Below are 70,952 nucleotides of genomic sequence, written 5' to 3' on the forward strand. Positions count from 1 at the left end.
ACAGCATGCTTAGCCCACAGGAACAGCCAAGAGGCCTGTGTGGCAGGAATGGAATAAATGGGGCAAGGGGGAGCACGTGAGATTCACAAATAAATTCAGGCCTACCTAAATTCAGTCTCTGCGTAACACCATATGTCTGGGTAATAGTCACAGTGAGGATTTATTGAGCTCATTCCGCATGCCTAGCACAGTAGTACTCAGTCCTGCTGATGGGAAAACTGCTAGACAGGATCTCTTAGGATGTACCAGGGAGACAGACAAAGAAACTCCACAGTGCCATGTGCCAGGGGCTATGAGACTAGAGGAGAAAACATCTAACCTGGATCAGGGACAAAGGGGGCTTCCTGGAGGAGGGGGTGCTTGAGCTGTCAAACAGGAGAAGAAAACCACTGCAGAACACATGTTCGGAGAGGGGAAGCGTAGACCAGCTAGCCCTTGGGCCACAGTGGTGTCCGGGTTGGGGTGGGGACTTATAAAGACAGTTTGCAGGAGGAAGGGTTTGGGAGAGGGGTTGGGGGGGACCATGAGGGGACAGTGGGGACGATGGAGAGGGCTTCGGGGTTTCGAGGGCTGAGAGAGCCTCTAGACAGGAAGGCCTAGGCTTAAGTAAGCATGCGGGCAGTTGGTAGCTATGGGGTGGGGCACAAAGAGTGAGCAGAGTTGGAATCAAGATTCAGTAATCCACCTGCCCACCTAGGGACCTGTTTTCTCGCCGTCATTAGGTGGGTCTAGCTAGGAGGTGACAGAGAAGCAGGAGGTCAGCGGCCACCCCTGCATCAGGTCTTGGTTTCCCATTCCCATCCAATAAGGTTCAGATTCTTCTAGGCAGATCTCTGAGTCCTCACCCTGGGGCAGCCCAAGACACTCCCGTAGGAGATTTCTCAGTTAATAATAACTCACATACTGACAGCACTCGGTGGCCTTCAGTGTCCTTCTCCTGCCATACCTTATGTGTCTTACGGTCCATCTGGGATGGACAGAGTGCCTCCTTTCCATAGGAGATGCTGCAGCTCAGAAACATTAAGGCCTTGCCAGAGTCACAAGGCCAGTGGGTGATTAAATTGGGAATCTAGCCCAGCTCTGGAGCTTGCGGACTCCACAGTGACGCTGCAGCAGCTTTGGAAAACAGAGCCTGGTGATGGCTGATTCCCAGAGAAGAGAAGAGAAGCCTGGGAAAGGGGATGAGACGGGCTCCTGAGTGGGAGGAAGATGGGGGTGATGGAGGCAGAGAATGGAGGCATAAAGGGAGCAGTTTGGGAGTAGGGATGAAGGCTTTGAGACAGAACTAGATGTCCTTCTGGAAAGGCCTGGTCCAATGGTCCAGCAGGGTTGAAAAAAACAGCAGCTGCATCCTCCTACACCAGGCCTCAGTGACAAGGTGGGGAGGAGCCTATTGCTCCCATTTCACAGGAAGGAACATGGAGGCAAGAGAGATGCCCACATGGCTTGCCCAAAGGCCCCTAGGAACTTAGGGCCCAGGGGCCCTGTTAGAAGCCAGGGAAGGTAGACAAGCCGTGGGAGACTTTCCCACCTGCGGTGGATGGTGAAACAGAGGAGAAGGAAGGTGGAGATGGACAGAGAAATCTGGGGCTGCATCCAGAGGCGGGGAGGGGGGAGGCTGAGGCTTGGAGAAGTCTGTCAGCAGCAGAGATGGTGGAGGGATAAGGCTCTGACACCCAGCTCCGGTTCCAGGCAGGCAGCATCAGCTGGTCTGGTGTCACGGAGCCCCGCGCCTCCTCCCTCCCCGCGGACCCATCCACTTGGGCGGCCCCGCAGCGCGCGCTCCCTGGTCCCGGGACGAGGGGACCGGAGGGAGGGGACGGGGGAGGGGAAGGTGCGCCGCCTCCTCCCCCTGGGCTTGTAAATCCGCAGCGGCCTCCGCAGCAGCCTCTCAGCCCGCCCCCGGTCCCCTCCTCCTCCCGCGCTGGAATGGTACGTTCCGGTCCGCCTGGCCCGGCTGCAGTGGATGTTGCTAGAACCCACGCGGAGGAGGGAAGAGACGCAGGCAGGCTGCGGTGACCCAAGCGGCCGCCCCTGCCTCAGGGACCCCTTCCCGGAGACACGGCACCATGACCCAAGGAAAGGTATCGGCATCTCCCCCACCTGCACCACCCTCCATCCTCAGGCTTCCAGCTCCCTGTCATCCCGAGCGAACTCTCTGGATCACTCGAGCATCCGCCCCTGGCGCTTGTGCGAAGGTCCTCTGTGGTCCTTGTTGAAGTCAGAGGACCTAAAGGCCCATTTCAAAGAATGGGTTAGGGCTTCTTCCCGCCCAACAGGCCCACCTCCCCTCCCTTCCACCCCCCACCTCCATATCCCCCTCCCCCGTGCGCTTTGGCATCTTAGGACCCTTCACAGGTGCCTTGGTTCCCTTAAGGAATCAGCCTGGGTGTCCGCGGTGTGGTGGGGGGAGTGATGGAGGGCACCTGGGTTAATGCCCGAGGGGCCATGCCTCCCCTGCCCGGTCCCCTGCTCCAATCCCAATCCCGCTCCGCTCATCTTTCACACCCCCACAGAGACACCCCCCACCCAACTCCCTGCCATTAGTCCCCGTCTGGACACAGCCCTTGTGTTTGGGCCAGGGAGGCATTTACCATGACAACCCTGCCTCAGGATGCTGATTTTTGGTTTTGTTTTTGCTAGGCATGGGACGAGATGGGACCAGATGAAACGTCTCTTTTTCCCCATTTTTAGGTTTGAAATGGAGGGGAGGGGCTGGGGCAGAGACTTGGCTGGCCTAGTACAGTTACATAACGTCAACAGCCTGTGGAATTATACAACAGCCAGGGCCTGGGGCAAAGGGGGAGGGTCCTCTGGCCCTCTGTTTTTGGGGGTGCTAAGGATTGGGCAGAGGAAACAGAAGAGGACCCTCCCCTACACTCCCCCTTCTTCTCACCAAGATGAGCCTCAGAGCCAATGACATCCTTCCCTGGGCTCTCAGACCCTCCTCTCTCTGTTTTGATCTCATGAGACCTCCAAATGATGTCATTGGGTGATACCACCTCCTGCCACTGGGCAGACCTCACTTGGGAATGCTGGATGGGTGTGTGTGTGTGTGTGTGTGTGTGTGTGTGTGTGTGTAGGGGGGCAGGGCCCTGGAGGCGCTGGAGCTGATCAGCAGGGTGGGGGCTGGTGAGCAGCACCTGTTCTGGACAGGGCTGAAATCAGAGGTGATAACCCATTTCCTGGATCTGGGCTCCAAGGACTTGGTTCTGGTGGGCTGAACTGGATTTTCCTGTTTGTGACCCTTCTGGTCTGGGTGATGAAGGGGAATGGGGAGCGGGAGGGCCCCTGGGTGAGCCAGGGCCCCAATCCCACAGGCCTGGGCTCTGCAAGGCCCTTCCTTAAGGGGGGAAATGAAGAGCTGGTGAAAATGAAGAACTTCACCCCCACTCCTCCCTCGTCCCCCCTCCCCCCCGCTGATTCCCCCCACCTACTCACAGGCTTTCTGGGGGGTGGAAAAGAACCCTCTAGTTCAGGGGTCCTTGGGGCTGCGTGTAGGCAGAGATCTTCTGGTGCTCAGTCACCTCTGGGCTGCCTTAGCCAGAAGCATCCTGCGAAGAACGAACTCTGTGGCGTTGCTCTAGGGCCCTTCAGGCTTAACACATTCTTTCTGCAGCCAGACCTGACTCCTATTCATTTTCTCTCTCTTTTTTTTTTTTTAAGATTTTATTTATTTATTTGACACAGAGAGAGATCAAAAGTAAGCAGAGAGGCAGGCAGAGAGAGAGGGGAAGCAGGTTCCCCACTGAGCAGAGTGCCCGTTGTGGGGCTTGATCCCAGGACCCCGAGATCATGACCTGAGCCGAAGGCAGAGGCTTTAACCCACTGAGCCACCCAGGCGACCTCCCATTCATTTTCTGAGTTTCAATCTTTTTGGTGTTGGTTCAGTTTTCATACCGCCCCTCCCCCACAGTCTTCCCTCTGGGTGGCCTTTAGGCCCTCCCAGCTTGCATCCTCTCACCAAAGCATAAGTGGACACTCTGGGGCAGTGAGCAGAGCTGAGTGTAAATAGACTTAAGTTTTCAACCTGTCATGGAACATTTCCCACTGGGCCTCAGTTTCCTCATCTGTAAGATGAAGGAAGGGGCGGAACCAGGTGCCTTATGAGGTCCGTTCTAGCAGTGACAGCCTGTGATTCTGTTCTGGTTTGGGAGAGAGGCTAAGATTCCAATACACAAGGCCAAAACAGGATCCTTTACCAGGGACCTCTTGCCCTTCCTCCAGTCCCCGTCTCCCCCCAACCCCTCTCTGTTTCCCTGCTCGCCCATCCCCACTTTCCTAGTGTCATCTCCAGCCTGACCGAGGAGACCAGTGGAGGGTGCTTGGGCTCTGCAGCCCAATGGTCTATGTGTCGGTCTGTGACTTTGGACAAGTCATTCTTCCCCTCTGAGCCTCAGTTCCCTCATTTTAAAACAGGGCTCAGAATACAACTAGCAAAAGGTAACAGGGAGATTAAGGAAAAGAAACTTTCACTTCATCATATTCTTGAGAGCCTACTCTGTGCCAGGCCCTTCCCTGGACCCCAGGGAGACAGTGGAACCATTCTGATCCATTCCACTGCCCCCAGGGATGATAACGGCCAAGGGTGGGCTCTCCTAAGAATGTCTCCTTCCTCAGTTTTTATTCCAGCTTCAGTGTTTGCCCCGGGCCAACCCTGACCTTCCTGAAGCCCAGTTGAACCATCTATAGAAAAAGGGAGAGCCTTTCCCCCCACCCCAGCTTTACTGGGGTATAATTGACAAATAGAAATTCTACATATTTAAGGTACACAACTAGATATTTTGATATACATATGTATTGTGAAATGATCACCACGATCAAGCTAGTTAACCTGTCACTTCACATAGTTACCTTTCTTTGTGTGTGAGGAGAACTCTTAAGATCCAGCCTCTCAGCAAATTTCAAATCTACAATTCAGTATTGTTAACTATAATCACCATACCGTACATTAGATCTCCAGAACGTATTCATCCTGCACAATGGAAACTTTGTGCCCTTTGACCGACATCTTCCCATTCCCCCCCCCCCCCCCCCCTCCCCGCCCCAACCGCTGGCAACCACCATTCTCCTCTGTGCTTCTTTGAGTCTGGCTACTTTTGATTCCCAATATAACCGATATCACGCAGTTTTTGTCCTTCTATGTCTGACTTATTTCACTTAGTGTAACCATCCTCCAGAGTCACCTATGTGGTTGCAAATGAAGGATTTCTTTCTTTCTTTTCTTTTTTTTTAAAGAAGATTTTATTTATTTATTTGACAGACACAGATCACAAGTAGGCAGAGAGGCAGGCAGAGAGAGAGGGGGAAGCAGGCTCCCCACCGAGCAGAGAGCCCGATGCAGGGCTTGATCCCAGAACCCTGAGATCATGACTTGAGCCGAAGGCAGAGGCCCAACCCACTGAGCCACCCAGGCACCCCGATTTCTTTATTTTCTTAAGGCTGAATAACACTTCCTATCCCGCATAAAATAGGGAGATTCTCATCTGTGCCCCCACCCTTCCCAGTGCAGGTGAGAAAGTACCAGAAATTAGGGGCTTGTGAGAAGGACTTGGAAGACTCCCTTTCCTTGGTGACTGTCTGTGACTGTCTCTCTTTGCCTCTACTCCACAGATCTCCGTGGCTAACAAAGCCCCCGGGACAGAGGGGCAGCAGCAGGCCAGTGGGGAGAAGAAGGAGACTCCAGCAGTGCCCTCAGCCCCGCCCTCCTATGAGGAGGCCACCTCTGGGGAGGGGCTGAAGGCAGGGGCCTTCCCCCAACCCCCATCAGCCGTGCCTCTCCATCCCAGCTGGGCCTATGTGGACCCTAGTAAGTCTCTCAGCTCCTGGAGACAGGAGTATTAAGAGGAGTGTTGGGACCAGATGAGAAACCTGGGTAGGAGGAAGTTGCCTGTAAATAGATGCATTGTGTGGTTGTTATATGAGGCTCTGTTGTCAGAGGCTTGGGATTTGGAGGGCTCTTCCAAAGGTAGGTCAAGGAGGACTCCATGAAAAGGGAGAGACACAGTGTCTGCAGTCACAGTACTCTCGGATGGGGAAGAAGGGATTTTTTTCAAGTCACCAAGCTAGGGCAAATAAAGGGATCGGAGTGGAAGGGGAGGGAAGAATCAGGGGCTGTTCTAGAAAGGATCTCCTCAAAGAACAGGGTGCATAAAGAGGGCAGGGAGAGTGGACACAGGAAGGGGCAGTATTAAGCCATGGCTGGCTCCCTGTGAGTGTGGGTGTGGCGTGTTTCTATGTGGGCTGACCTGAAACCTTAGTGGGGACATGTTCCCATGAAGACCCCAGGACTATTGGGGGCCAGGGATCTGAGGTTCACTTTACCCTCACTTTCATTGTCTCTCGTTCCTTTTCCAAGCCTTTGCTGGGGATAGGAGGACACGATGTGGGGGAGGTGTGTGGATGTCAGCCTCTGTGCCTCTCACGGCCAGGCATAATTCGTAGGCAGGCTCACCCAGACCAATGCCAACTCTTTGCAGACCAAGAATCACAGCCAGTGGGAGCCCCTCTGTCAAGATGAGCAGCCTGTGGGAGCTTTGCCTCAGGGCTGGGATCATACAGCTCCCCACAAGCTATAAGGAAGGGCCCCCTTCAAACCTTCCTCAGCCCCTATGGCCTCCCTCAGCAGCTCCTCAAACCTACCCTCCCACTCCCATCTTATCAACTCCCACCCTCCCCAGCAGATTCTAGAAGGAAACTCAAGAATAACGCCTCAGACAGAGCCTCTACTCACCAGCAGTGACCACCATGGTCTGCACCCCTTACCACAAACCCCCTCCACCCAGAGCTAAGCAGCCCTACACCTGCTGTGACATATTGGAAGGCCAATGAAGGTCTGGTGTTTGTGGGAACCCTTCTCACTGCCCCAGATACCCACAGGACTGCTTTCTTTCTCCTCTTCTCCTACTCTGTGTCCTGGCCATTCAGGCTTTGGCAGGGGTTGTAGATAGAATGTGAAAGAGAAGTGGAACATTAAAGGGTGAGGGCCTCCAGGCCCCAGATTTGTACTGGGTTTCCCCTCTCTCCCCTTTCCTCAGTTTCCGGGTTGCCAAGATTAGCTGCCTTAAGTATGTTTTCCAGTGAACTGCTGGGCAGGAAGGGACCTCATTTTAGTCCACATGTGACAAACATTTTTTTTTTTAAGATTTTTTTTTTTTATTTGACAAATAGATCACAAGCAGGCAGAGAGGCAGGCAGAGAGAGAGGAGGAAGCAGGCTCCCTGCTGAGCAGAGAGCCCGATGCGGGGCTCGATCCCAGGACTCTGAGATCATGACCTGAGCCGAAGGCAGTGGCTTAACCCACTGAGCCACCCAGGCCGCCCCTGTGACAAACATTTTAGTGTGTGCCAAGCACTGTGTCCAGCCCCTGTTAAATTTCTAGGGAAGCATCTATTTGCAAGTCTTGCCCTCGCAGACCTGACTCCATAGACAAGTATGCAGTGACAGAGGCCTGTACAGCTGACCTAACCCACCCGGCAGTCGGGGAAGGCTGCCTTGACAAAGGGGTATCCACACTGAGTCCTGAGTTAGCCTGGTGAAGAGACGGGGAAATGAGTGTTCAGGCTGGGAGATGATGATCTGCAGAGGTCCAGAGGCGAGAAAGCACACGGCTGGAAAAATAGAGTCAGCTGGAGAAACGTAGGAGGGAGGAATGTGCACCAGGGTTGAGGGCTCAGGGAGGCTGTGGAGGCTTTGTTAAGGATCTTGAACTTGAGTAAAAGGCAGTGGGGAGCCATAAAGAGCTTGATGCAGGCTCAGCTTTGAAAGACCAAAACTGACGTTTTTGCTCTGGAGGGTGAGATCATGGAGAAATGGCAGGAAGAGAATGGGAACTGAGATGACAGAGGACGAATACAGAGCCGAGTCTTAGGAGTGGCCCAGCTGAGGAGTGGAAAGGAGAGGGCAGCAGAGTCCCTACCAGGCACAGAGCCATAGGCTTTCACTTTCATCTAGTTTGCTCCCCACGAGGTGAGTATCAGTGACCTAGCAGAGAGAAGACTCAGAGATGGCTGGTTACTTGCTCAAGGTCACACAGCTAGTCAGTCTTAGAGGAAGGATCCGCATGTTGGTCTTTCTGACTGTGGATCCCATGCTCTTCCCCAGGCCTGATACCTAGGCTCTGGATTCTGGGAGCAGCCCCCAAACTTCATTTCCATCCATACCCCTCCTTGCCCTGTCCTGGCTTTCCTTCCCCCTCTGGTCTTCCCTCTGCCTTGCTTCCAGGCTGGGGTACCAGCAGGTCCTTCCTCCCCAGCTAGTCCCCAGTTCTTACCCCAAGGACCTCAGAGCAAGCTGGGTAGGACCTTTGACCCTGGGATGGTGCTAGGTGACTCAGGGAGAGTGGCTGTCCCTCTCTGGTTCTCAGCCATAAGGGGAGAACAGCCAGCAGGTTCAGGGAAAACAGTGGGGGACGTAAAGAGGAAAGGGTGGTTATTTGTTTGCCAGGGCTTGGCCCCAGAGAGCTCCAACTAGCGTGTAGGAAGGGGAGAGGAGATGACAGTTTATTCTCGGGACTCAGACAGGAGAAGCAGGTGGGGAGAGTGATCTGGGGATGGGATGGGTTTGGGTGAGATGTTTGAGAATGGGGCTAGAGAGAAAGGCATGCCCAGTCCTGAGAGCCACTTTGACAAAAGTCAACTCTGGACAGGTGGCCACTGGGAGCAGCATTTAAATGATTTAAATGTCTGGGAGCCCTCATGGCCCTCCCCATGTCCATCCAGGCAGCTCTAGTTATGAGAATGGTTTCCCCGCTGGAGACCATGAGCTCTTCACCACCTTCAGCTGGGATGACCAGAAAGTTCGCAGAGTCTTCATCAGAAAGGTAACAACCTCCCCCAACTCTCCAGGACTTGGGGTTAGGTAGGGGGAGTCCCTTGGGAAGGCCCTGGCCCATCCTTCTGTCTGCAGATTCGTACAGAGGCCACCCCTCTCCCCCTCTCCTATGACCCCAGCTGATAGTACCTACTGGGAAGCATGTTCCTAGGTTTCAGCCCACTTCCTCCTGCTGTGCCTAACCCAGCGTCTCATCCTCTTTCTAAATACTTGGGGCCTCTCATCCTGTAGGGGTGGGCTCTGGAGCATCTTTGCTCTTTTTATACCTTGTCCTTAGTCCATTCTAGCGACCCCCAAGAAGGAGAGTGGAGGGTACAGGATGCAGGTCTAGAGAGGAGACTGAGTCACTGGGAAGCTGGGGTCCCCTGAGCCTCAGTGGGGGCCAAGTCTCCATGGCCACAAATGGGGCTCCCCAAAGCTGAACAGAACTCCCTTCCACCCCTAGGTCTATACAATCTTGCTGATCCAGCTGCTGGTGACCTTGGGTGTCGTGGCTCTTTTTACCTTCTGGTGAGTTGGTGGCATGGACCTGGCAACTTCCAGGGGCAGCCGTGGCGAGGCCAGGCTGCTCTGGGAATGTTTGGCTAAGCGATTTGGCTAAGCAGATGGCCTCATGCCGGGAAAGAACTTCAGTGAGTGCCCACAGAGGAGTCCTCCACTCGGGGGCAGGGGGTGGAGAGGACCTGGTGGTTTCTGGGCCATCAGGTGTCCATGAGGCAATGGTCCTCTCAGATCTTCCAGGCCCACAACCTGGCACCTCCCCACCCCAGCCCAGAACTGTGGCTGGGACTCCCTGTGCCCCCAGGGATGCCTTCCCCTTTCTCCTCGCCAGTCCTGGGAGCCATGGAGGGTGGATGCAGAGATGGAGCTAGAGGGCACTTTCTGATTCTCCCCCCTCCTTTCTCTGCAGTGACCCCGTTAAGGACTACGTCCAGGCCAACCCAGGATGGTACTGGGCATCCTAGTGAGTATACCCCAGGCCTCCAGGCCCCTTGTCAGAGAACCCTCAGTGGCACAAGGTGGGAAATCTCCCCTGACAGCAGCCAAGCCCATGGCTCCTCCCCACTCTAAAGGGAGACTGTCCTCACAAGAGCATGGCCAGAAGGGCCCTTCTGGTGTTTAGATCTGAGGCAGAGGGAAGAAGCAGACTGAGGTTCTGATGCTTGCACAAAGAAGGGAGGGTGGGGCTGGGGCCCCAGCTGGAGAGACCCAGACCTTGCCCTGAGGGAAGGGGGCCTGGAAACACCTTGGCCCATACTAATGATGATGTTGCTAACTCTAATTAATGTTGTTATTAATACCTATGAATTATTCATCGTAATAGGTACCTCTTACGGAGTGCCTAATAAGGGCTGGGCGTTGTTCCGTGTGCTGGATGTACAGTATTGCGTTCGATCCTCGAGTCAACTGGGAAGGGTTACCTCAGAAAACTGAAGGTTCAGAGAGGTTGAGTAATTTGCCCAAGGTCACACAGCCAGTCAGTGGTGGATTGGGGATTCAAATCCAGGGTTCAGGTTGAGGCCTGTGCTCTTCATCACTCTGCATGGCAGGTTCCCTTCCTCTCGAGCCACTCAGCTCCTGCTTGTCCTCTGGAGTGTGGCAGGTAACTTAAGAGAAGAAATTTGATGGGGTAGCTAATTCCTGACCCTCTTATCTGGGCAATTAGGGGTCATTCTGGATAATTCTAGGCCAGAACTACGCTGGGCTCAAAGCAGAACTGCTCTTACCTAAGTCTTGTTCAGCCTGCGGTCCATTTGGTTGGTAAATAAGGGATGAGACTGGTGGAGGACTGGAAGGCTCCATGTAAGGGAATCTGAGACACCTCAGAGAGCCGTGGAGGCTTATTGGGCGGAAGTTCTGGATGTCTGGTGAGGAGCTTGCACCCTCCAGCTGTGCTAGGCCTGCTTTTGGGCGGAGATATGGTGGAGAGGTTGGCTTGGCCTCCTGGACCACCCCAAGTCCAGAACAGTCTTAGAGCGGGCTTTGAATTAACACAAGTCAGCCATAAACTGACAGGAAGGAGGGTCATCCTGGCCTCTACAGCTCCTTAGAGGAGCAGAGGAGTGGAGAGGTGGCTCAGTCAAGTTGGGAGTCCCAGGGGAGGAGACATTCACACCTGGAACCTTTCTTAAGGCGTAGGACAGAGGGCCCTTCTGCAGACCAGACGAAAAGGTATACAACTAGGGGAACGGGGTGGCACTGTGTGGTAAGCTAATGAGACCCCAGGGACTGCCCCCGGGCCGGCCCACATGGCAGGTTGGCATGGTTCCCAGCACGTCAGCACCACCTGGCAGACTCAGGTGCCCTCAGGACTCGGGAATGGAGTCCCCAGGCCCTTCAGCAGGCCTTCTGTGGGAGGGTCAGCAGGACTCCACGTCCTGAGCAGACGGTGGCAGGGACACAGCCCAGAAATGAGCAGACTCGGAAGTGGGGGCAGAGTCCACCTCACTGAGGGCAGGCATGAGAATCCGGCCTGTGGATGGCGAGATTGAATGGTCTTCCACCTCCACGTCTCTGGACAGAAAGCGGAGATATTCCCCCCAGGTGGGGGGAGGAGGGGGTGGGCGGAAAGACGTTGGGAGTGGGCATGGACCCTGCGCTTTTTATGGAGTGTCACATAGCCTTGAGAGTACTTGGGAATTCTACCACCAGGATGCTGCCCTCTTCTCCAGAAAGCCAGCCTGTGGCTCTGCCCCGCCCCAGCCCCTCCCCTCTTCTCAGCTCTCCCCCCTTTGCACCCCTGCACCTGCTTCTGAGTCTGAGACCTCATGGGTCTCACCTCCTACCACATACCAAGCCCCTAATAGCAATAAGAATAAGACCACTCTTCCCATGGTGAGGCACCGTGTCAGCGCTTTCCAGGTATTATCATTTGATCCTGAAAACAAGCCTACCAGGCAGATACTGGGATTATCCCCATTCTACAGATGAAGACGTGAGGCTCGTGGAGAAGTTCTTGCTTCCTAAGCCGCGTAGTGTTGCGCACTTCCCCTAAGTGCTGGCTGCCTCCCTGCTGCCCCGGATTGGCCCTAGAGCGGGACACACCAAGGAAGGACACTGGGTTTGGATGCTTTCCCTCCACCTGAGCCTCACTCCCTTGTTCTGACACTCCGTAAACAGACCTTGGCTCCAGCCCAGGCCCTGGGCCCCAGCACTGACAAGCAAGTTTTCTTTCTTTACTTCTGTGACTCATTCTCTGCCCCCTGGGATGGCGGCCTTCCAGCACTCCCCTCCACTCTCCACCTTCTCGAGGCCCCAGTCATCTCCCTTAGCAGGGCTCCTGCCGTATTGTCTGATTATTGTCTGATTGCTCCCTCAGGGCCCTGGTGGTGGGAAGGAGTTGGGGCTGGGGGCATGGGGGGTGGAGGTTGGCAGGCAGAGGAGGAAACGGTGAGACCAGAGCCAGGAGAGGTGGATCAGAGCCTCTCTGGGAGATTGTCAGTCTAATAGTAATAACAACTCCCACTCTCAAGTCCTTACCCTGTGCCAGGCCCTGTGCTAAGTGTTGGGGTGCGCACTCTCTGTCCTGCTACAGCTCCGTGAATCGGTACCAGTATTGCTGTTTCACGAAGGAGGAAATGAGGGGGCTCTGCAATTAGGTAACTTGTTCAAGGTCACACAATCAAAGTGGTAGAGCTAAGCTAAGAATATGGGTGTTGGGCTCCAAATGGATGCTGTAACCCTTTGGGGGGTGATGTCCCTCTGCCCTTCCTCTCATCCCTGGTCTTGAGAGCTGAGGAGCTGTGGGCCAGGAAGAGAAAGAGACTGGGTGGGCTCTTGCCCTTCAGATACTCCCAGTCTGCAAGGGAGGCAGGACTCACACCCAGGACGCACATAGACAAGGGTGTTGTTGTTATTATTATTATCATCATCAATATTGCCAACGTGACTGACCAGTGACTCAAGTTGAGACCAGAAGAGGGCAGATCCTGGAGTGTTTCTCAACTGGGGCCGGACAATTCTGCTGTCCCTCACTGGTCCCTGGCACTAAGAACCCCTCAGTCACTGGGGCAACTGTCCCCCATCACTTGAGAGCAGCTGAAGTAAAGGAGAAGACGATGGAGAGGTCCTATTTGCTAAATCCAATAGGCTTTCCTCCGCCCTTACATCCCCTATGCTTTTGGATTTCATCCAGATGTATTTAAAGGTCACCTAACCATTGCCAGGCCCCGGGTTAATCTGAGGAATGCAAAATGAGTAGGTCACACCAGATGCTACGTCTGGGCGGGGGTTCAGATGAACAGGCCCGTAGGGTGTGGGGCGTGGGCTGCAGTTGAGGAATGTCCATGGTGCACAGAGGGAGCCCCTCTGACCCAAACCTCGGGCATCCCTGCTGGCTGGTCCTTCCCAGCAGGAGCAGAGGGTGGCGGGCACGTTAAGAGGGTGCAGAGGCAGGGCGGAGGTTGGCAGAGCAGATCAAGCAGGGCTTTGCCAGGTCTTTGGGAATTCTAAACAAGGGAGTCCCGGGGTCGGGTCTATCTGGGCTTAAACAGTGAAAGGGAGTGCTGGAGGCAGCAGGACGAGATAGAGAGAGGCGGCCCCCACCTGAAAGGGTGATATTGGGCAGAGAGGAAGGTGACAGACCTGAACGCTGCCTGGGTAGGAGTATTGGCAGGTCCCCATGATTAATCAGGCGAGGCCAGGTGAGAGTCAAGGATGCAGAGTTTCTCTGGTTGGGCGACTTGGATGTGCGTAGTGTCCTCTGCAAGAGGAGACTCAGGAGCAGGGGCAGGGAGGAGGACAAATTCACTCCTGACCTGCTGGGTTGGCACATTTCTGAATGGCCGTGTCTGCCGAGTTGGCAGTTGCCTGTTCAGGTCTGGGGTGAGAAGGAACATCTAGATGAGAAACAAGGGTGTGGGAGCCGTGAGCCTTTGCCTGTTACAGGGAGTCCTGTGGGGGAGTGAGCCCCCAGGGAGAGCATGAGGGGACATTGCCTGGGTGGGACGCTGTCCATCCCATCAAAGGAACGGGGACTATTTAGATTCTCTGAAGGAGACTGGGAAGGAGTGGCCTGGGGCATAGGAGGGGACCCAGGAGTGTGTCATTTTGGAACCAGGGGAACAATGGGAGTGATCAGATGTTGAAAAGTCAGGTTAAGACAGGGACTGACAAGTGTCGCTGAGACTCAACAAGGTCACAGGGCTGTGGCAAAGCTGGCTCTCATTAAGTGGGGCTGGGTTTGGGTTTGTGGGGTTGGGGAGTAATGCAGGGATGGAGAAGGATACTGTGAAATGGGGACAGCTGTTTCAAGAAGCTTCTCCAGAAGGGTGGATGAAGTAGCCATAGCTGGAACTGGTGAAGATGTTGGCCAAAGATGGGAAAGAGCTGAGGAGGGTTGTGTGGGAGGAGAGGCATCAGCAGAAAGGCTGAGGTATTAGAGAGAGAGATGGTGGGACAGCTGAGTGGGTGGGGCCTGGAGCCAAGGCTGGGGCGATGGGCTGGGGATGGAAAGGACAGAAAAAGGGCACACAAATGCACGGTACGGTGTTTGCAGATGGCAGGCGGGGAACCAAGGGAGCCCCACGTCATCTCAAATCTTTCTGGGATGCCTCAGGCCAGATATGCAGGAGTGAGGCAGCCTGGGATGTCTGTGGGTGGGGGAAAGGTGGTTGGAATTGCTGCTGGGTGGGATAGGTGATGTACCAAGGAGGGAGAAGGGCAAGAATGCACAGGCACCCTGTTGAGGGCCCACTGGGGGCTGGAGACCATGCACTGATGGTGGCACCAATCTAGGTAGGCATGGACACACCCTTGGAGTCCTCAGCCCCTCGTCTTCCACCTCCTAGACTGGTCCTCACCTCCACTGCTGTCTAGAAAATTCTCAATCCTCAGCCCTCTTTGTTGCTGGGTGGCACCTGAGCTCCCAGCCGGTCATCCACTGGACATGGCCTCCTGATCTGGAAATTCACGTCACTAGTACTTCCTGCCTGGGCCAGGTGCTAGCAGGACAGATGAGGGCCCATCCCTTGATTCACTTGCACTCTAGTTGGGGAGACCAACAACAAAGCAACAAGGTGATGACAAGTAGTGAGCAGGGTGGGAGGGGACTGACCGAGGCAGTGTAGGGCAGTGGTTATAAGCTAGGACTCTGGGGCAAGAAGGTCCGAGGATTACATCAATTATTAGTCCTAAAGCACTTCGCACTCTGCCTGGCACACAGAAAATTCCGTATGCAAACTTACTGGGGAGTATTGAGTGTCTGGGGAGGCCACTTTGGACCGGGTGTGAGCTGCCCCATGGCACCCCTGACCCAGTATTTCCTGAAGCTCGTCCGATGCCCATTCCTGTCTTTTGGGATTGGATGGCCCCCCTGCCTGTTGTCAGGTTCTAGGATGACTGTAGTCTTCAACCCCCTTCCCCTCGCCCGATCCTACTGCCTGACACCAGAGGGCAGGGGTGGCGGAGAGGAGAAAATGAGCAGGGCATTGGCTGGAGGGACCTTGGGGCAAGGGCTGACTGGCCCATCCCTCTGTCTCTCACAGCGCTGTATTCTTTGCGACCTATCTGACCCTGGCCTGCTGTTCTGGACCTAGGTATGTGATGGCTCGAGGAGCAACTTGTGGGAACAGAGCAGGGTCTTGAAAGTTCAGGCCCTTGTCCTGCCCGCCCCCAGGGTACAGTGCATGTCTGAGAGGGCTCTATCCTCTGCCTCCGTCAAGCTTGCCCCTCCCTCCTTCACTTGGGGCCTCTGAGGTAGCAACAGGAAGGCGTGGATCCACTGATGGGGGTGCCTGAGGATGTGGCTGAAGGAAGGGGCTCTGAGGAGTGGGGATGGGGCGAGACCAAGAACCCCTCCCCGTGGCAATGACCCTGGCCTATGCCTGTTGGTGCCCACCCCCACTTCTCCTCTGACCTTGGTGGCTTGCCTTGCAGGAGGCATTTCCCCTGGAACCTGATTCTTCTGACCATCTTCGTAAGTGATGTAGGGGTGGCTGGGGACAGAGGCTGAGTGGAGATGGTGGGGGGAGGGAAAGAGGATGGGCTTCGAGGGCCAGGAAATCTGGGCTGGGGATGGCCAATGTGAGGTCACTGGTGGAAGCAAGAGCATCCTCACCCCACTTCTGCCACAAAGACGTCCCACTCTCTCTTTCTAGATGGGCTTAGTCTCCCCGACTCTATCCACTGTCTCTCTTCTTTGTGATGTTGTTTTTAAGAGGTTTGAATGAGGCATCCTAGGAGCTACCGATAATGAAGAGTAGGTCATAGAAAGGTGGGGAGGAGGTGGAAACAGGGCTGCCAAAGAACAAAGGGGACAGCTAGTGCTGGCCTGTCAGGACACTCCTCAACCAGGCCTGAGCTGTGGAAGTGAGTGTGTGTGGGGGCGAGGCAGACACAGAGCTGAGGGGTGCACACTAGGGGTGGAGACCCAGGCTGGGCCTTGGAGGTGTCTGGTCCCCGAAGGCTGAGTTCTGGAGCATTCCCTCATCCTGCTTCTCCTTCCAGACCCTGTCCATGGCCTACCTCACTGGGATGTTGTCCAGGTAAAGGGAACATGTGGAGGGGGATGGGCCACACTCTGAGGGGATTTGCTCCCGAACACATTTCTTCAGACAGCAGTCAGATGAGGAGGGGGTTCAGGCAGGCAGGAAACATTGGCCTGGAGCCCTCTCCTCACACAGTCCACTCAACAATGACAGCGGGACCTGGCCAGGTCAGCGGGGCAGAGGTGGGGAATGGAGAGGAGTAAGGTGACCTCTTGAGCTGCAGCTTGGAGGACCCCAGACTGGCTGGTCACCCCATTCCCTGTGAGCCACCTCCTGGCGGCAGCACCAAGCCCTCCCCACCCTCCTCCACTCCCACATTCTCAAGATCCTTCTGACAAAAGTTTGAGTCTAAGCAGGCTCTCAGGGAAGAGGCTGGGAAAGCAGGGAGAGGGAGGACACTGGGAAGGGGGCAGGGTGAGGACCTGAGGTCAAGGGATCAGGTACTGAACGAAGATGGTGGGCCTGGGAGGAGGGCCAGGGAGACCAGAAGGCCTGCCCGAAGCTGAGCTCCTGGCCTTGCATCCTGCAGCTACTACAACACCACATCTGTGCTGCTGTGCCTGGGCATCACGGCTCTCGTCTGCCTCTCTGTCACCGTCTTCAGCTTCCAGACTAAGGTCAGCTTCAGGCTCATGGGCAGGGCAAGGCCTCTGGGATGGGGGTGGAGGGGAGCTCCAAGTTTGGGTCCCTGGCTAGGGAGAGGTGAAAGGGGCGAGTGGGGTCTGGGGAGGCCTCCTGGAAGAGGAATGCTGGCTTCTGACGTGTAGGCCTCTGCCTTCTGGCCAGCACACTGCCCAGCGGGGGGCCCAGGCCCCGCAGCTGATGCCTGCTCTGTCCCTGCAGTTCGACTTCACCTCCTGCCAAGGCGTGATCTTCGTGCTGCTCATGACTCTCTTCTTCAGTGGCCTCATCCTGGCCGTCCTCCTGCCCTTCCAATATGTGAGTCCCCGCGTCTTCCAGCCGGGCCCTGGGGAGGGAGGGAGAGCCCCCCTTGCCCAAAGCTGCTGTTTCCTTCCCCGCCCTCCAGGGAAGGCCCCGAGCCAAAGGTCTCCAACTTGCCATCCTGTCCAGCCCTCCTGGCACCTGCCCTGGGCTGGTTGGCAGGATAAGCAAACAAACAAGGAGGCTTTCCTTGGCAGGCCTGGGCACCTGCTTTTACCATGAGCCACATCCGGCTTCACCTTTCTCATCCTCCCCTCTGGGGAGGAGGTGAGGCTGGATGTGGTGGGGAGCATAGCACTTTAAACCTTAGGCAGAGAAGGGAGCACAGGAGATCCAGAGGGCCACGAGGCCCAGAAGGGCCCCAGGGAAGGGCCCTGGAGCTCTCAAGGGATAAGCCAAGTCCAGAGAGACAGAATCTGGCTGGCCAGGCAGGCAGGAGGTGGGGCAGTGGGGCTCTGAGCCTATCTCCCACCCCATTAGAGTGTCACCTCAGCTGTCCAGTTGGCCCTGGGAAATCCAACTAGGCCTGCACAGGGTCCGGTGGTGACTGAGGCAGTCAGGCTGCTGCTGATGGAGAAGGGGGCAGACTGAGGGCCTCACAGGAGGGACTGGGGTTTAATCCTGGGAACCCAAGGGATGAGGCTGTTAGACTTCTACTAAGGGCTCAATGCTTCTACCCCCCAGCCCCCACCCAAGGCTCCTCTTAGCCACCTTTGGTGCACAATCCCCCACCCCCCATTGCCCCCTTTTCTGCCAGGCTAGGGCCAGCATCCTCGCTCTCCCCTTCCCCACCCCATCCTGCCCAGCCCCAGCCCCCAGGGTATTGGCTTCAAGTCCAGGACATCAGGATTGGTTCTAGCATTTCCTTGGCACTTTCCAGGATCCTGTTGACAAAGGGAGGAGCCGGAGCTGGTCTGGGGGCCCTCTGTGTATCTAGGATGGGGGCGCGGTTACAGGAAGGGGCCTCAGAGCTTCAAAGAACCCTTTATTGACTCAGGGCAGGTTAATGGGATGCTTGTGTTTCCAGGAATATTCTGGGGGAAGGCCCTATGGAGGGGGGCACAACTGAAACTTGCAGGGTTTCCATATCCATCTGGACGCCCCAGAGACCTAGTGGGAGCCAAGGTTGGGCAGGGGTGCTGTTCCTGTCTCTGCAAACAGTCCCATCATGCACGGCTGGCAGGGGCTCCAGAGGACCCTCCCCACCCTCCCACACCCCCCTGAGTCCTTCACCCCTTCAGACAAAGCTAAGAAGTGCTTCTACAGAGGAACAGACAGACCCCACACAGGACAGGGATGAGTTCGCCCTGTGGGAAGTCAGCAGCTTGAGGCCAGGCTCAGGCAGGGAGGATGACAGGGGTTCCCCAGGGTGAGTCTCCCTCATCCAGCCTGAATCTGGGGCTGTGTGTGCAGGGAACAAGTACCATCACCTGGGAATGGCCCTGCCAGTCCCTCCATGATCACTGCTATCCTGGAGTTCCCCAGACCCACCTGGAGCCCACAGAGAATCACGGACCCCTCTGTGTTCTGGGGCTTCTTAGGGACGGCTGGGAGGGTCGGGAGTTCTTGTGAGAGATGGAATCCACCAGGGAGGTCTGTGCTGTGTCCTTTGGTCTCTGGACAAAGCCCTCCTCCCTGCTCTGTCATCCCCATTCCCCTAAACCCTATTCGTGTCTGCTCCCCAGGTGCCCTGGCTCCATGCAGTGTATGCCGTGCTGGGAGCTGGCGTGTTTACGTTGGTGAGTGTGGCTCCCTGGGGGGCCCCCCACCTTCTCAGCCTCTGATCACCTCCCCAGGTCCTTCCTCTGTCCCTGTCTTCCTCACAGTCCTCCTCCCTGACACCATACGAAGCTCCTGTGGGCGGGTCAGGGCTCAATGCCGCATTCAGGGAACTCTCTCTGGTCTCCAAGACACACCAGCTTAGCTGGGCAGAGGGTGGGTAGGGAGGGAGGTTATAACAACAGGATTAGAGCTTCGGACAGAGCTGAGAAGACGCACCCCTAGGCCCTGGGGAGGCCAGTGCTGCTTGTGGGGATGGGAGAATGAGGGTGCCCTGGCCACAGGGACTAAGTTAGTCAATGCCCTCCTAGGGGTAATCTGGGAAGGCTTCTTGGAGCCAGGGAGATCCCAAGCGTGAGAGGCACTTAGTTCAAGCTCACTTTTGGTGGTTCTCACTGAACTGAGAGTGTTGGGACAATAACAATGACATAAGAGCAATAGCTAATATTTATTGAGTACGTCCCCCCACCAGCAATTCCTCCATGTGCATTTAATCCTCACCGTAACTCTATAAAATAGGATCTATTGCCATCAGATTCAGATGAGGAGCTTGAAGCTCAGAGACTAAACGACTTGCCCAAGTTCACATCGTTAATCCTAGGAAGTGGAGGACGGGATTGCGACCCTGGATGGTCTGACTCCAGAGCCCCAATCTGGGTATAAGACCACATGGGGATGGGGTGCTGGGGTGGCTGGAGCAGAGGCCCAGGAGACAGGAGGTCACCAGGGGCAGACAACTGCCTAGAGCAGCCTACCACAGGCCCTTTGCTCAGGTGGGCTCCAAGCACCTGAATGTGATGCTGCCCTGGGACACCCCCTACCACCCGAGGTGGGCAAGCCCATCTTGGTGACTTCTCAGGGAGCACACAAGGTAAACATCCCCTGCCAGCACAAGCTACCACCCGAGCCTCCTGTCCTTCCCCCATTGGAATGTTCAGCTCAGCTCAGTCTGGCCAGAGTTCTAGGCTCATTCATGGGGTCCACAGGCTTGTGGGTGACACACTGGAAAAAATGAAGGGTTGGAACCAGGAACAGGGGTTTTGAGGGGTGTGGACAAGGAACGGGGTTTGGTAGATTCATTCATTCATCTCCATGGGTCTTTACTGAGCATCTACTGTGTGTGAGACTCAGTGCTCTGTGCCCAGGGTGCCGTGGTCAACAGGAAGAGCACAGTGCGTGGCACATAGTAGAGTTCAGGAACTATTTGCGGAACGAGGAAATTACCTCAGGCTTGGAACCCGAGGCTGGAAGGGACTGAAAAGGAATCTAGTGAAACTCCAAGTCCTCCCTTTTATAGAGGGGAAAACTGGGCCACAAAGAAGTTAAATGACTGGTCTCGTTTCCTGGCAAGATAAGGGCATATCAACTAACTACGGCCTTGGTCATAACTAGGTTAACCCATTCATCCCAATTTACCCAGAACTTGCCCAGTTTGAGTACTGAAAATCCCACTTCTTGAGGGAACCCTTAAGTCCTAGGCAAATCGGGAAGGTTGGTCACCCCACAGCACTAACTCCTCTTGGCTCCTGCACCAACGCTCCCTCCTCCAGGCAGCACCTACTTAAAACAGATTTCAGTGACGAGGATGGGGTAGGGAATAGGGCCAGGAGGAAAGAGAGAGGCCGGGTCACACTGCGGGGAGTGAGCCTGGGGGCCTTCAGAGGGCGGCATTTGCCAGGGACAAATGGAAGAAGAGGGGTCAGTATTGCTGGGCAGAGTGAGAGGTGGGTGAGCCTCTGTGGGGAGTTGGAGAGCTTATGTGGCTTCATGGGGACTGGGGCACAGCTAGCATGTCTGCTAAGCAGGAAGGCTGTATATACATGTAGGGCTGGATTTCTTTTTTTTTTTTTTTAGATTTTATTTATTTATTTGACAGAGAGAGATCACAAGTAGATGGAGAGGCAGGCAGAGAGAGAGAGAGAGAGGGAAGCAGGCTCCCTGCTGAGCAGAGAGCCCGATGCGGGCCTCGATCCCAGGACCCTGAGATCATGACCTGAGCCGAAGGCAGCGGCTTAACCCACTGAGCCACCCAGGCGCCCTGAACAGTAATTTCTTAAATTTGTTTAATAGTCCCCTGTATTATTAGAATAATAAAAATAATCCCAGTCATCTGTTCCACCCTTTACATTTTACAAAACACTTTCACACCTGTTGCCTCATTGGATCTCCACCACAACTCAGGGAGGGAGGCAGCGTCTGATGTTACAAAACCTGCTTTCCACATCTGAAGCCCTGGGTGTTACAGGCTGCCACAGAGTCCCCCTGCCAGTAAGGGGCAGATGTAGGACAGGACCCAGATGTCCTGTCCCCAGCCTGGTGCCATTTCCAGCACCCCTGCAGTCCCCCTTCAAGAAGGCAACTCTTATTAGCTTGGAGTTGGGAAGAAGCTGGGGAGTTCTCTCCAGCCACCCCCCTTCTTCCTGCCCCCAACAGCATTGCCCTCTCTCCTGTGTTACTCCCATCAGCATGGAAACAGGCTAGAATTTCTCCCGTCTGGAAACACACACACACACACACACAACAACACTCTTGACCCACATCCCCTTCTAGCCACCCCCATTTAGAGCAAAAGGCTCTATTAAGGAATCTACACGGACTATAGGCATCCCCCTGCCAGGAAGTAGAGCTTTCCTACGAAACCTTTCGTAAGCTGGAAGAACGAAAAGTGAAGAAGCAATTACCATTAATTTCTATGGAAGAGATTTTGAGTGTCCCAGACCCCAAAAATGACCTCTCTTAGGTTTTTCTGCTGCCTCAGGACACATCTTGTGGACCTTATGCACAAAATAAGTAGAGAGAGATAAAGCACAGGAGCTCAAAGACGCAGCTCAAAGCTGCAGCAGCTTGATGCCAGAGATGCTGGGTACAGTTCCCAGGCAAGGAGCTTGGGGGCGCCGCTCGCTGCTGGGGGTGCATGCTGTCTCCGTTACAGCTCTCTGCAAAGCAAATGCTGGAGATGCTACAGCTGCCTTTTTTTTTTTTTTTTTTAAATAAAAGTGAAAATCCTCTTTGGATTTCTTTTGGCTAGCGAAATCAGGTGCTACTGCAGGTCTTTTGTAAAAATGAAATGGCATAACTTGAATTTTCAGCAAGAGGGGGGACCTGTATTTCCAATTCTTCTCCTCCCTTCTTTCCTCCCAATCCTTCTCCAGTTCTCTCAACCCTCTTAATGCTCTCACCAGGTCAGCCATGGCCTCCATGTTGCTAAATCCAGAGGTCATCTCCCAGCCCTCACCTTGCCAGACTCAGCCTCTTTGATACAGTTGCTCATTCCTCTGCCCAGAAGTGCCTTCTGCCCCAGGTATCTTGGACACCAGCTGTCCGGTTTTCCTCTAGCCTCCCTGCTCGCACTGAGCGCCATTGGGCCATCGGCTCTTCTCTCTCTACCCCCACTTCCTACAGGATCTCAGACTGTCTCAAGACTTTGAATACCATCTTTTAATGCTGATGGCCCTAAAACTTATCTCCAGCACAGACTTCCAGACTAGAATTTCCGGTTGCCTACTCAGTATCTACATTTGGAAATCTACGCAGCACCCCAAACCTATTATGCAGAAAACTGAGCACCTGCTCTCTCCCTGAACCCCTGTTTCTCCCACAGCTTTCCCATCTCTGTTAATGGCAACTCCATCCTTCCAGTCACTCAGGCCAAACTCCCTGCTGACATCCTCCACTCTTCCACTCTCTTCACACACCATATCTGGCCCCGCAGCAAATTCTGTTGGCTCCACCTTCTAGCCAGAATCTGACCACTTGTCTCCACCTATGTGGCCACTCCCTGGGCCATGTCCCAAAGTGCTCCCAGTGGTGGGGTCCCCACAGTCTGTGCTCAATGGCAAGCAGCTAGAGGGTTCCTGTTAACTGTGAATGAGGTCAGATCATTCCTCTGCTTGGCCTTCAGGGATCGCTTCCCAGTCCTGCCAGCCCCTCCTGACCTCACCTCCTCCCATGCCCCCTTCCCCCACTCTGTCCTTGCTGCCCCTGACCATGGTCGGCTCACACCCAGCCCAGTACCTCTGCACCTGCCTCCGTCCATCCCCTCGGATCCCCTCACAGCTCTCCCTGTCCCCGCTTTCAAGTGTTCACTTTGTTTACAATCTTGTGTGACAGAGCCCGCACGCACGCCCACACGTGAATGCGCACACACACACATGCACACAACTCCCTCCTCCTCTTCCCTGCTTCATTTCTCACCATAGCACTTCTCGTCCTCGGACATATGCTTTGATTTTTCTGGTTGGTTTGTTGATTGTCTCCCTGCTGCAGAATTGAAGTTCCTTGAGGGCAGGGATTTCCGCATCCCCGGTGCCTCGAATAGTACCTGGCACGCAGGAGGCACCTCCTTGGTGTTTGTGGAATGAATGGCTGCCTGAGAGCCCGGCTGGCTGAGGGGCCAGGGCCAGCTGCGGGGCTGGTCAGAACAGGACAAAGAGCCTCAGTTGCATAGTGAGTCACAGGGGAGGAGAAACCACAGCGCCCTATTACAAGTTAATGTCTCATTAGGAGAACAACACACAGAAAGGCCAAGGCCAAGCTCCTCCTGCAGATTATGTAAACAATGGTTAGGAGCACGTTGTGTGACACCCCCAGATCCATCCCCTGCTCCTAGTTCCCCTGGGTCACCAGGAGGGGAAGCAATCCCTGAAGGCCACAGGTTCCCTGGGTCCCCTGGGAATGGAAAGAGCGCGAGAAGGGGCCCTGGATTTGTTCTCCTCCTCCCCTGAGTTTCAGGTGGACAGAGGCCATCAGAGGCCCAGCCCCACAAGAACTGTCTTGGGGCCTTTCCATTAACCCCCACTCGGAATCTCCTTGGCCTCAGTCTGACCCTGCTTCCTGCATCCGTCCTGTTCTAAGGAAACTATGGTTCCCTAGTCTCTTCATCTGCTCACCCTGGCCTCTCCCACCCCAGCTGATGGAGAATTCTCGGCACCATGAGGGGTCCTCCCAGCACTGTGGCTCCAATGAGGAGATAGCACTCAGAGCCTCCCTGCCCAGCTGCCCAAGGAGGGTGTGTGAGAAAGGAGAGTGCTGTCGGAGGAGGGTCCAGACCCCCAGCTCCCTCCCAGACCCAATCCTCCCAGCTGGGGCCTTGGAAGGGCTGCTAGAATCTAAGCGTTTCCTCTCCTGGAGACCTCAGCCCCTCCCTGACAGTCTTGATCCTAGGACCCTGGGATCGGGATCATGACCTGAGCCGAAGGCAGAGGCTTTAACCCACTGAGCCACCCAGGCGCCCCATAATAGCTTTTACCCTTACCATAAATGTTAACCTTGTACCTCAGAGCACCAAATTTTGGAGCAGAGTACCTGGGGTTCAAATACATTCTCCACCACATTCTAGCCCTGAGGACTTATAATATCATATCACCTCCCTGTGCTTCTGTTTCCTTATCTTTAAAATGCAGATAATAATAGTACCCACCTGTAGGTTGTTGAGACTTGTGAGTGAATTAATATATGCAAAGCACTTGGAAAGCGCCTGGCAGGTCATTAATCAATAATATCACCTGTTAGCATTAGTCAGTTGCAAGATTTGAACCCAGGTCTTCAAGACTCCCCGGTCCGTGTTGTTAGGCACTGTATTACTTTCATGCCCTTCCTCAGAGGACCACACATGGACTCTTTCACACACTCTCCTACACACTTTCATCTCCTTTATCTTGGGCCAGGCTTTCTGGCTTATGTGCCTGCCAGACCCTGTTCCCTCAGTGGCCGCCTGGAGGTGCTTGGGCCCACATGCTGATGTTGTCTGTGCCATTGAAATTTTTGACACTCAGGCCAGTGAAGACGAGTATCTTCTATTGGCACCAGGCCACAAGGGACCCCAGGTTTCTGTTCATTGCCTCTCCTCCGCTCCCCTACTCCCTCACCTGGTCCTGCATCCCTGCCAAGGGCACAAGGACTTAAGGCTGGCAGCCTCTTCCTATAGACTCCCCCATGCCCAGGTTCACCCTCCAGCCCAGAAAGTGGGGGCAGGTCCAGGTGGGCCCAGTGCTCACTGCAGCCCCCCCAGGAAGCCTGCAGTGCTCTTGGCTGTGTGCTCTGTTTGTGCTTCTCTTCCCACCTCTTCCAGCCTTCTACGCATGTGCGCGTGCATGCGCACATACACACACACGCACACCGCAAAGCAGTGTCACATGGTGGAAGGAGAACGGGATTTGGCAGTCTGTCCTCTTGGCTGTGTAAATCAGGCGAGTCACTTACCCTCTCTGTGCCCAGACTCCTCAGCTTTACCATGGACACAATAACAGAATACCCATCCTGGAGGCTTGTGTGACGATTCAGTGAAAACGCTCACCAACTCTTTTTTGTGTGTGTTACTTTAATCCTTCTTTTCAAAATTTCTAATTAAATTATATATGAATACATTCGTATAAAATGTATTATAAAATGAAATATAAAACATTTCAGTTTTTTAACTCTGACATAATATAGATAAAGCAAATGTCACTTGCACGGCCTTCGCTACCATCCTCAGAGGTAAGCGATCTTAGAAAGATCCCAGATCTTTTGATGGCTGCATAGTATTCCATTGTGTATATATACCACTTCTTCTTTATCCATTCATCTGTTGATGGACATCTAGGTTCTTTCCATAGTTTGGCTATTGTAGACATTGCTGCTATAAACAGTCGGGTGCACGTGCCCCTTCGGATCACTACGTTTGTATCTTTAGGGTAAATACCCAGTAGTGCAATTGCTGGGTCATAGGGTAGTTCTATTTTTAACATTTTGAGGAACCTCCGTGCTGTTTTCCAGAGTGGTTGCACCAGCTTGCATTCCCACCAACAGTGTAGCAGGGTTCCCCTTTCTCCACATCCTCGCCAGCATCTGTCATTTCCTGACTTGTTCATTTTAGCCATTCTGACTGGTGTGAGGTGGTATCTCATTGTGGTTTTGATTTGTATTTCCCTGATGCCGAGTGATATGGAGCACTTTTTCATGTGTCTGTTGGCCATCTGGATGCCTTCTTTGCAGAAATGTCTGTTCATGTCCTCTGCCCATTTCTTGATTGGATTATTTGTTCTTTGGGTGTTGAGTTTGCTAAGTTCTTTATAGATTTTGGACACTAGCCCTTTATCTGATATGTCGTTTGCAAATATCTTCTCCCATTCCGTCAGTTGTCTTTTGGTTTTGTTCACTGTTTCCTTTGCTGTGCAAAAGCTTTTGATCTTGATGAAATCCCAATAGTTCATTTTTGCCCTTGCTTCCCTTGCCTTTGGCGATGTTCCTAGGAAGATGTTGCTGCGGCTGAGGTCGAAGAGGTTGCTGCCTGTGTTCTCCTCAAGGATTTTGATATATTCCTTTCTCACATTGAGGTCCTTCATCCATTTTGAGTCTATTTTCATGTGTGGTGTAAAGAAATGATCCAATTTCATTTTTCTGCATGTGGCTGTCCAATTTTCTCAACACCATTTGTTGAAGAGACTGGCTTTTTTCCATTGGACATTCTTTCCTGCTTTGTCGAAGATTAGTTGACCATAGAGTCGAGGGTCTATTTCTGGGCTCTCTATTCTGTTCCATTGATCTATGTGTCTGTTTTTGTGCCAGTACCATGCTGTCTTGATGATGACAGCTTTGTAATAGAGCTTGAAGTCCAGAATTGTGATGCCCCCGACTTTGGCTTTCTTTTTCAATATTCCTTTGGCTATTCGAGGTCTTTTCTGGTTCCATATAAATTTTAGGATTATTTGTTCCATTTCTTTGAAAAAAATGGATGGCATTTTGATAGGAATTGCATTAAATGTGTAGATTGCTTTAGGTAGCATAGACATTTTCACAATATTTATTCTTCCAATCCATTTGCGACGACGTGTATGGAACTAGAGGGTATCATGCTTAGTGAAGTAAGTCAATCAGAGAAAGACAACTATCATATGATCTCCCTGATATGAGGAAGTGGAGATGCAACATGGGGGGTTAAGGGGGTAGGAGAAGAATAAATGAAACAAGATGGGATTGGGAGGGAGACAAACCATAAGTGACTCGTAGTCTCACAAAACAAACTGAGGGTTGCTGGGGGGAGGGGGGGTTGGGAGAGGGGGGTGGGGTTATGGACATTGGGGAGGGTATGTGCTGGGGTGAGTGCTGTGAAGTGTGTAAACCTGGCGATTCACAGACCTGTACCCCTGGGGACAAAAATATATGTTTATAAAAAATAAAAATAAAAAATAAATTTAAAAAAATCAACTAAAAAAAAAAAAAAGAAAAAGAAAGATCCCGGATCTTTCTATATGCATTTTATAGGTATCTGCTAGCTAGACTTCTATGACATGGTTTTGTGCAGGTTTTTGTTGCTGTTGTTACAGAAAGGGGATTTTATGATGTAGATTTTTTTGCAGCTTGTTCTTTTCTCATGAAAGCCTATTTCAGAGCTGTTTCTGCCTCAGTACTGTTGCCCACAGTTTATTTAACCAACCCTGATTGCGTGTTTGGGGTTTCCAGTCCTTCAGTGTTAGAACCATGCTGCGCCATGGGGCATGTGCTGCTTTGCACACTCGCGCCGCCATTTCTGTAGGATAGATGCCATCCATGTGTTATTTTGTCCTGCTGATTCAACACATGGTAACCCCAGCTTTTTGTACTCAGTGCCTGTTTCTTGATGGCTCTGAGCGGACCTCTGCATGGCATGGCTCCCCATGTCCTCTGGGAGGACAACAAACATAAGCCTAGGTCCTGGACACAGCAGGCTAAGGCCAGGTGTGTGGCCAGGGGGCCCTGACCAGGTCCAGCTTGGCCAACAGGGTGGATGAGGCAAGTTGAGGCAAGTTGGCCTTTGGCTCCTCTGCCCTCTGTGCCCAGCCGCCTCGGCCAGCCCCCCCCGCCCCACCCCCGACCTGCTTCTCTATCAAAGTGGGAGACAGATGGTCTGGACCCAGCACTAGGGTAATGATCATTAGCAAGCCACTCTCTTGCTCAGAGATGCCTCGTATGTAAAATAGTGATAATAATACCCACCTCCTAAGAGTGAGCCGAGAGAAAGGATTAGTGTGTGAGAGGGCGACTCAGGGCTAAGTTAGTAGCCTCCTAGTCCCCCCTGGCTCTAGCTGGGAGACCTTTTAGGCGTCAGCGGTCAACCTGGCTGTTAGCGCTCAACTCAGGTCTTAGCCACCAAGACGTTAGCTATGACCAACATAGCTGCTCTCAACCAAGACGTTAGTCAACACTGCTCACCATCACCCAAGGTCATCAGGTTCCTTTCCCCTGCAATGAGTACATGCTCCTAAAGGAATCTCTAATCATTTGCTTTCATTAGACCTTCGGTTATCTAAAGGCAAGCTCCCCGGAACATAGTAGGTGCTCGATAAATATTGTTGGGACTAATGAGAGAAAAGCTGTCAGCTGACATACAGGTGTGAGGCTGCCATACAGGTGTGAGGCTGCCATGCTGGGTGGTACCAGGCAGTGCAAGTGAAATCTGGGGCAGGTTATCCCACGTTGATAAGCATCCATGGCCACAGGCCAAGGGCAGGAGTAGAAATCATTTCATTCCTCTTTTCTGCACGAGCAAAGCCTGCTGGCTGCTCTAGGAGGCCTCCTGGGTGGGGGTTCCTTGGAGGAGCGCCCTGCACCCCCCGTACCTGGTCAGGTCCAAGCCTTCTAGGTTGAGAGATTCAATTTCATTAGCTCACCCAGGGGTGACCGGGCTCTGGGAAATCAACGAAGCAAGCCACTGATTGATAAGCCAGATCAGCAATTTATTAACTTCTGCTGGCAGCATGACCACTAAGCAGCCTGTAGCATTCGAGTCAGTCCCTCTCCTTGCTCGTTCTCTCTGGAGAGGGCAAACTTCTGTGGGAATCCAATCCCAAATCCAAAGGAACAGAGCAAAATGAGAATGGTTGAGGCCACACGCAGTCATACATCTACCCTGAACACCACACCACAGTGTGGTCATAGCTGCTGTCCCATTTTGCAGATGAAGACACTGAGATCAAGAGGGGACAGCTATGGAGGGATGGAACCAGAGCTCAAATACAAGTGTTCTGACTCCAGTCCCGGGTGCTCCTGCATCCTCCCCTCAACGCTGCTGAGCTCAGGGAACCTGACCTGTGCCGCACAAGGCCCCCCTCAGCCCTTCCTCAGTCATCACCCCACTCACCCCATTCCTTCTGTTAAGGCTACACAGCATCTCCTAGTAACGTTTCCTCCTCCTTGATGGGCCTCCTTGATGGGACACCTGGGACTCTGCAGCCGCCTATGACAAGCTGTCAAGGGGGCACCCCTGCTTCTGCAGATAACTATAAACCCACACTAGGAGCTAGTGGTCATTAGGTTCTTGCCATGTGTCAGGCACCAGGCCGGGCCCTTTTGTGTGCCTCTTCCTCCTCGCAACTTCAGGAGGCAAGCCCACTCGTCTCCCCTTTCCTGATGTGTGCTCAGAGCTCAGGGACACCTCCTTGCCCAGGCGTTCAGAGTTAGTGAGGAGTGGAGTTGAGGCCGCAATTCATTAGGGGCTGATTTTCAAGCCCGTGCTCATAACCACCCCCACCTCCCCACGTTCTAGGGAGTCGTGCCTTGATGTCCTGGATGGGGGAGATGTTCCCTATAGGAACCTCTGGCCCCAGGGCTCTAGTCCCTCTCCCTCCATCCCCTTGCCCCCTGCCCCCACCACGCGGAATTCCTCACTTTTCACACCATAGCCCGCACCTCCCCAGGCCTTCTCAGTCTAGCACATTCCTCTTGCCCTTCAAGCTCCAGGTAAAATGTCTCCTCTCCTGGCCCACCTTCCTCCGCTCAATCTGCCCTAATGATGGCATTTACTGAGTTTTATTGTAATCACCCTACGAAGCAATGAGCCCCGGAAGGCAGGCACGGCATGGTGGGGACTCTGCCAGCAAGTGGCCGGCACCAGCTCTTGCCCCATACCTATTTATCGCATAATGAATGTTCCAGAGGACCCAAGGTACACAGGTCTTCCACACACGAGTGACGGAAGAGCAGGGCACAGCCCAGTTAGCAAGAATGTGAATGGATTTAAAGAATTCCAATCCCAGGTGGGCCAGTTCATGACCTTTGAGACACTGGTGGAACTTTTGGGTTTCCTTCTCCCCGAAAACTACACTATGCCTGTGAAGCATCATCTGTTTCTAGGGGGTTCTGCTTCCTGTGCTTGGACCCCAGAGAATCGCCAAGTGGGAGGAGCTTGAGTCAGTGTAGATGGTAGCAATACCTGGTGTGGGGGGCCAGGCCGCAGCAGGGCAGTGAAGAGCTGTACCCAAGGGAATCACTGTTCAAGTCTGTTAGGCCAAGAAGGTGCCCTGGGGAGAAGGCATGTCCTGTCAGGAGACACATTTACCCCCGGTGCTATTCCCGAACAGTGGAACAGAATGGCTAAACCTGGGGCCTCTGGAGCTAGGCTGCTCAGGTTCAAATCCTAGTTTTGCTGCTTCCCAGCTCTGTACCTCAGGCAAGAACTTAACATCTCTGGGCCATGGTTTCCTCTAGGAATAATCCCTACTTTAGGGATGTTATTAGGACTAAGTGGGCTAATGTCTACACAACACAGAATAAGCGCCTCTGCTCACTGTTAAATGAAGCGTTTGTTCATCTGCTAAAAGCAGGGCCCTGGGGCAATGGCAAGGAGACTGGACCTCAGCTCAAAGCCTTCCCGAACTCCCTGCCACACTCACATAGGTCAAGTTCCTTATTATTAGCTACCCTCCTGGGACAATTCCCATTTCTCCTTGAGTTCACGCATATTAATGATTACTTCCACTCTAGACTCTAAGGCCGGGATCTTGTCTATCTTGTTCTTTGTTTTTTTTTTGTTGTTGTTGTTGTTGTTTTTTTTTTTGAAGACTTTATTTATTTGACAGAGAGAGACACAGCAAGAGAGGGAACACAAGCAGGGGGGAGGCAGAGGGAGAAGCAGGCTCCTCGCTGAGCAGGGAGCCCAATGTGGGGTTCAATCCCAGGACCCTGGGATCATGACCTGAGCTGAAGGCAGATGCTTAACGACTGAGGCACCCCTGTCTGTCTTGTTCTTGACTATTTCCTTGTGCTTTGCACATAGGTGCTTGGGGAGATAGGTGTTAATTAGGGATGGAAGGTGTTGGGAAAGTTCCGGATTCTGGGCTATTCCAGGAGGGTCACTGAGCAGCCAAGCAGCAGATGATGGTAGCAAAATTGGTGGTGGGGGGGGCCCAGATGGGGACACTGTGCCCCCTTGGTTGATGTCACAGCTGCTGGACCTTCTGACTTCTCTCTCTTCCCCCTTCCCTCAGTTCCTGGCATTCGACACCCAGTTGCTGATGGGTAACCGACGCCACTCACTGAGCCCCGAGGAGTATATTTTTGGAGCCCTCAACATTTACCTAGACATCATCTACATCTTCACCTTCTTCCTGCAGCTTTTTGGCACCAACCGGGAATGAGGAGCCCTTCCTTCCTTCCTTTCAAGAGTGTCCCCCTTGCTGGTCCTCTGTCCCTCCCTGTACTCTCCTGCAAGCCCAGATGTGAAACTAGCTGTCAGCCCATCCTTTGGCCTCCCTTCAGCCCGATGCTTGTCCTCACCCTCTACAGCTTGTACCCCAGCATTAGGGGCCCCACAGAACCGAGGTCATACCCTCCCCCTCTGTGCTGCCCCTTCCTCCCACTTACATCTCCTGAAGTGGACAGTCAAGACTGGAGGCTCCTCTGCGTTTGAGGACCAAAGGGACGAGTGGGAGGAGTCCAGCAGGATTCCAGAGGTAGGAAAGAGATCTCAGGACCGTAGCTGAAGTTTGTACCCCACCGAGGTTCCTCCTAAGGCTGCCCCAGCTGTGTGGGGTACACTGTCCTGTGTACACAGTGACTGTGTCACTGTCTTCTGTTCTTTCCTTCTAGATCAGGCATTGACACTTATAAGGGGGTGTGAGGAAGCTGGGAGAGAAAGTGAGGCTGTTCTGCAGGTGGGGGGATGTGGATCGACCCAATGGTTGTCCCAGGCTGCCCATCCTGGCAACTTTGAGACTAGCAGCATGTTCTAGGCACTTGAGCCCTATGGCCCGTGGAAGAGGGACAGGAAGCCAGAACCATCTGCACTTGCCTTGGTTTACCCTCCTGGGTCATGAAAGAGCTCTGTTGGGGCAGGAGGTGGGGACAGCAGATCTGTCCAGGGGCTGTAAGGGAGATGGGGGGCAGGTGGTCCTCTGGGAGGTGTGGGCTTTGTAGTAACACCAAGTCACCCAGCCCTGCATCTCACTGTTGGTGTGGGGGGGGTGCATTTGAAATTGGCAGGACTGACTTCCTCTCACCCTCTTCCCTGGACCCCCTGGGCTGTCCCCCAACTTCGGCCTGAGGCTGAGTGGAGTGTGTGGACCCTAGAGGATTGGATGCTCAGATAGAGAGGGAGGGTTATTCTAGCTGCTGAACTAGCCCCATTGGGAGGGAATCCTGCCCTGCCCTGAGGCCTTTCCACACATCTTTCCTAAACTCTCCCCCATCCACTGCTGCCCTGTGCTGGTGGATCCCCAAGCCAGGCCTCCTGAGGCCTCAGTTGGCAGTGCCCATGTCCCTCCCCCTGGCTTCTCTGGCCACTCAGCCCAGAATCCTAAGCGCCCCCTTCATTCCTTATCTCCTTATCTCTTGACTCTGGAAGCCATTCAGCTGATGCTAACAGCCAGAGCCGGTCCTTCCAGCTGGTCCCATGTGATGAGGTTGGGTCTCCTTATCAGCCTCCAGGCCGCTGAGAGCTCAGACTCGAGCAGGGTGTAAGTCAGCCCCCCAGCCCCCTGCAGGCCCTGCAGGGGAGGGTACGATGGGGCCATACCAGGGGGAAGTGTGATGCCGCACCTTGAAGCCAGCTCTGTGCCGGTGGAAAGTTACCGGGTAGGGTCAGGAAGGTTCAGATACCTGGACCTTCCCTTGGCCTCTCCCTCCAGGGCTCACCTCTCTTCCCCGTGCTGGGGGCTCTTTTGCCCTTGGAGAGAGTGACTAGGTATGTTAGCAATCTGTTTTGACTCTTCCTTCTCCACCCTTCCTGTTTTCAGCTTTCAAGAAATATTGCAGAAGCATTTGAAATTTTGTTCCCCCTTGGGCATTTGAGGAAAGAGGGAAGCAAGAACGGATGGTAGTGTTTGTGCATGAGACAAAGGCAACTGGGAGCATGGCTGGATGCCTTCTGTGTGCTGGTCTAAATCAGTCCATTAAAGCAATCCTATAAAGGCAGTCGTCTGCACATGCTGATCGCAGAGGGCAAAGCCGAGGTGGTCGAGAGGATTGGGAGCAAGACTAAGGGCATACAGCTCACCTACTAGACTGGGGCTGGAATGAGACAGGGTGGTCAGGCCAGACATCCTAGGTCTCCAGAGGATTTGTTGTCTTCTGTGTCCCCCCTGGCTCTCCCCTTCCCCCCACTACCACCACCAAATTTTGTACTCTGTCGTTTCCACCTTCTAGACACAAGCTGGGAAGCAGGATTCTGGTGGCTGATTCCCAGCCTCACTGCCGAAGGGCTCATGGTATTAAGTTGCGAGTAGTTTCCAGATTAACGAGATGGAAGACCTCGGCCTGGGCAGTGCAGGGAGAGGGACCAGAACACATTTCCCCTGATTTCTGGGTCCCGTTGCCAACTTTCCTCCAAAGTCCGTTCACTTCCTCTCCAGTTTCAAAAGGGTCATTCAGCCCAGGCCTTGGTCATGCTTCCCAGAATCCTCTTGTCCAAGTCCTCCTCTCCCTAGGACAGTTTATGCAGAAATAGGCTTGAGAAGCCGATCTGGGGCTGAGCTCTGAAAGGTTGAGGGAAGGAGGTAAGCCCTCAGCAACAAACAATGTGACTGGGCAACTTGGCATTCTGGAAGCAGGGACAGTATGCTGCAGACTGTCCTGTGAGAGGCCCCTGAGGGATCCAGAACACGCTGAGCCAGCAGCAGAGCTGGGGCTGGAAGCCCTGCTTACCGCCTCCCCGCCCCCAACTCAGGCCAGGAGGAGCCCAGGAGCACCTGGCTGGGCCTTTGAAGGAAGAAGGGCGGAGGAACAGGAATGCAGGATTAGGGGAAACTGAGAAACCAAAGCTAAGCAGGTGCCACAACCTGCTGAGGAGAAGGAGAACCTGTGGGCCCTCACATTTTTGGCAGGGGAGGGGCTAGGCCAAGGAAGGGGTAGGTTGGATTTTATAGAGCTCGAGGCAGCCAGGAATCTGATCATCTGTGATGTCAGGTCGGAGGTTTCCTGCCAGGAGGAAGGCAGATCAAGAGATCCTCTCCTGGGGTTGTATCAGGGGTCCCAGGAGGCACAGGGAATTCCCCGGACTCCTGCCCCAATTCCCAGGCACGTGTGTGGCTCCTGTGTGGTCTGAGGAAGCCCCAGGAATCTTGATTCTTCCTCCCGGGGGAGTCAGGAACCCACAGATACCCTTATTTCAAAAGGTTCTGCCTCTCCCCCCCTGGCCCTCCCGGGATTAGCCCAAGACCTAGCCTTGCTCCCGAGAGCTGGATTTCACGCAAGCGCTTTGCTGCCTCCCGGTGGCCGCTGGAAGGAAAGCAGGGCCTGCTTCTGCAGGCGAGAAGCAGAAGGGCTGTGTGGCTTGCTGTCTTCAGACAGGATTCATTCACTACCCTTCTCAGACCTCTCTCATCAGCCTCCGATTGTTCCATTTAATCCAACCATTGTCACATCTCTGGGACACTGTTCACCCATCTCCTAGAAACCACCCTGTGCCACCCGGCCCCAGAGCTTTCCCTCAAGTGACTTGAGGGCAGACACCTGCCACCACACACAGCCCCTCTGGCCTCAGCCCTTCAAGCTGCCCAGGGTTCGAGTCTGTTCCTTTTCCTGGTATCACCTTCCCGGTCCGTGACTGACAGGAGAAAATAATAAAATTATGATATCTGAACCGTTTCCTTCGTTGCCTTTTGCTTGTCGCCTCAGTTGGCCAGGGAGGCCGTTTGTGAGGTTTAACTCAGATTTTATGTGAAATGTTCATACCAGAGCTCTTTGTCCCCACAGAGCTAAGTGTAAATTAAATCTCCACACTTATCTTGATGTGGAAAAAGAAACACTTGGGGCACCTGGGTGACTCAATCAGTTAAGCATCTGTCTTCGGCTCTGGTCCTGATCCCAGGGTCCTGGGATTGAGCCCTGCTCCAGACTCCCTGCTCAGCGGGAAGTCTGCTTCTCCCTCTCCTTCTGCCCCTCTCCCTGCTCATGCTCCCTGCCCCCCCCCCACCAGATGAATAAAAAATTTAAAAAACACTGGTCCTTCTGTCAATATATACCCCTTGTATGGGGCGCCTGGGTGGCTCAGTGGGTTAAGCCGCTGCCTTCGGCTCAGGTCATGATCTCAGGGTCCTGGGATCGAGTTCCGCATCGGGCTCTCTGCTCGGCGGAGAACCTGCTTCCTCCTCTCTCTCTCTCTGCCTGCCTCTCTGCCTACTTGTGATCTCTCTCTGTGAAATAAATAAATAAAATCTTTAAAAAATATATATATATATATATATATATATATACCCCTTGTAGTGGCTCTTAGGATGCTTGTACCTGTCACCGCCTGGCTGGAGGTGACTTCCAATAGCAGGCCTTCCTTCTAGTTCTGTTAGAAGAGTCTTCCTTATATTGACCCAAAACCCGTGTCCCTAGAAGGAAAGCCTATGTTGTAGCTGGAAGGATCCTGAAGACGGGCAGCTTTAGGCATCACTTCTCCCATGAAGCCTTTCTCAGCCCCCCTTCTCCCCCAGTGCTCTGGCCATCCCCTCCTCAGAGCCTCCTTGCCCCGTACCACCCTGGCGCATTTTAACCTCTCCTCCTGTCTGCTTGTATGCATGATCCTTGAGCTCATTGAAATCTTGTTCACCCTTGAATTCATGGGACTTAGACAAATAGTCTCAACAGTGGTTTTTGTTTAAATGGGGTAATGAATGAACCTGCTCCAATCCTTATGTTTTACTTGACAGGAAACTGAGGAGCAGAGGTGCCTTGACTTGTCCGAGTTTACACACAAGTTAGTGCCAAGAGTGAGATTAGAAGACACGTGGGGGTGATGCTTACATTGCCAAGTTCCTTCAGGGAACTTGGGGCCCAGGGTGCCATGTGGGAGGGGCACACACCACACTGATGCAAAGGGGGACATTATCTTCACCTGTGACAAGGTTTTGGCATAAATTCAGCCGCAGCAGGGGAAGGAGCAGGGCAATGTTTAGGGGACTCTGAAGAGAGAATAAATAACACTTATTAGGCACCCACTGTGTACAAAGCACTTCCATAGATAAGAAAGATAGGAGAGGGAGAAGACAGAGGTGTTGCAGGAGAGAAAACGTAGATGACAGCTCCCGACCACTTAGCTCATGGTCCCAAGTAAATGCTCTTGAAAGCAGGCCTGGCAGGGAAGCAAGTACTGAGGAGATGTGGAACAGTGGCAAGGCGGTGGGGGGCCTCCAAATCAGGGTCTGAAGCGCATGAAAGGCTGAGCCTGGGCACTGGTGGAAGGGGAGGGAAGGCGGTCCCTGCAGGAGGTGGGGGCGGGGTTGGAAACACCAGGCTCCTCACCTCCTCCTGCTTCCAGCCAGCCCTTCTGTCTGCCCATTCATTCTTCATTAGTTTCCTAGGGCTAGGGTCACAAATTACCACCAACTGGTGGCTTAAGCCCGCAGAAATAAGTGATTCTCACACAGTTGTGGAGGTTAGAAGCCTGAAATCAAGGGGTTAGTAGGGTTGGCTCCTTTCTGAGGCCCTGAGGGAGAAGTCATTCCAGGCCTCTCTTCCAGCTTCTGGCGACTGCTGCCATCCTTGCTGTTCCCCGGCTTGGGGCTGCCTTCCAATCTCCACTTGTCTTCACACAGTCTTTCTCCCTTCTGTGCCTGAATCTCCCTCTCCTTTATCTCATAAGGCGGCCTGTCATGGATTTAGGGCCCACCATCAATCCAGGATGAGAATCTTTCCTCAAGGTCTCTCCTGAAGGCCCTATTTCTAAAGAAAGTCACATTCACAGGTACAAGGGTATTAGCACTTGTACATCTCTTTTTGGGTATCACTATACAACCCACTATACCATCCGTTCCCTTCTGGCAGCTACTGTCTTAAGCGGTGGCCTCCAACCAGGTCCCCCCACCCCCATGCCTGGGATGGTCCTCACACAAGACTCTTCATTCACATTCCCAGGCTCCTAAGTTAAGGCTGGAGAAATTACAGAGCTGAGCGGACTTAATCCAGCTCATAAATATGCCATCTGCTTTCACTCAAGTCCAGCAACTCCCAGCAAATGGGTGTTTGCCCTCTTGCTGATTACACACACACACACACACACACACACACACACACACACACTTACACACAGAGCCAAGATCCTTTCTTCCCAGCCTACTATCCCCAAATCCTCTCCAAGTTCTCTGCTTTCCTTTCTGGGAAAACCTTGCCAAGAGAAGTGAGCGTTATCCTGTCCCTCTATGCCCCTTTATTAGCTCCCTTTTCTCCATGCTAAGGAGGCCATGTGCTCCAGCCAAGACACCCAGCTGAGTCCAGTCTTCCAGCCGTGCCCATCAAGAGGCAGCCACAGGAGGGAAGAGGCCATTTTGGAAGTGGAGTCCCTAACTTTAGCTGTTTCAGCCCCCGGCCATTTGTGTTTTCCTAGTTCTGGCCCAAGATATCATGGAGCATGGACTAACCATCCTTGTCCACATTCCTAATCCACATAACCCATGAGCATAATCAAATAGTTGCTGTTTTAGGCCACTGAGTTTGAAGTGGTTTGCTTTGCAGCAACAGATAACTGGAACAGAATTTGGTCCCTGGAAGTGAGACACCGCCATAAGCAAACTTAAAACATCTGGCAGGAGATGCCTGACAGGCCTCAATGAGTCCAGTAGGGCAGGCTAGAAGGGCTTCAAGGAGATGGCAGGTGGAAGTTCAAAGGAAAGTTGAGGAAAAGGTACTTGGAACCTGGAAGAACAAAGACCCTTGTTGCATCATCATAGAGTTTAGCAAAACTCTTCTCTGTGCTAATGCAAAAAAAAAAAGAAAAACAAACAAACAAACAAACAAACAAAAAAAAAAAACAGAGAAAGTGCCTAATGAATGGAAGGATCTGGCTAAGATTTCCAGGCAGAATGTTGAAGGGGCAATGGGCTTATCCTGGCTTTGTATCCTAAGAAACAGGTAGTGAGAGGAATGCTAAAGAAGGAATTATTCTGTTTTTAAGCAGAATTTAGAGGAGACATAAGAAGCCCCTGATAGTCTTTTGAGCCAGCAAAGAATTCTCAGAGTAATAAAGGGTCCCATGGCAAAAATCAAATCCAAGACACTATCAGGAAAACACGGTCTCCTGGTAAAGATGAGGCCAAAAGTGTGATTACAAAGCCTTTTGCTAAGACCTCAGGAAGATCTAAGATGGTGCCTCATAGAATCTTTCCAACAGATAGAAGTACTCCTAAGAGTCTTAAAGTTGTTTTTTGCACAGCCTCTCTGCTAGACAATGGGGTTTCTCAAGAGCTTAAAGATAGTAGTCTTCAGCAGCTTTACTGGGGGTCCAAGACAGAGGAGGCCTTCCCTTAGATTTATGAGTGCAACTTGTCTAATGAAGCTGGTTACTGAGCCCCAGTTAGATTCAGAGAAAAACCACAGAGTTTTTAACTCTTTGCGGGGAGGAGGGCACCTGGGTGATGCAGTCAGTTAAGCTTCTGACTGTTGGTTTCTGCTCAGGCCATGATCTCAGGGTCATGAGGTGGAGCCCTGAACCAGGCTCTGTGCTCAGCACGGAGTCTGCTTGAGAGTCTCTTCTCCCTCTGCCCCTTCCCCACCCGCTCTTGGCTTATTCTCCCCTGCCCCAATAAATAAATAAATCTTAAAAAAACAAAAAAAGACTTGTATTGGTAGAAGCACCACCAGCTCAACCTGAAAGGGAGAGAAATAATACAAAATGAAGAGGCCGTTGGACTTATGCCTGTCTTGCTATTATACGCTGTGTGTGTATGTGTCTGTGTGTGTGCATGTGTATAGGTGGGTGCAGGTAAATAACTTGTCTTTAGTTCAGATTGACAACAGCCTTTCCTAAGGAACTAAACCTGAGGAGCCTCACATGTACATAGACTTGATTTAGAAGTGATTCTGGGGGCGCCTGGGTGGCTCAGTTGGTTAAGCAACTGCCTTCAGCTCAGGTCTTGATCCTGGAGTCCCAGGATCAAGTCCTGCGTTGGGCTCCCTGCTCAGCATGGAGTCTGCTTCTCCTGCTGACCTTTCTCCTCTCATGCTCTCTCTCTCTCATCCTCTGTCTCTCACACACAAATAAATAAATAAAATCTTTTTTTTTTTTTTAAGACGTGATTCTGGACCTCGAGCCTAAGCCTGATGTAGTAGGGGAATGAAACTTCGTGGGATCTTGGGAGGGCCGTGAGGCCAGAGGGTGGAATGGAACAGTTCAAAACAATGAGCACAGTTCTTTGACTAATGGAACGTGATGGAAGGGCTACTCTGTGTTCCAGGAGTTCTCTGGCCCAGCAATTCTGACAGAAGTCCTGGTTGCCCCTGATGGGACCTCCTTGATTCAGAAGCTAGTTCTTCACTGGACCAATCTGTCTGGCACTGGAGTGAAATGCACTGAGTGACCGGACCCAGGTCATACATTCATCCCAGAGCCACCCTCATGGGCAGGGATAGGGAAAATGAGGGGTATCTCCCCAAAGGAAAACCAGAGTATGGCTCCCAGGAGAATGTTGAATGTCAAGCAGGTGAAAACAGCACAAATCTACCTCCTTAAGACAGGGAGCCTGTCCTCAGGAAACTCAGCATAGCAGTATGGCAATGACAGGGAAGTGACTATCATGGGGAGGTGCCACATGAATGTGGTTAGACAAAGAGGTAGGAAAGTCTTCTCCGAGAACTTTGAGCTGGATCTTAAAGGAGGAACAAATTTTAGTTAAGTAGGCAAGAGAGAAGAGGGCCATTCAGACAGAGGGAACAGCTTGAACAAAGGCCTGGTGTGTGTGCAGTGCAGGGGGCGGTTGGGGGAAGCCAAATAATTGACACTATGTGCCTCTTCTAGTGCGATGTACTAACAAGGACACATTCTACTCATGCAATTTATACCAAAAATTCTCAAAGCCTGAGTCTTATGAGAAAACACTAGACAAAACCAAATGAGGGTTATTCCACAAGCTAACGCTTATATTCCTTAAAAATGTTCTGAAATGAATAGGTGATAGGGATTAAAGAGTACACTTATGATGAGTCTGGAATAACGTAGAGTTGTTGAATCGCTATATTGTATACTTGAAACTAATATAACATTGTATTTAACTATCCTGGAATTAAAATTAAAAACTTAATACAAAAAAGACCAAAATTTTTTTTAAATGTTCCAAAATGTAAGCTTTTGGTGTTATCTCCAAAGGAGTATGCCCACTGTTGCATTTCAGTGAGTAATATTTTAAAATTTGACTTGTTTAATGTTAATTAAATATATAGATACACACATACATTTTACGTATATTTAAGAAGAAGAAAAAATTCTAGATGGATGGATATATATTAAGAGGTCAATTGTGGTTATCTCCAGGTGGTGAATAAGACTTTAGGTCTTTTCTTGTGGTTTATCTAGATTTGCTAATTTTTCTATACTGAAAAATTACATAACTTTTATAATGAATATACTAAAAAGAAAAATTCAAAGAATAGGGGCACCTGGATGGCTCAGTCCGTTAAGTGTCTGACTCTTTTGTGGGTTTTTAAAAGATTTTATTTATTTATTTATTTATTTGAGAGAGAGAGAGAAAGAGAGAGCACAAGATGAGCGAGAAGAAGACTCCCTGCTGAGCAAGGAGCCTGATGTAGGGGTCCATCCCAGGACCCCGAGATCATGACCCCAGCTGAAGGCAGACACTTAACCACTGAGCCACCCCAAGCGTCTCGCGTCTGACTCTTTATTTTATTTTTTAAAAAAGATATTGGGGCGCCTGGGTGGCTCAGTGGGCTAAAGCCCCTGCCTTCGGTTCAGGTTATGATCCCAGGGTCCTGGGATGGAGCCCTGTGTCGGGCTCTCTGCTCAGCAGGGAGCCTGCTTCCCTTCCTCTCTCTCTCTGCCTGCCTCTCTGCCTAATTGTGATCTCTGTCTGTCAAATAAATAAATAATATCTTTTTTTTAAAAAAGATATTATTTATTTGAGAGGGAGATAGACAGGGAGACAGAGAGCACACATACATGAGCAGGGGGAGAGAGAAGCAGACTCTCTCTCTGCTGAGCAGGGAGCCCCAGGGCTCAATCCCAGGACCCTGAGATCATAACCTGAGCCAAAGGCAGACACATAACAGACTGAGCTACGCAGGCGTCCTGACTCTTGATTTTAGCTCGGGTGATGACCTCAGGGTAACGAGATGGAGCCCCAGATTAGGCTCCTTGCTGAGGGAAGAGCCTGTCTGAGATTCCCTCTGTCCCTCTCCCACTTCACACTCAGGAGAGCACATGCTCTCTCTCTCTCTCTAAAAGAAAAAAAGAAAAGAAAAGAAAAGGAAGAAAGAAAGAAAGAAAGACAGACAGACAGGAAGAAAGAAAGAAAGATAATGTAAGGGCCTATTTAGCCAGAGCAGCCCCACCTCGGTTGAAAGCCATTTTGTTGTTTATGCAGTAAAACTTAAATTGACCTTGCGCCCCCAGGGGGACTTACTTAAAAACAAGTCGGGAAAACCAGGCCCAGGTAACAAAGCCCAAATACAAGAGTGGGTCAGGTCAGGTAGAGATAACAGCCTGAATGCAGGGATGAGTCGGGTCAGGTGGAGACATCCAATCAGTGGGGCAGCATACTGTCTCCCTAGCTACCAAGGAGTGTGGGCCCCGCCTTTTAGGCGCCAATTCTGACCAAGGTGATAAACTAGTTCAAATATCTACTATAGGATAAATTGTAATTCAATTGGCCACCTGTGTGGGACCTAGCATGACTGTGCAGCTTTCTCTGTGTGTTACAATCTCATTGGCCACCTGTGTGTGGCCAGGCCCTACCACACAGCCTTTGCTCTATAAAAGTTAGTTTGTGAGGCAGGGAGGGGTCGCCCTCTCTGTAAGGGGCGGCACTGACTGGTCTGTTTAACGGTCTGTTTGATTCTTGATGCTTGGTGCGAAATAAAGCTTTCCTTGACCTTCGCTTTGTATAAATCTCGCTCCTTTGACCATGGACCCATTATTGGGGGACCCAACAATAGGAAGAGAGAGAGAAAGGCAGGAAGAAAGACAGACAGACAGACAGGAAGAAAGAAAGAAAGAAAGAAAGAAAGAAAGAAAGAAAGAAAGAAAGAAAGAAAAAGAGAGTGAGGGAGAAAGGGAGGGAGGAAGGAAAGGAAGAGAGAGAGGAAGGAAGGAATGCAGACCGTAGACCTTCTGAATCAGAATCTGCATTTTAACAAAAGGTTAGGGTGACTTATTTGCATATCCATGTTTCAGAAGCCCTATGTAAGGACTTTGTTCTGTAGGCACCAGTGAGCCCGCCCTCAGATCTGTCTTCCCTTCCTGTCCTCACTAAGGGAGAGTAGGTGGTTCCTCATCTTCTCTTCTGGTTTCTTCACCAGCTCCTCTCCTCCACCAATGTCAAAGCAGACCAGGCCTCCTGCTCTGTTCCCTTCACAGACTTTGCCTCAGCCACGTTGTCCTAAACACACCTCACAAAACCCTTGACTGTTGGGAACCCCTTGGATCTGAAAGATGGTAAATGAAAAGGTAAGATTCAATGATTCTATGAATGAATCCTTTGCACAGCACGGTGACCTTATGAAACTTATTATACCCAAGCAGGGGTACATTTTGAAAACATACGTACGTTCAAATAACATTAAGAAAAACATATAGATGCTAAAGTCCATAGTGAATTAAGAAGAGGAGCTGAGGGAGCACCTGGGTGGCTCAGGGGGTTAAAGCCTCTGCCTTCGGCTCGGGTCATGATCTCAGGGTTCTGGGATCGAGCTCTCTGCTCAGCAGGGAGCCTGCTTCCCTTCCTCTCTCTCTGCCTGCCTCTCTGCCTACTTGTGATCTCTATCTGTCAAATAAATAAATAAAATCTTAAAAAAAAAAAAAGAAAGAAAGAAAGAAGAGGAGCTGAGGATGCTTGGAGACATCATTCCTGACCTTTTCTTTGTAATAAGCTGTGTTTTCTTTCCCCTGACTATAAAAACTAATATGTGTCCATTATTGAAAGCATGGGAAATATATTAGTTTAAAGAAGAAAATAAAAGGGCAGTCAGAGGGAAAAACAGAAAGTATTCAAAACAAACTGGGAGAGAGAGGTGGAAATCCAGGCATGAAAACACACACACACACACACACACACACACACACACACACATTCTTCCTTTTCCACCCACTCCCTGGGCCCTTCATTTAATTTGATAATTATGAATTATCAAATATTTACATATTAAGGCTATAAACCTTGTTGACCAGGGACTATGTAGTATATGGTGATTACTTTCCCTTTTTTGCACATTTTGCTTTTCTGGAGATTAATCAGTTATTGTTGTTAGTTGTTTGTACATTTACTTTCCTATGTCCTTATTATTTTTTCTTTGCCACCTTAAGTGGGTAAATATCATCCCAATATGTTCAAATATATTGGGTGTTCTATCAGTTTCATCTTGTTGACACCATATAGTCTTTCCAGATCTTCGGACTTCTCTAGCCTGCCCTGGTTGTCTGGCAGGGGGTCTGCGGGCATCTCCCCTCATCTCCATCCTTGGGATCCCCTTTCACCACGCTCCTCTGTTGGAAACCTGCACTCTAGATTCCATGAACTTCCCTTTCTTGGGTTTCTACTCGTTTTGGTAGAAAACCTTCCCCAACAACTTCCTGAGAAAGAGTTAATGGGAAATAATAGTGTTGGCTTCTTGCGTGTCTAAAAGCGTCTTCATTTTGTGTTCGCCATTCATCATTTGGCTGTGTGTCAAATGAAAGGCTGGAAAGAACTTTCCTTCAGAATTTCTCTGTCTCCTAAATAAATAAATAACATCCTAAAAAAAAAAGTTTTATGTTGAAATAATTATATGGGCAGCAAGGTCCCATACAGCCTTCACCAGTTTCCCTCAATGATTCCATCTTCTGCGCTGAGAGCGTACTACCCAAACTGAGACATTAACATTGGTATGTGTGTACACAGTTCTGTGACATGTCATCACACATGTAGATTCATGTAACTACCACTGCAGTCAAGACACAGAACCATTCCATCATCACAAACATCTTCCCTGAGCTATCCCTTTGGGGTCACATCCACCCTTACTATCCCTAACTAATCTGTTTTCTATCTGCTATAATTTTTTTTACATTTTGCAAATGTTATATAATGGAATTATACTGTCCTTAACTTGGGGGGTGATTTTTTTTTTTTTCACACAGCCTAAGGCCTTTAACACCCATTTGAGCTGCTGCATGTGTCGGTAGTGTGTGCTTTTTTTTTTTTTTTTTAAAGATTTTATTTATTTATTTGTCAGAGAGAGAGAGGGAGAGAGAGCAAGCACAGGCAGACAGAATGGCAGGCAGAGGCAGAGGGAGAAGCAGGCTACCCGATGAGCAAGGAGCCCGATGCGGAACTCGATCCCAGGACGCTGGGATCATGACCTGAGCCGAAGGCAGCTGCTCAACCAACTGAGCCACCCAGGCATCCCTAGTGTGTGCTTTTTACTGCTGAGTAAGAGTCCGTGCTATGGCTGTGCCACAGTTCATTTAACCATTCACCTACTGAAGGACATTTTGGTTGTTTCCAATTGTTGGCTATTACAAATAAAGCTCTGGGGTGCTTGGTGGCGTAGTCCGTTGGGTATCTGCCTTCAGCTCAGGTCACGATCTCAGGGTCCTAGGATCAAGCCCCTGCATGGTGTTCGCTGCTCGTCGGGGAGTCTGCTTCTCCCTCTCCCTCTGCCCCTTCCCCCTGCTCATTCTCTCTCTCTCTCTCTGTTGTTCTTTCTCAAATAAATAAATAAAATCTTTTTTTAAAAACTACAAATAAACTCTATGAACATTCATGTAAAGGTTTTATGTGGATATAAATTTTCATTTCTCTAGTATAAATGCCCAGGAGTGTGATGGCTTGGGTCGTATGGTGTTTGTTCGTTTTTTTTTTTCTTTTTTAAACAGATTTATTAAGATACAATTTACATAACATAGAGTTCACCCATTTAAATTGTATGATGCAATATTTTTAGTATATTTAGAGTCCTTCCCCTCTTCCCCACTGACCCACAACAGACTGTGACAAAGAGGAAGAAATCAACCTTTATTACTGTAAGGCACTGAGATTTGGGGGTTATTTGCTACAACATTTAGCCTGCCCTGACTAATTTGGCTCCATCTTTGGAGAAACTGCCTTTAATTCCTGGATCTCGGTTTCCTCATCAGAAAATGAGGGGTTCAAAATAGGGACTCTCTTAGTTGGGTTTCAACAATAACACTCCATTTATAGAGTCTTGTGTATTGTTTCCAAGTGGTTTCAAACTTTGCAAGGACTAATTATAGAATTTCTAAATTCTAATAAGGAGTAAGTTCTCTGTTTACAGATGGGTTGGGTTCCAAAAGTCCAGGTAGGACTCCCTTGTTGGAACATTGTTTCTGTGAGAAAATAGATTCAATATTTTAAAATATACACCAACTTCTGCTTAACCCTCAGTTCTAAGGCCCTCTGATCCCCAGGTGGAGGCAGTGAGTGACGTGGAAGAGCAGGGACTGAGCAGAGGCTCTAGGGCATTTGAAAGGAAAAGAAGGGAGGTTAAGATGGACCAGACCACCAGGAAAATACAAATCAAAACCACAATGAGATACCACCTCACACCAGTCAGAATGGCTAAAATGAACAAGTCAGGAAATGACAGATGCTGGTGAGGATGTGGAGAAAGGGGAACCCTCCTACACTGTTGGTGGGAATGCAAGCTGGTGCAGCCACTCTGGAAAACAGTATGGAGGTTCCTCAAAAAGTTGAAAATGGAGCTGCCCTACGACCCAGCAATCCCACTACTGGGTATTTACCCTAAAGATACAAATGTAGTGATGAGAAGGGGCATGTGCACCCAAATGTTTATAGCAGCAATGTCCACAATAGCCAAACCATGGAAAGAACCTAGATGTCCATCATCAGATGAATGGATAAATATATATATATATACCATATATATATATTTATATATATAAATATATATATAATATATATACACCATATATATACCATTATATATACAGTAATATACATTACACACACACACACACACACACACACACACACACACACACACACAATGGAATACTATGCAGCCATCAAAAGAAATAAAACCTTGCCATTTGCAATGACGTGGATGGAACTAGAGGGTATTATGCTGAGTAAAATAAGTCAATCAGAGAAAGAAAATTATCATATGATCTCCCTGATATGAGGAATTTGAGAGGCAACATGGGAGGTTTGGGGCGTAGGGAAGGAAAAAATGAAACAAGATGGGATTGGGAGGGAGACAAACCATACAGACTCTTAATCTCACAAAACAAACTGAGGGTTGCTGGGGAGAGAGGAGTAGGGAGAGGGTGGTTGGGTTATGGACATTGGGGAGGTTATGTGCTATGGTGAGTGCTGTGAAGTGTGTAAAAACCTGGCGATTCACAGACCTGTACCCCTGGGGCAAATAATACATTATATGTTAATTTAAAAGAAATTAAAAAGAAATGTCCAGACCATGGGCCAGGACATCAGCTGCACAAGGTTCCTTAGGAAGCCATGGAAACCATTATACATGTCAATCATTCCTGACTTGGATATTTCCAATTCTCTATATACACACCTCTGCACTTTAACTATTCTTGTGTATACGTTCTGTGCAGGACAGAGATGAATTTTCCATGGAGCTAATGAAGCTGAAGCTTCAGCATCCTCATTCACACATAGAACACTTCTAAGGCCCTAAGAAATGTGTCTGCAAGGTCATTTGTTTTTGTACAATTTGAAAAAATAAGATATGTTAACTGCAGGTGGTTAAAATTTCGATTTCCCACTTTGATGTCCCTTCCTTCACATTTGCCCTTGTGTTAAATGGCACTGGAATGGTTACAGGCATTTTTGGAATCAGCTAAGGGGAAGCTTAGTTGGAGATACACTCCATGGAAGTCTAAAATTACTTCCATGTATAGCTGAACTTTCACCTGCTGAAGGAATAACTCTAGAAGTCTCTTATCCACCCATGTGCTGATTTACCTCATTTTATAGCCTAAAGATGCAAAGCCAGAGTTCAAATCAAGACCTAAACGTGCCCTACATTTAGCACCTGCTACCAGAAGTGTGCAGGAGTGGAGGAAAATAAAGTTTAGAAGATGTACAAAGCAGAAGCTAGTCCGAAGAAAATTTTTCCAATTGTCAGCTGTGCAAAAATATGAGCAGAGGATTCTGTCCATATTGACATCTAGTCAAAATAAGTTTTGCCCTGGTGGTAATACACTCAATAACACAGTATAGCATTATAAGTGTACCAAACATTCTTTTCTCTTTTGATGGGAACTGTTCAAAATACAATTTGTCAGAATTCCTAGCTTTATATTTTTTCATGACACAAATTACCAATATCAAAACAGTTAATAAAAAACCCATAATACACCAATCATAATGAGGTTCTCAAAGGCAAATTGGGTAGTGAATGTAGTCAATTTGAAGAGTATATCTAAGATTAGTCTTTGCATGGGAAAAATTTTAAAAGCTGACAAATTATCACAAAAAACGCCTATAATAATTTGATGAATTAAATGAAAGTCACGGGGTGCCTAGGTGGATCAGTGGGTTAAAGCCTCTGCCTTCGGCTCCGGTCATGATCCCAGTGTCTTGGGATTGAGCCCCGCCTTGGGCTTTCTGCTCTTCAGGGAGCCTGCTTCCCTTCCTCTCTCTCTCTGCCTGACTCTCTGCCTATTTGTGATCTCTGTCTGTCAAATAAATAAAATCTTTAAATAAATAAATAAATAAATAAAAGAAGGTCACACTTGAATATTACCTTTTTCTTACATGTTTGGTTACATACTCTTTGGTTGCTTCTTCATATGGCAATTTTTAGAGAGGACAAAAAAGATAATTCAGTCTTTTCTTAGCATGGCAGATTAAATTTGCCATTTATTTATTTATTTATTTATTTTTAAATTGTTTATTTGGGGAGTAGGCGCAGAGGGAAAGGGAGAGAGAAATGAAAGCTGACTCTGCACTGAGCATGGAGCCCAACGCAGGGCTCAAACCCACAACCCTGAGATCATGACCTGAGCTGAAACTAAGAGTCGGATGCTTAACCAGCTTCACTATCCAGGCACCCCCAAATTTGCCTTTTATTATTTGATCATTTGGAATAGTCTCTTTCAGGTTCACAATTTGTTATTGACAATGTCATGTAAATTTTGTCTGTTAGCAAACTGGGGAAAAACTTGATCAGGTTTCTTTGATCTATGAGCTAAATCCCAGAGCTTTTAAAAATGTGTAATTTGTTGTGATTTATTTTCTCACTGTAAATAAATATTCACTTCTACATGTCTCTATATTTGTAATCTTAAAAGTTCTTATTTAAATTCTAGTTAATAACATACCATGCAACAGTGGTTTCTGGAGTAGAATTCAGTGACTCATCACTTATATACAACACACAGGGCTCATCACAAGTGCCCTCCTTCATCCCCATCCCCCACCCAGTCCACCACCCACCCACCAAGCACACCCACTCCCACAACTGTATAAGCATCAGGCTCCACAAAACCTAGCCAACTGCAGTGTAGAACATTTTCTCAGGTACTGCTACAGCAACTTGAGGTGTTGGGCCTGGTGACTCAGGCCCCAAGCCCAGGAGCTGACTTGTCAGGTCAATCTGAGCCAATCAAAAATTTAAAAATGAACCCAGGTTCAAAAAGTCACCAGAGTGGATCAAATTAAAATGCCTCTTTATGGGCTCATCTCTGAGGTATTTTAGGTCCCCAGTAACATTACCAGACCCACCTCTATCTTTGCTTCTCAAGGATCCCTGGATTAAAAGGAGCCTGACATTCCCTATCTAGGCCTAGAGACTCCCGCCCGCCCAACCCCGTGAACAGTGTTTTAAACACTCAGAAATATGCCCATGTTCTTAATGAAATCAAACATTTCACTGGCAATAATATATACTGTGTTTAAACAACAACAACAACAACAACAACAACAAAAGGGTGTTTAAAAAAGCAAGGTGATTCCGTCTCCTTGAAAATTAAGGGTGGTCAAGGGTTTGTGCTAGCACCATCTAGTGACAAAAAGAGGTAAGTTTGGCTCACCAAAATCTGTCAAAACACTGGGGAGAGAAATGATACCAGTGGTGCTGTCCCACGCTTTTCTGGAAGCTGTTCAGAGTACTGTGGTTTACTCGATTCCACTATGCCTTTTGGTCTTTAACTTATGACCCTAAATAGATCAGGCAGAGATGGAAGTATGAAGTACAAACTGGGAAGGCAAGAGACAGGGCCCATTTTAACCTCTGATACATTATCTGTAGGGGTCACACTTCAGTCCCTTAGAAGTTCAGCAAGCCACTGGCTTCATGTAGCAGGAGGCCCTTTAAGATGGCAGGCCAGGTGGGGAGAGGTCAACACAACTCTGCTGACCCCTGGCTGAACCTATTGCATATTCTGGGCCATCCTGACTTCTAACTGGAAACTGCTCCCTGGGCTAAACCCTCAGTTTCTCTCCTTACCAGCTCTATTTTGTTTTTTTTTTTTTTCCTGCCTCTGGCTCAGTCCAGGTTTGGCCTAACTCCATTCCACTTTGTTTCAGTTCAGCTCCCTTCTTCCTTCCATTCTAATTTTCCCAAAACAAACCTGGCTTTAGGCACGTACTTGCAGCTTTTATTGAGATTGTTTTTGTTTTCCTAGATTTTACTTCATGTGGTAAGTACATTTAATATGGGATCTACCCTCTTTAACAGATTTTTAAGTGTACAGCACAATATTGCTATCTATAGGCACAATATTGTACAACAGATCTCCAGGCCTTATTCATCTTGGATAACTGAAACTTTGCAGTCATTGATTAGCAATTCTCCCTATCCCTCTCCCCTCAGTCCCTAGCAGCTACCATTATAGTCCTTGTTTCTATGAATTTGACTATTTTAGATAACTTACATAAGGGCAATCATACAGTATTTGACTTTCCATGACTGCCTTATTTCACTTACCGAAATGTCCTCAAGTTTCATCCATGTTATCACATATGGCAGGATTTCTTTCTTTCTTAGGATGAATAATATTCCATTATATATAATGCCACATTTCTTTTATCTATTGATCCTTTCAGTGGATGTTTAAGTTGTTTCCACATCTTGACTCTTGTGAATAGTGTCACAATGAACATGGGAGTGCTATTACCTCTTGGAGAACTTTATATAAATGTTTTTGGATAAATACCCAGACATGGGATTGCTGGGTCATATGGTAAGTTCTGTTTTTACTTTTTAGAAGGATTTCCATAGAGGCTGCACTATTTAACATTCCCACCAACAGTGTACAAGGGTTCCACTTTCTCTGCATGTTTGCCAAAACATTTGCCTTGTTTTTGTTCTTTCATAATAGCTATCCTAACATATGTGAGGAGATGTCTGACTGTGGTTTTGATTTGCATTTTCTTGATGATTAGTAACATTTGAGTGTCTTTTCATATACCTGTTGGTCATTTATATGCTTTCCTTTGGGGAAATGTCTATTTAAATCCCTTGCCCAGGGGCACCTGGGTGGCTCAGTGAGTTAAAGCCTCTGCCTTTGGCTCAGGTCATGATCCCAGGGTCCTGGGATCAAGCCCCACATTGGGCTCTCTGCTCAGCAGGGAGCCTGCTTCTCTCCCCCCACCCCCTTCTCTGCCTGCCTCTCTGCCTACTTGTGAACTCTGTCAAATAAATAAATAAAATCTTTAAAAAAAAAAAAATCCCCTGCCCAGGGGCCCCCAGGGTGGCTCAGTTGTTAAGCAGCTGCCTTTGGCTCAGGTCATGATCCCAGAGTCCTGGGATGGAGCCCTGCATGGGGCTCCATGCTTAGCAGAAAGCTTGTTTCTCCCTCTCCCACTCCCCCTGCTTGTGTTCCCTTTCTCACTGTTTCTCTCTCTGTCAAATAAATAAATATTTTTAAAAATAAATCCTTTGCCCATTTTTAAAGTTATGTTATTAGTTCTTCTGCTGTTATGAGAGTTCGTTATACACTTTGGAAATTAATTCCTTATCAAATCTATGGTTTGCAAACATTTTCTCCCATTCTGTAAATTGCCTTTTTACTCTATCAATGGATTTCATTGCTGTGAGTAAGTTTCTTAGTTGGATGTAGTCTCACTTGTCTATTGTTGTCTCTGCTTTTCGTGTCACAGCCATTAAATCATTGCCAAGATCAGTGTTTCATTTTTTTTCTACCTATCAAACAGTTTCAGGTCTTACTTTTAAATTCTTCATCCCTTATTTTGCATATAAGTATCCAGTTTTCCCACCACCATTTCTTGATACTGAGTTTTCATTCAGCAGGTATTTATTGAGCATCTTTGGGCCAGGCATTATGGTACGTACAGAGGATTCAAGGCTGAGAATAACAATGGTTGCAAGCACATCCTCTGGAACCAGACTGCCTAGGTTCAGATCCTGGTACCATCATTTCTAACTGCATGACCTTGAGCAGGTTACAAATTAGTGGTACCCCAATGTCCTCATATACATATGAAAAGGGGGGGTAACTACGGTCTTTTCCTCACAGGATTGATGTGATTATTGAAAGAATATATGTAGAGGTCCTAGACGGGTGTCTGGCACCCGATAAGCACTCTCAAGTGCTGGCTCTGAAGGCATTGTCCTTGTCTCTCAAGGAGCTCACAACTTACATTCGCCCCTATCCACCTGACCTACTTGGCAGTCATGGCCATCTTGCTCTTTGACACTTCAAATGACCCTTAGCTCCCAGCTACCTTTTCCTGGAACCATGAGATGAACGGGGTACAAGTTCCTGTATCACAGATTCCTTGCGTGACTCTGGGTAAGTAATATCTACCCTCTGGGTCTCACTTAATGCACTTGTAAAGGAAGGTAGCTGGGCCAAAATTGATTTCCAACATCCCAACAAACTCCTTGATCTGGGTAGCTCAAGTTGAAACTATGTCAGCTTGGGAAGTCACTTAACCTCCCTGCCTTAGTTTCCTCACCTGTAAAATGGGATAATATTACTAACCACCCCCTAGACTGTGGTGATAGTTCAGCATGGCAACGCAAACCCGGTTGGCAGCGCTTTCCAAGAGTACCTCAGGTTCAGACCAACCTGCCTCCGCCATTCAACGCATGCGCGCTGGCGTCCCTGCCGCTCGCTTGCCGGTTCCCGACTTCCGGTTCCGCCGGGACCCGGAGGCCAGACCGACTAATGGCGGCGTCCACGAAAAAGGCCACCGGGTGCGTTGAAGAGGCCGCGACGGAAGAGGAACCGCGAATTCTGGAACCCGGGGCAGCCCCGTTTGGAAACTTCCCTCATTATTCCCGCTTCCATCCTCCAGAAGAACGGCTCCGCCTCCTGCCCCCGGAGCTGCTTCGCCGGCTCTTTCCTCAGAGTTCCGAAACGACGCCGATCCTGGGGCTAGACGTGGGGTGTAACTCTGGGGTGAGTGACGGGGGCGGGGTCGGAGGTCGGGGAGCTGGGCGGTTGGCTTCCTCCGCTTTCGCTGGGTCTTTGGTTTGGGCGGGGCATTACACCCATCACGACTTTTCCAGAATGAGTTTAAAGGCGTCGCTTGGGCCAACCCCTTGCTGCAGCTACCGGACCTCCAGGGTCCCACCACCATCTCTCTTAGGAATCGTAGGGAGGAACAATTTTTAACTCCGTTCCAAATTCCTGTGTCCCTCTCTTGAGTTCGCCCCCTCACGGCCAAACCTCCTGTGGGTAGGGCCACCGTATTTGGGCTTCTGGCATTTGCCTTCTGTCCTGCGTGGCTGGCGACCTGGCTTCAGAGAGGGGGCTTCCGGAGACCCACCTTTGGGATCACAGGGTTGGGATTGGTTTCCGGGGAGAGGTGAGCCGGGGTGACAGAATCATGCCTGGAATTTATTTTTATTTTTATTTTTTTAAGATTTTATTTATTTATTTGACAGAGAGATCACAAGTTGGTAGAGAGGCAGACGGGGCGGGGGTGGGGGAGCAGGCTCCCCGCTGAGCAGAGAGCCCGATGCGGGGCTTGATCCCAGGACCCTGAGATCATGACCTGAGCGGAAGGCAGAGACTTTAACCCACTGAGCCATCCAGGCGCCCCTCATGTCTGGAATTTAGATTCGGGTACCATATAGTGTAGGATAGACGCTGGAGCCAAGTGGATATTTATTTAAGAAGCAGTGTGTTGACCGAGTACAGTGGAGAGGATGAGAGGGAGAGTACAGCTTCCTGGCGGAGGAAGGCATTGCCACGTCTTCTTACCACAAAGTATTCTTAGGCGTAGAGTGATTATAGTGAAATCACATCCAGAATGTAGAAATGTCTCTCTGACACCTATCTGTAACTACTAGCATATCCTAGAGGAATAGACATTCTAACCCTATGATTGCAAATCACAGGCATGTAATAAAAAGTAAGCCTCTATTCCTGACCCTAAATTCTTCTTTCCCCCTACACAGTGGCACCCGCTGTTTATAATTTCTTGGGTATGCATCCTATGTGTACACAAGCATTTATGTATGTATAAATATCCCACCTCTTTTAGCTTTATACATAGTAACACACTATTTTTCACCTTGCTTTTCACTTAATAATTTGGAGGTCACCTATGTCACTACATTTTTTTAGCAGCTTCAAAATTGTATGTATGTACCATAATTTATAGGGTGCTTTATTCACATTTCTAAAACTCCCAGGTCCCACTCTGGACTGATTGAGGATCTGGGGTGATTGAGCCCTTGAGTCTTTTTTTTTTTTTTTAAGATTTTATTTATTTATTTATTTGACAGAGAGCGTGCACAAGCTGGGGGGAGCGACAGGGAGAGGGAAAAGCAGGCTCCCCTATGGACAGAGAGCCTGATGTGAGGCTCCATCCCAGGACCCTGGGATCATGATCTGAGCCTAAGGCAGATGCTTAACTGACTGAGCCACCCAGGCACCCCTGTATTTTCTTTTTTAAGCTTCTTGGGTGTTCTGAGATTAGGGAATTGAGGATGGAGAGGGTGAAGAGATGTGGAGAAGGGACTGATGTGACAAAATGATTAGTCAAATTGGTATACCCAAGCTCATATAGGAAGAGGGAGTCAGCAAAGATATAAGCATACAAATGGGGAGAAAATTAAGCAGCATAGTATAGGACCTTCCTACTCAAAATGTGGTCCTTGATCTGTAGCATCAGTATGACTTGGACACTTAATAGAAATGCAGACTCTCAGGGTGCCTGGGTGACTCTGACAGCTAAGAGTCCGACTCTTGATCTCAGCTCAGGTCATGATCTCGGGGTCCTGGGATCGAGTCCCACATTGGGCTCTCTGCTCAGCGTGGAGCCTGCTTCCCCTCTCTCTCTGCCTACCTCTCTGCCTACTTGTGATCTCTGTCTGTCAAATAAATAAATAAAATCTTAAAAAAAAACAAACAAACTAGAAATACAGAACCTCAGTTCTCCTCCTCCACAGTCTACTAAATCAGCATCTTTATAAGATCCATAGGTGATATGCATGTCATTAATTATTAATACTCATATTATGGGGCGCCTGAGTGGCTCAGTGGGTTAAGCCGCTGCCTTCGGCTCAGGTCATGATCCCAGGTCCTGGGTTCGAGCCCCGCATCGGGCTTTCTGCTCAGCAGGGAGCCTGCTTCCTCCTCTCTCTCTGCCTGCCTCTCTGCTTACTTGTGATTTCTCTCTGTCAAATAAATAAATAAAATCTTTAAAAAAAAAAAATACTCATATTAAAATGTGAGTAACCTGGTATAGAGGAAAGAACCTAATGTAGCCTAAATCATTCCATATACTAACTATGTGACATTGGACAAGTCATTAGCCTCTGAATCATAATTTTTAAAATGTAGAATTTTTTTGTGAACTATGCCACACATGCAGAAAAGTGCATAAAACATAAATTTATACTATATGAATTATTATAATGTTGACACCTTTATGACAGTTGTCCAGATCAAGAATAAAACATTGTCATAGGAATCCCTTATATCACTACCCCTGTTCATAAACCCCCTCTCCATCCAGAGGTAAAAACTAGCCTGACTTTTATTACTATTTACTTGCTTTTCTTTTTTTTTTTTTTTTAAGATTTTATTTATTCATTTGACAGAAATCACAAGTAGGCAGAGAGGCAGGCAGAGAGAGAGAGAGGAGGAAGCAGGCTCCCTGCTGAGCAGAGGGCCCGATGCAGGGCTCAATCCCAGGACTCTGGGATCATGACCTGAACTGAAGGCAGAGGCTTTAACCCACGGAGCCACCCAGGTGCCCCACTTGCTTTTCTTTATAGCTCACTATTTTTGTATCCCTAAGCAGTGTAGTTTAATCTTGCCCATTTTTGAACTTCATATAAATGGAAGGTTGCCATGTATTTTGTTTTGTGTCTTGCTTTTCCACTCAGCATTGTATATTTGTGAGAGTCCTCTATATTGATACACTGAGCTGAATTCCTTCATTTGTAACTGCTCTTTAGAGCACCCTGATGAATATACCACATTTATCCATGCTACTATTATTGGTCATTAGGTGATTTCCCGCCACACTTTCTTCACCTGCACAAAGGGCATGAGTATTTTCTTTACAGGATTGTTGCACAGAGCAAATGAGGTGATACAAAAAAATGCCTTGAAAAAGTGGATTAGAACAACACAAATTTGAATTGGTTATAATGGTTATAGAAGTCATCGTTAGAGAAGGCAGATGGTGACTAGTTTACAAGTCAGAAAGGTGCTGTGTTGGTGAAAATCACAAATCATTAGACTTGGCTAGAAGGAAGATCAGCAGAGACTTTTGGGAGTAATGGATGCAGAAACAGAGGAAATCCCAGAACGGGGTGGTGAAGCATAAGCCAGGTAATAATATTGAGGTTGTAGAGTGAAGGCTAAATAAGGAATCTTTGGAATCCAGACTTACCCAACCACAAGTCTGAAAAGCAGATTTCTGTAATATGGTGCTTGCTGTGTTCTTCACCTTCCTGATAAGGAAAACTGGTTATGACCTTGGAACTCTTTGCTCCTCCCTGCGATCTGAGATACCAAAAAAAGAAAGAAGAAAAAAGCGAGTTTACCAGCATATTACTTAAGCTGGAAAAGACTGCTCTCGGCTCCTTTGCCGCACTCATTTGGGTGTAACTTTAAACCATACAACCCAATGTACCATCAATGTCAGGAAAGTATAGAGAGGACACATTGTAGCCTGAGACCCCTGGAGGGTGCTGAGAATCTGCTCTGTGGAGAACTTTTTTGGCAACCTCCTTAGTCTAGGAGCTTCATATCCTATAAAGCCAAGAGTATGTAACAGTCCGATGGGATGATGAGAGATAGAGGTTTTTCTTCCATTCACTGGTTGAGAGCCGCAATGACAAAGCTCTTCTGGATTTCTCTAGGATCTGAGTGTGGCTCTATACAAACACTTCCTTTCCCTACGTGATGGGGAGACCTGCTCAGATGCCTCAAGAGAACTCCATCTACTCTGCTGCGACATAGATCCAGTCCTGGTGGAGCGAGCTGAAAAAGAATGCCCTTTTCCTGATGCCCTGACCTTTATCACCCTGGACTTTATGAATCAAAGGACCCGGAAAGTTCTCTTGAGCTCTTTCTTAAGCCAATTTGGACGTTCAGTTTTTGACATTGGCTTCTGCATGTCAGTAACCATGTGGATTCATCTGAACCACGGGGACCATGGCCTGTGGGAGTTCCTGGCCCACCTTTCCTCCCTTTGCCGCTACCTCCTTGTGGAGCCACAGCCCTGGAAGTGTTACCGGGCAGCTGCACGGCGTCTCCGGAAGCTGGGTCTTCATGATTTTGACCACTTCGGTTCCCTTACCATCCGAGGTGATATGGCCAGTCAGATTGTGCAGATCTTAACCCAGGACCATGGCATGGAATTAGTTTGCTGCTTTGGCAACACCAGCTGGGACCGAAGCCTTCTGCTCTTCAGGGCAAAAGAAACCACAGAGACTCATCCAATTCCTGAATTACGGACAGAGGAAGGGAAAGAAAGGAATAGATTAGGCTACTGGAGACAGTGAGATGGGATGGTGGGAAGACCAGGAAAGAGGTATTGAAAGGGTGTTTTACTAAGAATTAAGTTAACTTAATTCATGATTGTAAGGCAGCCTCAAAACGTGGCAGAAGCTTTTGGCAAAATGTGCAGGACATGCAATTGAAAGAATCAGTATCTATTCCCTACTGTTTGAGTTCATCCTGGAAGGGAATATATCTGTGGAGCAATGAGCTGGGCTGTCCAGATTGGGATGGCCTAGAGAAAGTGATCCTGGTTCTAGGATATGGAAGGGGCTGCTTTTAATGGTTAGAGACGTAGACCAGGCTAGCCTTAGAATGCGTCAGGTCCATGAGCAACTTGAATCTAATCTGGCTTCTTCAGGCTGTTTCTCGACTTATTCACCCTGCCTTTAAGTAGAACCTCACAATACAGTCTGGAAAGAAGAGTCACTGGCCTGGCTAAAGGAGAGGGTTGGTAAGAAAAACATCTTATCTTTCCAGAGCAGGTCAAGTGTCCAACATGCTCTGGCTCAGCACAGCAGGTAACAGATACCGGCCAAAATGAACTGACTAGCATTTATAAAATGTTTAAAAGATTTAAATTATGAACTCAATATCCAGCTGGTCCAAAAGAAATTAATGAACTGGGATTGTATAATTATGTATAATAAAAGTGACTTGAGTATGAATGAGAATGTCTTGTGATTCTGGCATTGGTAGGAAACTTCTGCTTTTAACCACTCCCATCCAGGGAAGGTTTCAGCTAAGAAAAAGAACCTCACCCAAGCTCAGAATGGAAAACACACCAGAGAGTAAGTTAATTCAGGACTTTTTTTGTTATTATCCTCTGCCACAGCATACCAGTACGGGGGTGGGAATATGTGCAGGGAAGCAGGCATAAAATGCAGTCTACAGTTGGATGACTTTAGCATAAATGCTATGGGATAGGTGTCACTGATGTCTGTCAGGTTTTTGACACCTATGAGTTGAGTCCAAGGGAAAGTGGAAGATGGAGAAAGATTTGTTTGGTGGAGAGAAGATGAGAAAACAAAATATAGCTAAGAAGGGAGACTAGATTGATGAGCTTCAAAATCCTTAAGGTCCTATTATTTTCTGAAGTTATAGAAGGAGGAGTAGGGAATAAGAGAGTCTGAACCACCAGTTCGACATTGGATCTCTTGATGGAGAAGCTAGAAAAGTTCCTGCTAGAGAATTTGAGCTTTATACATGACAGAGCAAAAACTAGTGCAGTCCCTAAACAGCAGAACGGAACCAAAACCTTCATTTAGGAAAACCAGATTTTCTATTTTGTGCAGGATAATTACGTGGTTGGTGCCATTTCCAGTCTCAGACTCCAGTACTACTTTTCAATCTTTTTATATTCCAGTTCCTGATCACTTTCATCCTAGTGACTCTTCTAGACTTTTATCCTTCTGCAGGTTCTTGACTATATCCCAGCTCCATTCATCTAAGCAGATGACCTAGCCACCAACCAGCGCCATTCTTGTTTGCTGTGTCAGAAAGTCTTTTCTTGCCCTCTGTCTTAAACCCCTTCATCTTCCCTCCTTTTCACTTCTGAACTTACCCAGTGAGCTTTTACCCAGATAATCTCTGCCCGAATTCCTGATCCCAACCACTACTGCCTCTCCCAAACTGTGTTTTTTTGAGGATCCCCTTGGTGTCTCCTTGGCTTCATTGACTCCTTCCTGTCCACCTGCCGGCATGCTCAGTTCTCTCTCACCTTCAGAACCAACTTTTCCTCTGTCCAGTCTCCCTTCAAGTTTATTCAGTCTCTCTCCCTCTATCTCTTTACCACCAAACATGAGCAAAGTCCTTGAAAGAATAGACCCCAGAGTCGCTGCTCTCTGATTTCCCATTCATCAGTGACCCCCCTTAATGCCAAATCCTGAGGCCTTGTTCAGTCTTCCCTGGGTCAAGGCACTCTTCACTACTGACCCCTTCTTCTTTGAACTGCTCTTTCTTGGTTTCTTCACCATGCCCTTAACCATTTTTCTCTTCCTATCTCTTAGTTTTTCTCTACTCTTGAAGGAGTTCAAGTTTTAATTGAACTTAAGTTACCTGGAGAGTCCTGGATTCATCTCCAGAAACAGTGATTCAGGTTAGGAATGGGGTCTGGAAATCAGTTTGGCTTGATTAGATTTGGTTTTTTCGCATTTAAAAAAAACTGTACTAAAATGCATATAACATAAAATTTACCATTTTAACTGCTTTTAAGTGTGTAATTCCATAGCATTAAATACACTCACAATGAGGAGTCAGCTTTTTGTTAAAAAACCCCAGGTGACTCTTGCAAACCAAAATAGACCACACTTTGATTGTTTAGGGTTCCTTAGGGTCCATCCAGTCCACTTCTACTCGGGTGAGTTCCTCCACTCCCCTACCTTTAGCAACCACCTATGTGCTCCCAAATATATTGGTGGCCCTACCTCCATAGTTGTAGGTTAATATTTTTCCTGTTTTGTAGTCATATCATCCTAGATAGTTGTTAGTCGCCTCAGAGTCAACATATCCCAAACTCATTACCCTCATTCCAAACCTAATCCTATCTGTAGCCTCCACCCATTGCTCAAGCTGCAAACCTCAGTTGTCTCCTCACTCTACCCCCCCTCCACTGACAAAGTCACAAAGTCCAGTAAATTCTACCAATAACATGTAAATCCCATTTATTCCATCCCAGGTGGCTAGTGCCTACCAGGCATTTCTGTGTTAAGTCATCTACCCTCTAACCCCTACTGTCAGTTTTCCCTTCCTCAGATATCTAGTTATGACAGTGTTTTTTTTTAAGATTTTATTTGTTTGATAGAGAGATCACAAGTAGCTAGAGAGGCGGGGGGTGGGGGGCGGGGAGCAGGCTCCCTGCGGAGCAGAGAGCCCGATGCAGGGCTCGATCCCAGGACCCTGGGATCATGACCTGAGCCGAAGGCAGAGGCTTAACCCACTAAGCCACCCAGGCACCCCTAGTTTTGCCAGTATTATGCTTAAAAACCTTCAGTGGTTTCCTAGTGCCTAGAGTCCTGTCCTTTATCCAGTGCCTAAACCATTGTTGTTCAATAGTAGCCACTTGCTATTTAAAATTTAAATGAAGTAAAATGAAATAAAATTTAAAGTTTAGCTCTTCAGTCATACTAGCCACATTGCAGGTGTTCAATAGGCAATGTGACTAATAGCTACCTCGTTAGTACAGATTTAGACCATTTCCATCACTGCAAAAAGGTATATGGAGCAGCACTGGTCTTAACACTTTTCCTCCTCACACCAGTCACACTGAACTCTCCTACCACCCTATCAGACTTGCCATGTCCTTTCATACCTATGAGACATAGCATAAACTCCCTCTGTCTCCCTTCTTTCTCCCCCAGCTCTGCCATCTTGCAACTTGGTTGAACCATTTGTACTAAAAGATGGCTCAAATGTTATGTTTTGTCAGAAATCTTCCCCCCAACTCCTGTACACTTTGCATTTGTTACGACATTCTAGTAGGGACTTTGTGTGGAAGCCTCTATTATAGTATTTGCCTCTATTATAGTATTTACCTCATTATAATTATTTATATGGCTCTGCCCCCCACATAAGACTGATCTCCTCAAGCCTGACTTATCTTTATATGTTGAGGCCTAACACAATGGCTGACACATGGCAGGTAGCTGAGAAGTACTTGTTGAATTAATATATGAATGAACAAAAGAGAAATGGACCTGGATTCAAGTACTGAGAAGAAAAGGGAGATCTGTTATTGGGCAGAAAACTGCCCAGGAAACTGAAATGGGGAGAAATTAGAAAATTGAGAAAGAGATAAGCTTAGCCTTTGGCATGGAAGTTTGAGGTATGTTTTCTCAAACATATCTTTGCAATAAAATGTCCATTTGGGGTCCCTGGTGGCTCAGTCAGTTTATCATCTGACTGGCTCAGGTCATGATCCCAGGGTCCTGGGATTGAGCCCCCGTGTTGGGCTCTCTGTGCAGTGAGGAGTTGGCTTCTCCCTCTCCCTCTGCCCTCCCCCACCCCCCCGCTCATGTTCTGTTTCTCAACTAAATCTTTAAAAAATAAAAATAAATAAATGTCCATTCCAAGACCTGATTTGGGCATCTAGACAGTAAGACTAGATAGAAAAATTTGGAAGTCAGTCATATACAGTGATTGAGGTTTAAAGAGTAGTAAATTCCAAAAATACATGGATATGATGAAAGGACCAGATCCTAGGTCTGAGGGCCGCCAGTAGTTATTGAGTTTGGGGGTGGGGGAGAGGGAAGGAAGAACCAAAAGAGGTCTGGTTAGAAACAGGAGAAAAGAAAAAAAGAGATAATATCACCATGTGCCAAACAGCATCACAAAGCCAAAGCAGAGCTGGGCTTTGAACCTAGGCAGTGCAGTGGCAGAGTCTGGGCCTCGGCTACCATGCCTCGAGATGTCACAGAAATCCAAGACTGGGAAGAGACTCCAGAAAGCCAGTGTAAAAGAGCATGAGCTTTGGAGTTACTGTGCTTCCTCAAGTTTAAGTGTTCAAACCTGAGAAGAGGAAACCCAGCCAGGTAACTCGGCTATTCCAGGTAGTCTTTGAAATGCCCTCAGAGAAGTCAGGGCTAATTCTAGGTTGAGCAGTACTCTAGGTTGAGTACCTGAGTAGCACCCCTGCTGCTGGCTACCTTTTAAATAGACTTGGCCCGCCTGAGCGTTTTGGAAAAGCAGTCAGCAGCTACACAGATCACACACAGACACTGTTCTAATTAGTTATAATTACATTCTCACTATACCTTTGACTCACCAGCTACCCTGATCTTCCCCTGAATTCCTGAAATTCCCAATCTGCCCCTAACTTTGATCCTTGAGTAGGACCTCCAAAAAGTGGGTTTCAGTCTATCTCATGCTTAGATAGACTAGATAGGTGGGGATTCCAAGGCCAACTTCAGGATGTATTAAGATCCTGAGATCAGTCTAATCCTTCTCAGCCCCACGAGATCAAGTTTGACCCAGGAACAGTACAGTGGAAAGAAAAATCTGGTTTGGCATCGAGATCTGTCTGTAACTCATTCCATAACCACCCTGTTCAAGTCACTTAACCTCTCTGAACCTCAGTTTACTCATTGGTACAACCAAAATCACAAGACCTGCCTTTTCCTGTGCCCAAATGAACTGGAGCATGTACAGGTATTTTATAGAATATAAAGTATTAAAACGAAACAAGGTGCTGTGACACTCTATAAGCATGCCACAGACTACGACTATGTTTGTTGGACTAAAAGCTTATGAGAAAAACATCTCATCTCTGTAGAATGCATCTTACTGTCTCTAATAATTTGTTTTTTAGGACAAGGAAATAATGAGTTCAGCTTTAGCACTACAGAACATTTTAAAGGAAGCAATACTGGGAGGGAATGATGGTTGCTGATGGAAATGAAGCCAATTTATGATGGTCTCACAGTGGTCACAGTGGTTACAGATGTGAATTTACCTACTTCTCTGTAAATTTTAAGGATACTTTGGAAACCTTGTGACTCTGCAGCGGGTGCTCTCTCCCTTCACCAGGGCAGTGCAAAGAAATGTATATAAGGCCGTGGCAGGTTGAATAATGGTCCCCTAAGATGTTCACATCCCAATCCCTGGAACTTGTAAATGCTACCTTAGATAGCAAAAGTGACTTTGTAGATTCGTACAGATGTGTGGATATATAGATTAAGGATTACAGATTTTCCAATTGAAAGATTAATCTGGATTATCCAGATGGGTCCTTAATGTAATCACATGTGTCCTTATAAGAGGGAGGCAAAGGGAGATTTGACCACAGCAGGAGGTTGGAGTGATGTGAGGAAGGGTTGTGGGCCAAGAAATGCAGGTAGAAAAGGCAAGAAAATGGATTCTCCATTTCCTTGGTAAGGAATGCAGTCCTGCCAACACCTTAATTTTAGACTTCTGATCTCCAGCACTGTAAGAAAATAAATTTGTGTTGTTTTAAACCAGTAAGTTTGTAATGATTTGTTAACAACAGAAACAGGAAACTAATACAGGGGCTTTGACGACAGCGAGACTAGACTACAAGCCAAGTGGCACCTGTCCCAAATAACTTCTTAATGGCAGAAAATGGCCCCAGTGACCAAAGCGATAGGCTGGGGCTCCATCTACATGGTTAACTGAGGACTCCTCAATCACTAAAACCTTTGGGAGATGCTTCAGCTTCTGAACCTGACCTCTTCTATTGGCTGAGCAGTTACCTGACCTATTGAAAGGAACCATTGTATTTCAAGTCTGTAGCAGTTACTTTCAAAGATGTATAGTGTTCATAATCCATGAAGGTACGGATTGTAGACTGCCCCATGAGAACCTTTGGAGACAGTGAGACTGTCTTTGGCTCCAAGAGATCATCTTATTTATGCTCAAACCAGCATAATGTAGGAGCCAACACTAAGCATAATGAGCCTTCTTGAGGGACAAGAATCGACAATGGCCCTGGATATTCTTTAACTTAAGAAAATATATATATTTATGTATGTATATATATGTGTGTGTGTGTGTGTGTATACACACACACATCTCTAACATGTATATATATGTAATCCAATATTTCTAGAAATGATCATTTCAACATGCGGTCAGTATACAAATTATTAATGAGATATGTTACATTATTTTTTTATTCCATCCTATATGCGGCCAATGCATATATTTTTGTGGCAAATCAAGAAGTATTTTATCAAATTCCTTCCATTTGCCTAGTGTGCTTTTAGCTGTTTTGGGGGTAGGAAAAAGTAGATGAAAGAACCCTGGACTTCCAAAGGTTATATTTGATTCATTCAGCAAATATGTTAAAGTTGAGATAAGGAGAGTCTCAAACAAGGCAGCACGTGATCGTGTGAGCTTCAGCAAAGGAAAAATCTTGTGGGCTACAGTGGGCATGGAAGACTTTCTAGCTGATATGGGATTTGAGCTATTCCTGAAAGGAATATAGCTTTTGCAGTGATGGACAAGAGGGAAAGGCGCATGCCCTGTGAGCCTGGAGAAGGGAACCTTTCAGCAAGGTACAAAGGAGTGGGTACTGTGTACATTGAGAACAGACCAACTGTTCTATAACGGAGATGTCATTCTGAGCAGTAGTGAGAAATGACAGTGGTCTTCGCCATTTAAGTCGATTTTGGATGAAATATTTAAAAAGAAAACCCATATACATACTAGAAAAAAAAAGTTTTAAAAAAAGGTACTTTCTAAACATAAAAAGCCCAAAAGCCATCAGGGAAAAGACCAATAAATATGGCAAAGGAAAAAAAATATATAATGAAGTCAGAAGACACACTACCAGCTAGGAAAACAGTTGGCGGTACATGCAACAAAGGGTAAATTTCGTTAAAACAACGCTTACACGGGTGCCTGGGTGGCTTAGTGGGTTAAGCCTCTGCCTTTGGCTCAGGTCAGGATCCCAGGGTCCGGGGATCGAGCCCCGCATCAGGCTCTCTGCTCAGCAGGGAGCCTGTTTCCCCCTCTCTCTCTGCCTGCCTCTCTGCTTACTTCTGATCTCTGTCAAATAAATAAATAAGTAGGGCGCCTGGGTGGCTCAGTGGGTTAGGCCGCTGCCTTCGGCTCAGGTCATGATCTCAGGGTCCTGGGATCGAGGCCTGCATCGGACTCTCTGCTCAGCGGGGAGCCTGCTTCCCTCTCTCTCTCTCTCTCTCTCTGCCTGCCTCTCCGTCTACTTGTGATCTCTCTCTGTCAAATAAATAAAATCTTTAAAAATAAATAAATAAATAAATAAATAAATAAATAAATAAATAAAATCTAAAAAAAACCCACACGTCTGTTAGAAAAGACATTCACAAAAAACAATAATGGGAGATGAACACCTGAAAACTTGTTTAATGTTACCAATTATATGCAAATAAAAACAATGCAAGAATATTTCAGCACTTACAACAATATTCACAAATTTTTTAGACAGTGATGGTGAGAATGTGGGAAGGTGGGTATTCTTAAACCCTGTTAATGGGAATGGTAAATTAGCATGACCGTGTGGAAGGCAACGTGTCAATATTTATCAAAATGTACACTGCACATACCCAGGAATTCCACTGCTAGGAATTTGTTTTGTGGATATGCTCACAGAAATATGCAAGGATGTATGTACAACGTTATCCATTACAGTTATCTGATGAAAGTGAGAAGCTGGCAACAATCTAAATGCCCATCAGTAGGAAACAAATAATATGGTACAGCCATAAATGGATTATATGCAGTTGTTAAAAAGAACAAGATAGATCTATCCATGTTAAAAATAGAAAGGTCTCCAAGGTATTTTAAGTGCAAGATGTAAGGTGCAGAACAGAATGAATGGTAATATTCCACTTTTGTACCTTTTAAAAAGAATATATACATAGGAGGTAATAAAACATCTAAAAGTGAAAAATCAAAGAATAGCAGTTATGAGCATATTTAGTCATACTGAAGAATCAACCGGAAAGTTAAAATGGCTCATTACTTGAGGTGGGAAATGCAGCACGTAATTGCTCTTGTGTTATTTGATTTGTTAACCATATACACATGATGCTTTTTAAAAATAATGAATTTTAGGGGCGCCTGGGTGGCTCAATGGGTTAAGCCTCTGCCTTCGGCTCAGGTCCTGATCCCAGGGTCCTGGGATCGAGCCCCACATTGGGCTCTCTGCTCAGCAGGGAGCATGCTTCCCCCTCCCTCTCTCTCTGCCTGCCTCTCTGCCGACTTGTGATCTCTCTATCAAATAAATAAATAAAATCTTTTAAAAAATGAATTTTAAATGTTTTAAAATTAAATTAAGCAGTATCTTTCTAAAAATAGCTTTCTAAAAAAATTCTCATCCCCTGTTGCTCCGCGCACCTGCCTGACTTGTCCCTTACAGCATAGTCAAAATTCTTGAAAAAGTTTTAAATACTGCCTACTTCATACATCTTTCTCAACCCTTCAAAATTTGGTTTTGCCAAAGTCACCAATGGTGTGGTTAAAGTCAGCAAGTATGTCTCAGTCCTGATCCAACCTGAGCTTAGTAATATCAGGAACTTCTTTTTTTTTTTTTGAACCCCCTTGGGCTCTGGTGACAGCACTCAACCAGTTGTCTTCCTTGTTCTCTAGAGGCCCCTCTCTAATGTTGCTGTTCTTTAGGGTTCTGCTCCAGTCTCTCTTTCCACACATGTTCTCCACTCCATGGCTCCAGTTACCACCTATGTTCTGATGTTCTCCGGCCTTATCTTTTTATCTCTAAATCTTTTATCTCTAGTCCAGATCTCTCTCCTGAGCTTCAGAATTTCTTATCCAACAGCTTTATACATTAATACTTTCCAACATTTTCCATATCATGGCACACATAAAGAATGATGGTATTTTCATGGCAACACACTTTACCAAGACCGATGTCTTTTCCAAGGAAGTTCATGCTGCCGTGAGGGCTAAGAAAATATGTAGCACATCTGTAACCTCTTCCTGAGGCACAGCAGTTGGGAAGCTCTTACCTCTTGGACAGACATTTCCACTGGGACATCCCCCAGGCATTTCAGTGTTAACGTATTTGGAAGTGAGCATATCATCTCCCAAAACTGCTCTTCCTCCACTGTTTCCCATTTCAGTGAGTGACCCTCCCATCTGCAAGTTACCCAGTCTGTAAGTCTTGGCTTAGCTCTCTGCTTCCCTCCCCTTCCAAGCCCAAGACCTGCTGACTCTGCTACTCTTTATTTCTTGAGGTGATCTCCTCTCCATCACCACTATCACTTTCCTAGTCCAAAGTACATCATTTCTCATTTTTCCCCTCAATTACTATAAAAACTTTCTGTCTGTTCTCCGACTTCAATCTTGCTTTCTCTCTAAACCGTTCTCCACATTGCAACCACAGTAATCTTTCTAAAATGCAATTCTGATTCTGTCAACCCTCGGCTTAAAACCATTCGAAGGACTGATGGGAGCAGTGATCTACCGGTCACTCATCAGCACCACATGCACCATTAGGCTATGCTACCAAACTGTTTTACTACTAGCAGCTTCTAGCAACAAGAGGCCTAAGAGACCCAGCCTGTTTTATAACAGACAACTCAAGTAAAAAACAATATGTGATGGGGTACCTGAGTGGCTCAGTCAGTTGAGCATCCAACTCTTGGTTTCAGCTGAGGTCACGATCTCAGGGTCGGGAAGTTGAGCCCCACATGGGATTCCGAGTTCAGCAGGTAGTCTGCTTCAGATTCTGTCCCTCTCCCTCCCTCTGCCCACCCCCGCCCCCCCGCCGCTCTCTTTCCCTCTCTAAAATAAATAAATCTTTTTGGAAAACCAACCATGGGACTTCTGTATAATTTTTAATAATTTAAGTGAATAATACCACTGAGGAATTAAAGTGTCTTAAGCCCCATCAAAGACAAAAAGTGATCATGGGGTAATAATAGTTATACCTCATTAACCTCCTGTCAGTGAAAATGAAGGTTTATAAAATATGGCGAATCTGCCAAAATCTGAACGCCTAAACTTCCAAATGTACAAGAGCCTTTGGATAAGGAGGGCAGATACTTGCTCTGACAAGTGCAGATGTTCTGGCTGTGGGTTTTTTTTTTTTTTTTTTTTAAGGGTAAACATCTAAATGAAAAGTTAAAAAATCCAGATGGTCTGTTTATTTCCCAAAATTTAGTTATTTGGAAAGATCCCAAAATAGTTAGAAATGCTTGGCATACTATTAAGGTTTTTCTACACTGTGCTTTTGGAATGCGGTAGATACATGGAGTCTTACAGGCTTTTTAAGCCCTGTGAGGAAAAGTTCATGTCTAAATTTTGGTGTAAACCCAGGACTAGCCCTCTAATCCCTATTCAATAAATATTGGATGATTGAGTAAGAATTAATGCTGCAAGTTTCCAAAAATGCCACTATCTATCATCAAGCTCCCTAAAGACTCCACCAAAACACTATTAGAACATGATGGCTCAGTCAATTATGCGTCTGCCTTCAGTTCAGGTCATGATCCCAGGCTCCTGGGATGGAGCCCTTGTATTGGGCTCCTCACTTAGCAGGGAGACTGCTTCTCCCTGTCACTCTGCCTTCTGCTCTGCCTGCTTATGCTCTCTCTCTGCCAAATAAATAAAATCTTTAAACAAAAACAAGCAAACAAAAAACTATTAGAATAAATGACTAATAGGGGCACCTGGATGGCTCAGTCTGTTAAGCGTCTGACTTTGGCTCTGATATTGGAGTCAGAGTCTTGGGATCAAGCCCCGTGTCTGGCTCTGCACCCAGTGGGGAGTCTGTTTGTCCTTCTGTCTCTGCCCCTCCTCTACTCATGCTCTCTCTGTCTCTCAAATAAATAAATAAAATCCTTTTTAAAAAGATAAGTGACTAATAAATTCCATAAAGTTTCAGGATATACACTTAATATACAGAAAGCTGTTGTGTTTTTATAACACTAATAATGAACTATCAGAAAGAAATTTAGAAAACAATCCCATTCACAATTACATCAAAAGAATAAAATACCTAGAAATAAATTTAACCGAGGAAGTAATAAGACTTGTACTCCGAAAACTATAACACATTGATGAAATTGAAGAAGACACAAATAAATGGAAGGATACACCCTGTTCATGAATTGGAAGAATTAATATTGTTAAAATGTTCATATTAGCCAAAGCAATCTACAGATTCAATGCAATCCAATGACATTTTTCACAGAAATAGAACAAATAATCCTAAAATTTGTATGGAACCACAGAAACCCCCAAATAGCCAAAGCAATCTTGAGAAAGAACAAAGGTGGAAACATCACACTCCCTGCTCCCTGATTTCTTTTTTTTTTTTTTAAAGATTTTTTATTTATTTGACAGATCACAAGTAGGCAGAGAGGCAGGCAGAGAGAAAGGAAGGGAAGCAGGCTCCCCGCTGAGCAGAGAGCCCGATGTGGGGCTCCATCCCAGGACCCTGAGATCATGACCTGAGCCGAAGGCAGCGGCTTTAACCCACTGAGCCACCCAGGCGCCCCCCTGATTTCAAACTATACTACAAAGCTGAATGGTACTGTCACAAAACAGATACAAAGGCCAATGGAACAGAACTGAGAACCGAGAAATCAATCCACACATAATATGATTATTAAACTACAACAGAGGAGGCAAGAATATACAATAGGGGAAAGATCATCTCTTCAATAAACGGTGTTGGGAAATTGTACAATAATATGCAAAAGAATGAAACTGAATCCCTATCTTAACATCGTACAAAAAAATCAACTCAAAATGGATTAAAGACTTGAATGTAAGGCCTGAAGCCATAAAAGTCCTCGAAGAAAACATGAGCGATTAGTTCCTTGACATCAGTCTTACCAATATTTTTGGGGATCTGACTCCGCAGGCAAGGGCAACAAAAGCAAAAAAATAAACAAATGGGACTATATCAAACTAAAAACCTTTTTGCACAGCAGAGCAAGTTCTCAAGAAAACAAAAAGGCAAGTTACTGAATGGAAGAAAATATTTGCAAGTCATATATGTGATAAGGGGCTAATTTCTAAAATATATAAAGAATAGCAGGGGTACCTGGGTGGCTTGGTTGGTTGAGCAACTGCCTTCCACTCAGGTTGTGGTCTCAGGGTCCTGGGATTGAGTCCCCCGTGGGGCTCCCTGGTCAGCGGGAAATCTGTTTCTCTCTCTTTTTCTGCAGCTCCCTCTGCTGCTCCCCCTAGCTGTGCTCTCTCTCAAGTAAATAAAATCTTTTTTAAAAAATAGAAAACAAAAAAAAATCTGATTTAAAATTGGTGGGGGGCAGGGCAAAAAAAGTTAAAAATAAAATGGGCAGATGGTCTGAGTGACGTTTTTCCAAAGACATAGTAATAGCCAAGAAGCACATGAAAGATGCTCAGTCTCACCTAACCATCACAGAAATGCACATCAAAGCCATAATAAGGTATCACTTCACAGAATGGCTAGTTTAAAAAAAAAAAAACAAAAAAAAAAACAAGAAATAATAAGTGTTGGGGCACCTAGGTGGCTCAGTGGGTTAAGCGTCTGACTTTGGCTCAGGTCATGATCTCAGGGTCCTGCAATCGAGCCCTGCATAGGGCTCTCTGCTCAGTGGGAAGTCTGCTTGTCCCTCTGCCTCTGCCCTTTCCCCTGATTGTGCTCTTTCTCTCTCAGATAAATAAAACCTTTATAAAAAAAAAAAAAAGAAAAGAAAAAGAAATAACAAGTGATGACAAGGATGTGGAGAAAAGCAATCACTTGTGCCCTGTTGGTGAGAATGTAAATTGGTGCAGCCACCATGGAGAACAGTATGGAAGTTACTTAAAAGGTTGAAAAGAACTACCCTATAATCCAGCAATTCCACTCTGGTTTTTATTCCAAGAAAACCAAACACCCCCATGTTCACTGTAGCATTATTTACAAGCCAAGATATGGAACAACCTAAGTATCCATCAATAAATGAGTGAATAAATAAGATGTGGAGGGTGTGTGTGTGTGTGTGTGTGTGTGTGTGTGTATAATACATATATACATACAATGGAATATTACTCAGCCATAAAACAGAATGAAATCTTGCCGCTTGCAGCAATAAGGATGGAACTTGAGGGTATTATGCTAAGTCCAGTAAGTAAAAAAAAAGACAAATACCCTATGATTTAACTTACATATGGAATCTGAAAAACAAAACAAACAAAATGGGACATATAGATACAGAGAACAGACTGGTGGTTGCCAGAAAAGAGGAGGGTAAGAGAGTGGGCAACATGCATGAAGGGAATCAAGAGGTTTAAACTCCAAATTATAAAATAAATAAGTAATGGGGACATATTTTATAACATGAGGATTATGGTCAACATTGTATTAACTTTGGTGACACATGATAACTAGACTGGTG

General features: G+C 48.2%; 2 protein-coding genes across 2 annotated transcripts; both read left to right on the forward strand.

The window, feature by feature from the left end:
- Nucleotides 1-1,755: 1,755 nt before the first annotated feature.
- Nucleotides 1,756-34,204, forward strand: FAIM2 (Fas apoptotic inhibitory molecule 2). Its single transcript, XM_047743246.1, has 12 exons — nucleotides 1,756-2,084; nucleotides 5,614-5,809; nucleotides 8,721-8,821; nucleotides 9,278-9,342; nucleotides 9,743-9,796; nucleotides 15,318-15,368; nucleotides 15,709-15,748; nucleotides 16,279-16,316; nucleotides 16,849-16,936; nucleotides 17,163-17,258; nucleotides 18,947-19,000; nucleotides 31,265-34,204. Exons 1-12 carry the CDS (start codon nucleotides 2,070-2,072, stop codon nucleotides 31,412-31,414), a joined length of 948 nt encoding a protein of 315 aa, XP_047599202.1. The 5' UTR covers nucleotides 1,756-2,069; the 3' UTR covers nucleotides 31,415-34,204.
- An 18,037-nt stretch (nucleotides 34,205-52,241) lies between these two features.
- Nucleotides 52,242-57,794, forward strand: BCDIN3D (BCDIN3 domain containing RNA methyltransferase). Its single transcript, XM_047743247.1, has 2 exons — nucleotides 52,242-52,560; nucleotides 56,487-57,794. Exons 1-2 carry the CDS (start codon nucleotides 52,327-52,329, stop codon nucleotides 57,129-57,131), a joined length of 879 nt encoding a protein of 292 aa, XP_047599203.1. The 5' UTR covers nucleotides 52,242-52,326; the 3' UTR covers nucleotides 57,132-57,794.
- Nucleotides 57,795-70,952: the final 13,158 nt, after the last annotated feature.

The sequence above is a fragment of the Lutra lutra genome, chromosome 8 (assembly GCF_902655055.1).
Source record: "Lutra lutra chromosome 8, mLutLut1.2, whole genome shotgun sequence".
In the NCBI taxonomy this organism is placed as follows: Eukaryota; Metazoa; Chordata; class Mammalia; order Carnivora; family Mustelidae; genus Lutra; species Lutra lutra.

Excerpts from the sequence above, each read along its gene's own strand:
- BCDIN3D (XM_047743247.1), top strand. The coding sequence starts at position 52,327 with ATGGCGGCGTCCACGAAAAAGGCCACCGGGTGCGTTGAAGAGGCCGCG. Across the intron at positions 52,561-56,486 it reads ACGTGGGGTGTAACTCTGGG|GATCTGAGTGTGGCTCTATA; the intron begins GTGAGTGACGGG and ends GGATTTCTCTAG.
- FAIM2 (XM_047743246.1), top strand. Across the intron at positions 15,369-15,708 it reads GCCTGCTGTTCTGGACCTAG|GAGGCATTTCCCCTGGAACC; the intron begins GTATGTGATGGC and ends CTTGCCTTGCAG. Across the intron at positions 19,001-31,264 it reads GAGCTGGCGTGTTTACGTTG|TTCCTGGCATTCGACACCCA; the intron begins GTGAGTGTGGCT and ends CCCTTCCCTCAG.